General features: G+C 38.6%; 1 protein-coding gene across 3 annotated transcripts; it reads left to right on the top strand.

The window, feature by feature from the left end:
- The first annotated feature begins 36221 nt into the window (after positions 1-36221).
- Positions 36222-71654, top strand: ACTR2 (actin related protein 2). 3 transcript variants are annotated; one of them, XM_067007501.1, is made up of 10 exons: positions 36292-36515; positions 43277-43387; positions 45596-45613; positions 49050-49265; positions 52730-52802; positions 56131-56267; positions 57831-57980; positions 61620-61765; positions 65620-65752; positions 68956-71654. In XM_067007501.1, exons 3-10 carry the CDS (start codon positions 45611-45613, stop codon positions 69124-69126), a joined length of 1029 nt encoding a protein of 342 aa, XP_066863602.1. In that variant the 5' UTR covers positions 36292-36515; positions 43277-43387; positions 45596-45610; the 3' UTR covers positions 69127-71654. The 3 variants fall into 3 exon arrangements, with proteins under 3 accessions (XP_058935684.1, XP_066863602.1, XP_058935683.1); XM_059079700.2 differs by having other exon boundaries at positions 36296-36515; positions 45599-45613; XM_059079701.2 differs by lacking the exon at positions 45596-45613 and having other exon boundaries at positions 36222-36515.
- The last annotated feature ends 435 nt before the right edge of the window (positions 71655-72089 follow it).

Here is a 72089-nt window from a genome sequence, read left to right as displayed (position 1 = left end):
CGGGTTTGATCCCTGCTCAGGGAACTGGGATCCCACATGCTGCATGGTGCAGCCAAAGAATAGAAAAAAATAAAATAAAAAGAAGAAAGCACTCAAATTGATAACCTAAGCCTCTAACTTGAGATGTTGGAAAAAGAAGAGCAAACTAAACCAAAAGCAAAAAAGGAAGAAGGAAATAATAAAGATTAAAGTGGAAATTAATGAAATAGAGAATAGAAAAAAATCAACAAAACCAAAAGTTGGTTCTTTCTTTAAAAAATCAACAAAATTGACAAAATTTATCTAGATTGCCAAGAATAAAGAAAGAAGACATAAATTACTAAATTTAAAAATGGAAGAAGGGACTATCAATCTTACATAAATAAAAAGGATTACAAAGGAATACTATGACCCATATGCCAATAAATTAGGTAACAACTGAAATGAACAAATTCCAAGAAAGACACAAATGACTGAAATTGATTCAAGAAGAAATAGAAAATGGCAATAGACATGATACATAAATAGATTAAATTAGTAGCAAAAAACCTACCCACAAAGAAAATCCCAGGCCCAGCTGGCTTCACTGGTGAATTCTACCAAACATTTAAAGAAGATTTAATACAACTTCTTAAAAACTCTTCCAAAAGATAGAAGAGGAGGGAACACTTCCCAGTTAATCCTGTGAGGCCAATATTACCTTGATATGAAAACCAAAGACATCACAAGAAAGAAAACTACAGACAAATATCTCTTATGAATATATATGCAAAATTGTTAACAAAAGATTAGCAAATTAAATTCAGCAATATATAGGAAGGATTATACACCAGGACAAAGGGGGATTTATCCCAGGAATACAAGATTGATTTAACATCCAAAAATCAATTAGTATAATATACTATATCAATAGAACAAAGAACAAAAACTACATGAACATCTCAATAGGTGCAGAAAAAGCATTTCACAATATTAAACACATTCATTATAAAAACACTCAACAAACCAGGAATAGAATGGAACTTCCTCAACCTGCTAAAGGACATCTATTAAAAAAAATCCTCTACTAATATACTTAACTGTGAAAGACTGAATGCTTTCCCTTAATGCCAGGAAAAGACAAAATGATGTCTTTTTTCACCATTTTTATTCAACATTGTACTGGAAGTTGTAGTCAGGGCAATTAGACAAAAAAAAAAAAAAAAATAAAGCACATCTAAATTGGAAATGGAGAAGTAAAACTATATCTATTTCTAGATAATATACTCTTATACATAAAAAATGCTAAGGAATCCACTAAAAAGTTATTAGAAGCAGTAAATAAGCTCAACAAATTTTATAATACAATATCAACATACAGAAATCAATTCTATTTCTATACTTTAGCAATGAGCAAACCAAAAATGAAATTAAGAAAACAATTCCATCTACAATAACATCAAAAAATAAAATATAATCAATTCTTGTTATTCACAGTAGTTATGTTCTGTAAAGTCACAATGAACACTGAATTTAGTATATACTGAACCATTGCTCATAGAGTAAATACGAGGTAAGGTTCCTATGAGTCTCTGGTCACAATATTTTCATCAATTGCTCAATACATAAGCTTATCTACATGTGTTCTGTTTAAAGACACCTGATTTAGTGTGATTGATTCTTAACATTGAACCCGTAGCCAACAACACTATGACTCATGCTTGAATGAAGTTTATCTAACATGTATTTTTCCCATTAGGCACATATAGCTTTCTGTGCTCAGAAGCACTAGACAGCACTTCTGCACTGTAATTGGGGACCATTTAAGAAATGTGAAATCAAGAACAAAAAGTACAAAAAATATGTGGAAAATGTGGCACTAAGTAGACCATGAAAAGAACACTTGTATACAGCATGAGAGCTGAAAAAAGGCAGAATGTTGCCTTATTTGACTTTAGCTAGGAATGTTCATGTCAGGCAATTCAAATATTTTGCTGCTCTTGCATGTCTACAAATGACTGCTAAAGTGCTGTGAGTATTGATTTGGGGATTATAAATAAATTTTAGAGAACAGAAAAATTCACTAATATGTAATCCATGATTAATGAGAATAAACTGTACCTAAGAATAAATTTAACAACAGAAGTACAAATTTAACAACAGAAGTAACAACAGAAGTACAAAACTGAAAACTATAAAACATTGTTGAAAGAACATTTAATAAGTGAAAAAAGTCTCATAGCCATGGATCAGAAGACTTAGTATCATTAAGAGATCAATTCTCGGAATGATCTACATGTTTAACATAATTGCTATCAAAATCCCAGCTTGCAGAAATTGACAAACTGATCCTAAAAATTCATATGAAAATTCAGGGGCCCCAGAATAGCCAAAACAATCTTGAAAAAGAAAAACAAAGTTGGTGGACCCACACTTTCCAGTTTCAAAATTTACTGCAACGCTACAATAATCAAGACATTGTGGTACTGGCATACAGATAGATATGTCAATCAATGGACTATAATTGAGAGTCTCACCCTGATGATCCGTTGTTTGTCAACATGAATGCTAAGATAATTCAATGGGGAAAGAACAGTCTTTTTGGCAAATGGTGCTGGGACAATTGGATGTCCACACACAAAAGAACGAAGTTCATTCAGTGCCACAAACCACATACAGAAATTAACACAAAATTGATCAAAGACTTAAGTGTAAGAGTTACAGCTATAAAACTCTAAGAAGAAAACATGGGCTTAACTCTTTGTGACCTTGTATTAGGCAATGATTTCTTAGGTATGACATCTAAAGCACAAGCAACAAAAGATAGAGACTTATATCTAGGATATATCAAAAACTATTACAACTTGGGACTTCGCTGGTGGCGCAGTGGTTAAGAATCTGCCTGCCAATGCAGGGGACACAGGTTTGAGCCCTGGTCCGGGAAGATCCCATATGCCATGTAGCAACTAAGCCCGTGCGCCACAACTAGTGAGCCTGTGCTCTAGAGCCTGTGAGCAACAAATACTGAGCCCATGTGCCACAACTACTGAAGCTTGCACGCTTGGAACCTGTGCTCTGCAACAAAGAGAAGCTACCGCAGTGAGAAGCCTGTGCACTGCAACGAAGAGTAGCCCCTGCTTGCTACAACTAGAGAAAGCCCATGCACAGCAACGAAGACCCAACACAGCCAAAAATAAATAAATAAATAAATAATTTTTAAAAACTGTTACAACTTAACAAAGACAAGTAGCCCAATTAAAAATGAGCAAAGGATCTGAATGGACAGTGCCCCAAAGAAAATACATAAATGGCCGATAAACACATGAAAAGATGCTCAACATCATTAGCTATCAGATAAATGTAAATGAAAACCACAATGAGATATGCTGTAATCAAAAAGACAAATAATAACAAGTATTGGCAAGGATGCGGAGAAATGGGAGCCCTCATACGTTGCTGGTGGGAGTGTAAAATGGTGTAGCTACTTTAAATAACAGTCCAGAAGTTCCTCAAATGTTATACATAAAGTCGCTATGTGATCCAGCAATTCTACTCCCATGTTTTACCTCAAAGAAATGAGAAATAAAAATATATGTTTGCACAACTTGTACTTACATACAAAAAATTGTACCTAAATGTTTATAGAAACATTATTCATAATAGTCAAAAAGTTGAAATGACTCAAATGTCCATCAAGTGGATAAACAAAATGTGGTATACCCATACAATAGAATAATTCAGCAATAAAAAGCAAAGAAGTTCTGATATGTACCACAACATGGATGAACCTTGAAAACATGCAAAATGAAAGAACCTAGTCACAAAGGCCATATAATGTATGATTCTATTTATATGAAATATCCAGAAGAGGCAAATCTATAGAGATAGAAGGTATATTAGTGGTTGCCTAGTTCTGGGGGGAATGGGGGAATTGGGGGTATACATAAGGGGAATAGGGTTTGTTTTGGAGGTAATAAAATATTCTAAAATTAATTGTGATAGTGGTTGCACAACTTGGTGAATATACTAAAAGCCATTGAATTGTACATTTTATTTAAATTATTTATTTATGGCTGCATTTGGTCTTCGTTGCTGCGCGCGGGCTTTCTCTAGTTGTGGTAAGCGGTAAGTAAGAAGATAAATAATTTAGTGGTGAGTTCTATTTATCGGCTGTTAATTATCAGTGTAATATCAGTTACTGATGTAAGCTTGTGCGAGGAGAAAAATTTCTTGTTACTCATATTAACAGTATTGCTTCTATGGTTGCATAGATTGGTCCAATAGTCAGGCTAGGAGCTGATTTATTTATTGTTGGGATCATAGCACGGTTTTGTTGTTGAGCTTGAACGCTTTCTTAATTGATGGCTGCTTTTATGCCAACTATGGTATGTGTGTGCTTGTTTTACTCTCTAGTTAAGGTTGTATCCATTTCTAAAAAGCTGTACCTTTTTAGACTAACGATTAAACATACGTTGGGACTTAGTGTGGTTTTTAGTATTGTTTAATGTTGAACTGAAATTCTTTTCTTGGACAACCAGCTATCACCAGGCTCGTTAGGCTTTTCACCTCTACTTACAAGTCTTCTCACTATTTTGCCACATAGATGAGTTCGTTCTAGGTACTGCTCGTAAGTAGCTCGTCTGGTTTCGGGTGGCTTAGCTTAAGGTTTCTTTGTTAAGTTCTTGCTAGTTAAGTTATTATGCAAAAGGTACAAGGAGTAAGCTTTGCTTTTTTTTACTTTTAGTGTATCTTTCATCTTTCCCTTACGGTACTTTCTCTATAGCGTCACTGATACTTAAATTTCTCTCTCCTATACTTTGAATGTGTGGTGAATGTTTTATTTGGTTGGCTTGTGATGATAAAAGTTGAGAGGTGTGAGCTAGATCTAGTTCAAGATATACATGAGTTGTGGAATCTTCTAGGTGTAAACTAGATGCTTTATTTAAGCTATATCTTGTTTTGTCCAAGCACACCTTCCAGTATGCTTACCTTGTTACGACTTATCTCCTCTCGTGAAATTGCTTAGTGTGAGTTGACTAATTGGAGCTTTGCTGTAGTACTTGAGGAGGGTGACGGGCGGTGTGTGTGTGCTTCATGGCCTTATTCAACTAAGCACTCTGCTCTTAATTTACTACTAAATCCTCCTTTGGCTTTCAGATTTCATGAAAACCGTGTAAGTATGAAGGGTGTTCTTGATATAGAAAATGTAGCCCATTTCTTCCCACCCCATGAGTTACACCTTGACCTAACGTTTTTACGTAGGGTAATTATGCTTACTTTCATTCCTTTTTAGGGCTTGCTGAAGATGGCAGTATATAGACTGGAGTAGCAAGGGTTGGTGAGGTTGATCGGGGTTTATCGGTTACAGAACAGGCTCCTCTAGAGGGGTATGAAGCACCGCCAAGTCCTTTGAGTTTCAGGCTGTTGCTAGTAGTACTCTGGCGAATAGTCTTGTTCTATGTCTATTTAGGTTTACGGCTAAGCATAGTGGGGTATCTAATCCCAGTTTGGGCCTTAGCTGTCGTGTAGTTAGACTGTATTAAAGTCACTTTCGTGGTTTATCTTGGTTTTGACTATGGCTTTTTACAGCTTAGTCAAGGCTTGACTTTATTTTGTGTGATTCCTAGACACTCTTTACGCCGTACGCTTATTAGCTTGGGTCAATCGTATGACCGCGGTGGCTGGCACGAAATTTACCAACCCTAGCTAACATGACTTAGTCGAACTTTCGTTCATGGCTTAATTTTTATCACTGCTGTGTCCCGTGGGGGTGTGGCTAAGCAAGGTGTTGTGAGCTCCTGGTATAGCGTGCTTGATACCTGCTCCTTTTGATCTTTATGATTTGGAGGGCATTTTCACAGGGGTGTGGATACTTGCATGTGTAAATCTGTTAAGAGCTAATGAGAAGGCTGGGACCAAACCTTTGTGTCAGCGGGACTGGCAAGTCCATCTAGACATTTTCAGTGTCTTGCTTTGTGAAAAGTTTAAGCTACGTCAACTGTTGATGTAGGAGGGACGTTCGTATGATTGTGTCATGGGGCTTGTGTCGGATTTAGTATTGATTTATTAAAAAAATGTCTTGTGAAATCTAGGGGGCAACCTGTCTAAGGAGGTGGTGACTATCTAAGAAGGCGATTAGTATTGGGTAGGGGGAAAAAAGGACTCTTATGGGATACAGTTTTCTCACTCTGGGGGGGTATAGTGGAGTACTATGTCCTGAGACCATTAATTAATTATGTCTTATAATCATTAATCTAAGTAAGGACTAGGAGAGTTGCCCGATCAAAAATACACACAAGTCCAGCTACGACCAACCCTGACTGCGGCGGGGCCGCCCCGTCGGCCATAGGGGAGTCGATGCAAATCCCTCCCCCCAAAAAAAGATACCAGAGGTATGAATAACCACCCGTGACCAGATTAAGAGACCACAAGTAATTAATCCATCGAGATGTCTTATTTAAGGGGAACGAGTGGGCGATTCTAAGTGGAAATGGCCCTGAAGTAAGAACCAGATGTATTGTAAAGACCATTAAATAGCTACCCCCACGATTGATGGGCCCGGTGCGAGAAGAGGGATCCCAGCCGAGCGGGTTGCTGGTTTCACGCGGCATGGTGATTAAGCTAGTGATCTAATGGAGCGGCCATAGTGTTAACGGACTGGAATTGATTTAAGGCCATGTCTTATGTACGATCAGTAATATTTATGTAATATGTAAAATTAATAAAATTCAATACGAGCTTTAACTTCCCGTGTGGAAAATAATTGAATGCACTATTATACATAGCATGTATATGTATACATTTACGAGGAGAACGCTATTTGTTAAGATGAGGCATATGTTTGCATGGTCTTTAACATAAAAATGTAATCGAGCAAGCTGGTTTTAATACTGACATAGCACTGGGGGCTCGTGGCTATTTACAATAAAGTCTTTTTCAAGGAATAGTTTATGTAGAATTTCAGTTTTGGGTGTTGATGGTGAGGTGTGAATGCCTCTTCCTTGAGTCTTGGGGAGGTGTGATTTTCTCCTTTTCCGGCTTACAAGGCCGGGGTATTTATTATACTACAAAGACTCTTCATTTTAAGAGTTTATTCTCAATAAGGCTAGTCAGTGGCATCAGGACCAGGATTAAGAGAAAGTACAGGATGGATGCTAGTTGGCCTAGGGTTACGTATGGGTGTTCTACGGGTTGGCCTCCAATTCATGTTAGGGTCAGTAGGTCCACGACGAGAGTTCAGAACAAGAATTGGCTGAATGGTCAAAATATCATGCTTCGTTGTTTAGATGTGTGGAGTATTGGGATGAGTTAGGACCAGGATGGAGAGGAGTAGAGCTAGGATGCCTCCTAGTTTGTTGGGGATGGATCGTAGGATAGCATATGCGAATAGGAAGTATCATTCTGGTTTAATGTGTGCTGGGGTGCTCAGTGGATTTGCTGGGGTATAGTTGTCAGGGTCTCCTAGTAGGTCTGGTGTGAATAGGGTTAGTGCGAGTAGTGTTGAGATTAGTAATAGAGCGCCTAGGATGTCCTTGATTGTGTAGTAGGGGTGGAATGGGATTTTGTCTATGTCAGATGGGATTCCTATAGGGTTGTTGGATCCCGTTTCGTGAAGAAATAGAAGGTGGACTATTGCTAGTGCTAAAATGATGAAGGGGAGGATAAAGTGGAAGGCAAAGAAGCGTGTTAGTGTTGCTTTGTCTACGGAGAAGCCACCTCAGACTCATTCTACTAGAGTGGTGCCGATGTAGGGGATTGCGGATATAAGGTTGGTGATGACGGTTGCCCCTCAGAATGATATTTGGCCTCAGGGTAGGACGTAGCCTACGAATGCGGTGGCTATTACTGTAAATAGTAGGATTACTCCGATGTTTCATGTTTCTTGGAAGGCGTAGGAGCCATAGTATAGGCCACGTCCTACGTGGGCGTAGAGACAGATGAAGAACATGGAGGCTCCATTTGCGTGTAGATATCGGATTACTCAACCGTAGTAACGTCTCGGCAGATGTGTGTGATTGATGAGAAGGCAGTTGTTGTGTCTGGCGTGTAGTGTATTGCTAGGAATAGGCCTGTCAGGATTTGTGTGATGAGGCATAGGCCGAGCAGGGAGCCAAAGTTTCATCCTGAGGAGATGTTTGATGGAGCGGGGAGGTCGACAAATGCGTTGTTGATGATTTTTATTAATGGGTGTGTTTTTCGGATGTTGGTCATTAGTGTTCTTGTAGTTGAATAACAACGATGATTTTTCATGTCATTGGTCATGGTTTAAGTCCATGTGAGAATGATGATAGTATACATTGTTTTTGTCTTGAGTGTTATATTTGTGATTAGCTTTGTAGGGGTTTCTTCAAAGCCTTTGCCTATTTATGGGGGTTTAGGGTTAATTGTGGGGGGCGGTGTGGGGTGTGGGATTGTTTTAAGTTTTGGTGGTTCGTTTTTAGGTTTGATAATATTTCTGATTTATTTGGGGGGAATGTTGGTTGTATTTGGCTATACTACAGCTGTAGCTGCTGATCAGTATCCTGAAGTCTGAGTCTCCAATAAGGTTGTGTCAGGGGCATTTCTTTTAGGCTTAGTGGTAGAATTTTCAGTGATATTTTATGTATTGGAGGGTGAAGAGGTGGAGGTCGTGTTCGGGTTTGATGGATTGGGGGATTGGGTGAGTTATGATACGGGAGACTCTGGGGTTTTTAGTGGGGAGGCTATAGGGGTTGCTGCGTTGTATAGTTATGGAGTTTGGTTAGTGGTCATTATGGGTTGGTCGTTGTTCGTTGGTGTGGTTGTTGTCATGGAGATTACTCGGGATAATTAAGTAGGAATATGGAGAGAGTAATAGTGGCAAGGAAAGATAAAAAATATGTTTTAATAAGGCCCTGTTGGTTTGAGGTTAGTGTGGAGGCTTTTAGTTGGATAAGGGCCGTGGTTTTAGGTAAGATTGTTTCTAGTCAAGTCATGTCTAGTGAAGAGGTTGCTAGTTTTTGGGCTATTGTTAGGTTTAGGGTGGGGAGCAGGCGATGTAGGGTCGTGGGGAAATATCCTAGTAGAGTGGAGAATTTGGTGTAGTTTGAGGGAAGGGTGTGTTTTAAGTTTTGTATATCGAGGTTGATTTCGAGTGCAATAATAAAGCCTAGGATTGTTACTGCAAAAGCGGTTAATTTTAGGTGTAGGGGTATGGTTGTCAAGGGAGTGGTTATAGGCGGGATGCTGTTAAACAGAATGAAACCGGCGAAAAGGCTTCCAAGTAATAAGCGTTTGATAGGGTTGATTAATAGGGGGTTATTTTCATTGATGGAAATGTAAGGGGGGAAGCGGGGTTGTCCTAGTAGTGTGAAGGAGATGATGCGGGTGCTGTAGACGGCTGTGAGGGAGGTGGCAATTAGTGTTAGTAGTAGGGCTCAGGCGTTGGTATAAGACGAAGTGGCGGCTTCAATGATAGGGTCTTTGGAGTAGAATCCGGTGAGAAATGGTGTTCCTGTTAGTGCGAGACAGCCGATAATAAGAGCAGTTCTGGTGAAGGGGAGAGCTTTGAATAGTCCTCCTATTTTTCGGATGTCTTGTTCATTATTTAGGTTGTGGATGATGGAGCCGGAGCATAGGAATAACATGGCCTTGAAAAAAGCATGTGTGCAAATGTGCAAGAATGCTAGATAGGGTTGATTAAGGCCAATTGTTACTATTATTAAGCCGAGTTGGCTAGAGGTGGAGAAGGCAATGATTTTTTTGATGTCATTTTGGGTAAGGGCACACATGGCTGTAAATAGGGTGGTGAGAGCGCCCAGGGAGAGGGCTAATGTTTGAGTGGGTTTATTGTTTTCTATTAGGGGGTAGAAGCGGACAAGTAGGAACATACCTGCTACAACTATTGTGCTTGAGTGGAGTAGGGCTGAGACTGGAGTGGGGCCTTCTATTGCTGAGGGAAGTCAGGGGTGAAGTCCGAATTGAGCTGATTTTCCAGCTGCGGCCAGTACTAGTCCTATGAGGGGGAAGTTTGGGGTGTTTTGGTTGAGTGCGAAGATTTGTTGTAAGTCTCATGTGTTTATGTTGGAAAGGAATCATGCTATTGATGCGAGAAATCCAATGTCTCCGATGCGGTTGTATAGAATTGCTTGGAGGGCGGCTGTGTTTGCATCTGTTCGTCCAAACCGTCATCCAATGAGCAGAAAGGATATGATCCCTACTCCTTCTCACCCAATGAAGAGTTGGAAGAGATTGTTGGCTGTGACAAGGATCAGTATGGTGATGAGGAAAAGAAGTAGGTATTTGAAGAACTGGTTGATGTTGGGATCGGAGTGCATGTACCATATTGAGAATTCTATGATGGATCAGGTGATGAATAGTGCTACAGGCATGAACATGAGTGAAAAGTAGTCTATTTTAAAGCTGAGTGTTAGTTTGAAGGTTTGGATAGTAACTCAGTGTCAGTTTGAGATAAGTGCTTCTTGGTTAGTGTGGAGGTATATTGTTATTGGGATTAGGCTGATGGTGAAGGCACAGAGAACGATATATTTTACATAAAGCTGGTATTTGTTACTTTTGTAGAAATCTGTGTTGGACATTATGACAGGAGCGGTTAGGATTAGTAGTGTGAGCAGGGCAAAGGAGGTGAATAGGTTTATTACTTTTATTTGGAGTTGCACCAATTTTTTGGCTCCTAAGGCCAATGGGTAACTTCCATCCTTTAAAAGTTTGAAAAAGCCATACTATTAGGCATGGGGGCATGAGTTAGCAGCTCTTGCGGCACTTTCTCGGTAAGTAAGAAGTAGGGTTACTCTTTCGTTGCGGTGCGCGGGCTTCTCATTGCGGTGGCTTCTCTTGTGGAGCACGGGCTCTAGGCGTGAGGGCTTCAGTAGTTGTGGCACAGGGGGTTAGTTGCTCCAGGGCATGTGACATCTTCCCGGACCAGGGATCGAACCCATGTCCCCTGCATTGGCAGGCGGATTCTTAACCACTGCGCCACCAGAGAAGTCCCTATTTATTTATTTTTGAATTGTACATTGTAAGTGGGTAGATTTCATAGTATGCAAATTATATCTCAACAAAGCTGTTTAAAGAAAAAGCAAATGAGTTACAGTTTTCTAAAGGGATGTTAATTAAAGGATAATTCAAAATAACAAAGAAAATAGCTCTTTCAGGTAACCTTACCTAAAAGACTCTGCAAAGACAGAATGGAGGGAGAGATCAGAGGCAAGAAAACGAGTTAGAAAACTAAGGTGCTTGTAGTTAAGAATAAGGGTCTTAAAGATTGTGTATAAAGCAATTCTGCTTCTGGGCATTTACATTCTAAGGAGATATTTATGTATACAAAGATTTAACTACTAAAGATCCTTATTGCAACATTCTAATAAAACATTTATAAAATATTTCTAAAAACACTTTAAAGAGCATCTTTTTGCAGCTAAATCTGTGCACACATTTTTCATTATTTAATAAAGTTCTATCTATAGATTAAAAATCTCGTACTTTGCCAATAAAAATAAACCATTATGACCTTTCTTAGATCCACAATCCTAAAATGACTAACAAAGATATAGCTATATAGACATACACACACACACACACACACACACACACACACACACACACTGCTGTATGAGCTCCTAAAGACAGAAGTATCAATGCATTGCTCAAATATACTGGTGTTGGAATTGAGAAGGAATTACAGTGTTCTGTAGATATTGGAGGCTTTCTCCATGACCACCATCTAAACTGACATGGAAGCAGGGCAGGCAGCTCAATCAGAGGAGGGTGAGAATCCTCCTGAGGGGATATCAGGGGCAATTACTTGTCTATACCTCATTTCTACACTACACTATAAATTCAGTGAAAGTAGAGACACAATACTATCCAAATAAGAAAGGATTTTTAAAATCTTCAAACTAAATTTTTTTCCTTCATCAGACCAATTCTGACCCAGTTCTAGAGATCAGCCAATCCCATGCAACTGGCTTCTATTTAGGTTACCTAGACCAATGATACTGCAAGGGAGAGGGAATTACACTGATTGTATTAAACCCATCAGAGCCCTCCCTGGAAGCTGGGGATAGGGATCTGTCAATACACCCCCTGGGGTCTTATAGCTGCTACATTATTTGTAAGGAGTGGATGGATGTTGGTAGAATGAATATCTTAAAGATGAAATTAAAGCCTGTGATAGCAGAATTCAAATGTCAAGAGAAATTGCATTGTATTGCAGTAAAAGACTTTGCAGACATGATCACAGAACTGCTAACAGTGATTTGAAAAATCTTAAAGAACAAATGAAATGCCAAAAGACTAGACATATGTAGACAGTATTATAAGATGGGGGATGGTGAGGGTTAGGTGGAGGATCAACTCTTGTCAACTAATATAGCAACTTAAGCTAACTCTAGGGCTTCCCTGGTGGCGCAGTGGTTGAGAATCCGCCTGCCGATGCAGGGGACACGGGTTCGTGCCCTGGTCCGGGAAGATCCCACATGCCGCGGAGCGGCTGGGCCCGTGAGCCATGGCCGCTGAGCCTGTGCGTCCGGAGCCTGTGCTCCGCAACGGGAGAGGCCACAGCAGTGAGAGGCCCGCGTACCACAAAAAACAAAACAAACAAAAAAACCAAAACCAAAAAAAACACAACTAACTCTAAGACAGTGGTTCTCAACTCCTGAGTGTCAATGAGACATTTAAAAATACTACAGTTCTTGATGGCACATGTGACTGGATTGAAAGGCTCAAAGTTTCACTAAACAAGTCAGCAGTAATTACAAGGTACTGGCTACCCCAGGATAAACATGTCTGAGATTCATTGCGTAGTGAACAGCTGTCGCTTTGGTTTCCCAGCATCCATTCCCCACTCTTCAGAGAAAATAGCACACCAGAACATCCCTGGAGAGCCGCCTCTTCTCTGTTCTCAATTGGTGTGGTTGGAGCACTGGGGCTCCCTCAGTCAATAAACATTTCACATCTCCTTGGCCACAGTGATTGGTCCAAACCTGACCAATTAGAATGAGGACCAGGATTTTTGTTTGGTTCTTGGAGGAAAGAAGCTCTTTCTTTCCTTCTGGATTTGAGGCAGAAAGGATGTTGGAAAGAGCTGCTGCCTTTTAGGTATCATGGAGTGGGGGATGGAGAAGGCAGCAGTGGAGTCTGTAACTGCCTGAAGCCACCAGGTGGAGCCCGAGCACAATGCAGAGATATTTTATGTGCCATATCTAGCTATGCTGGAAAATTTATTTATCTGAACTTTTCAGTTATGGGGGCTGTGTTTGATTATACCTTCTTATTTTCTATATTATTTTTTTTTTTTTTTTTTTTTTTTTTTGCGGTCGCGGGCCTCTCACTGTTGTGGCCTCTCCCGTTGCGGAGCACAGGCTCTGGACGCGCAGGGTCAGCGACCATGGCTCACGGGCCCAGCCGCTCCGTGGCGTGTGGGATCTTCCCAGACCAGGACACAAACCCGTGTCCCCTGCATCGGCAGGAGGACTCTCAACCACTGCGCCACCAGGGAAGCCCAATTTTCTATATTCTTGATGCTCTGGCATTTGGGGCCTTGATCCTGGATAGACTCCCCCTCTCAGGTCTAGCTAATTCTTAGAGATAGATAGAAAATGACTCTCCCTGCTCGTTCCCTCTCCCACACCCAGAGCGTACCTTTGACATACAAACCAAAGAATCCAGAGCCAACCTCTCCAATTATTTCCTTTATCAAACTCTCACATACCAAGCCAATATTCCCCCACCCTAAATCAACCCAGGGCCAGGTACCAGATAGCTAGAGACCATCGCAGAGCAGAGAGCCTACTGGAATAAATCAACTATCCAATCCTAAACTTACTCAGTTACCTACCCTGTTTCACCCATTCTTTCTTATCAAAACCCTTTTAATGGCTGTGGGCCATGTTCTCTCCTTTCTAACCTCTCTGCTCTCTGACCAACCCTGGTCCTTTCCCATGTGGCCCTGTGTGGCATGCTGGGCCTCCTGTTTCTAGGGATCTGTGAGTATAAACTTTTTTCATGACAATCATTTCCATGTGGGCGTGTCTTACCCTACCTGATTAAAACAAATCCTGGGTACATTTTTGAACAGAAGTCAATGAATTCCTTCCTTGTTATTTTTTTAAAATTTATTTTATTTATTTTTCACTGCATTGGGTCTTTGTTGCTGCACGTGGGCTTTCTCTAGTTGCGGCGAGTGGGGGCTACTCTTCGTTACAGTGCGCGGGCTTCTCATGCAGTGGCTTCTCCTGTTGCAAAACATGGGCTCTAGGCACGCGAGCTTCCGTAGTTGTGGCACGTGGGCTTCAGTAGTTGTGGCACGAGGGCTCAGTAGCTCTGGCTCACAGGCTCTAGAGTGCAGGCACAGTAGTTGTGGTGCATGGGCTTAGTTGCTCTGTGGCATGTGGGATCTTCCCAGACCAGGGCTTGAACCTGTGTCCCCTGAATTGACAAGTGGATTCTTAACCACTGGGCCACCAGGGAAGTCCCCTTTCCTTATTTTATTTTTTAAAAGCCAATACTGAAGCCAGTGCGCCTAGCTCCTGTGCTCCATAACAACAGAAGCCACCGTAATGAGAGTCCTGAGCACCGCAGCAAAGAGTAGCCCCCACTCGCCACAACTAGAGAAAGCCCGCACAGCAACAAAGACCCAACGCAGCCAAAAATAAATAAATAAATGAATTTTAAAAAAATTACAGTGCTGGTATCTGAAGAAAGACCATTTTTCTCAAAGATTGATTACATGCTCCTGCTTCGAGGTGGTCTGGTTAATGTATAATGCAGATGCATGTTGTACGTTGGGAAAGACCTACCACAAAGGGGGCACGTTATTTATTTTTTTCTTTCTGTCTTAGTTTGATTGTCCCGCCATAGAAAAATTTGTGACTTTACTTCATCTGTGTCAGAAAAAGTCCTAACTGATACATATAATTATTGCACTGTGGAGGCCTCCTGTGGCTTTTTGGTTGTTCAGCACATATCCATTTCCCCTTCTTTTTTTTTTTTTTTTTTTTTTTTTTTTTTTGTGGTACGCGGGCCTCTCACTGTTGTGGCCTCTCCCGTTGCGGAGCACAGGCTCCCGACGCACAGGCTCAGAGGCCATGGCTCACGGGCCCAGCCGCTCCGCGGCACGTGGGATCTTCCCGGACCTGGGCACGAACCCGTGTCCCCTGCATCGGCAGGCGGACTCTCAACCACTGCGCCACCAGGGAAGCCCTATTTCCCCTTCTTTTGGTAACCTCACTCTGGTGTCCTGTTAGTAATTCTTCCTGTTCTTAGTCCATGTGCAGCAAATGGGTACCGTCCCTCCATCAAGACTTGAGCATGTGACCAGGACTAGCCAAGTGTTGGAATTCCATTCCCTGGTCACAGTGATTAGTTCAGAGGAGGTAATTTGATCAAATTTGCCTGATCACAATGAGTCACGGGAAAAGACTTCTTTTCAACTGACTTTGAACCCAGAATGATATAGGATGGAGAACTGTTGACACCATCTTACCATCTCAAGCTAAAAGCTTGCCTGAGATAAAGCCAACACAATAGCAATGTAATCAAGAGATGGGAAAAGAGAAACTGAGTCCTGATGTCATGATTTGAGTTTCTGATCACATTATGCTTGAAGTCCACCCCTACACTTTTCAGTTACATGAGTCAACTAATTTCATATTCTGATTAAGCCAACTTAACTTAATTTAATTAAGCCAATCACCTGTTAGAGAAAATTCTCTTATGAAATTTTAGCTTGCTTACTCTTCAGTACTGTGTCCTATTTGAGTAGAACCATTTACTCTTCTGACTTGTGAACCCTGGAGAAATGTTGATGTGTAGACCTGGGCTAACTAAGATGAACAAAATACACTAATAAAGGATACAGGTAGATATCACACAGACAGTGTTACCAAGCTCATACAGCTTACTACACAATAGGCCAATAAATCAAGAGATGAGGTGTTGGGGCAAGAAATAGTGACTATTCGGAAAGCCAGCAGACCAAGAACATGGTGGAGTAGTGTCCCAAAGAACCATACCCAAGTCAGAATTCAGGCTTCTTTTATACTAAAAGGGGAGGGGGTGTGGCTGTTTGTTGCAAACTTCTTGGTGCTGGAATCCTATGTTCTTGCAGCTGTCTATGCAGGTCTGGCCACAATATTCCTATAAACCTCCAACAAGACAGATGTTATTCTCTGTTCTGTAACATTTTATCTCCATACGAATGGAAAAGTATTACACCTTTAAAAGTCAGAGCCTTGAGAATGTGCTATCATGTATATCTCAGGCTATAGGCAACATTCTTTTACAAAAGGTGCAGAGCCAGCATGACTAAGCACAGGCAGCAGAGCACCCCCGTTAGAGCTAAAGGAATAGACTTAATATGGAGTCAGGTTTGTTCTTCTGTGTTACAATGGTCCATGGTGAATATTCCACAGCTAACCTCTCAGGGTTCTCTAGAGAATCCATAAACAAATTGTTGCTAGCTGCCTCTAATCAGCACTTAACTAAGAAAAGGAAAACAAAGCTCACTGTTCTCAAATTGTAGTTTTTTCTCACCTCTTTCCTATTTTCCTTATATGAATCCTGTCCTCGTTTTCATTAGATAGAATCAGTCAGTTTATCTTTCTAGCATACAAATTAAAAAGCATACTAGTAATTAATTCTTTGAATTGTTCTTTGATTTTTCTGACAATCTTATTCTCCCACAGCTAATTTATTAATGTTCTAGGTTACAAGCAAACTTTCTTTGGTGCCAGTTTTTTGTCACTTTATAAGGCAATTACCTCAAAGCAAATGAGGTGCCGATTACCTCAAAGCAAATGAGGTGCCGATTTGTGCTCTATCACATCACCTTCTCAGCTCCAGGTCGTAGCAGACAGGCATCACCATGACCATGTGTATACTCAGTTATGGAAAATATTAATTTTTCACATTAGTTAAGATTTTGTGGCACTCTTGTGAAGAATTCATGGAATATCAGTTTGCTGCCAGACAAGTTTGTTGATCTCCAGCACAATTGTAGAATAGACTACTATGTGAATGCTTGGTAAGTTCTTCTAAGATCAGGTGGTAGGCAATAAGAACCAGTAGAGGTTAATTAAGAAAAGTCATTTAAATTTTTGATTGGGGGGCTTCCCTGGTGGTGCAGTGGTTGAGAATCCGCCTGCCGATGCAGGAGACACGGGTTCGTGCCCTGGTCCGGGAAGATCCCACATGCCGCGGAGCGGCTGGGCCCGTGAGCCATGGCCGCTGAGCCTGCACGTCCGGAGCCTGTTCTCCGCAATGGGAGAGGCCACAACAGTGAGAGGCCCGCATACCGCAAAAAAAAAAAAAAAATTTTTTTTGATTGGGTTCATATTCTGAAATTCAGTAAAATGCCAGTTCACATAAGGACACCAACATGGTCTTTCATGATATTTTGCTTGGTAAGATAAAGTAACATGGGCCATTGTGTGCAGCTAATTGAATAATCCAAACAAATTGGGCTTCCCTGGTGGCGCAGTGGTTGAGAGTCTGCCTGCCGATGCAGATGACACGGGTTCATGCTCCGGTCCGGGAGGATCCCACATGCTGCGGAGTGGCTGGGCCCGTGAGCCATGGCCGCTGAGCCTGCGCGTTCGGAGCCTGTGCTCCACGACAGGCGAGGCCATAACAGTGAGAGAGGCCCGCGTACAGGGAAAAAAAAAAAAAATCAATTTTTTCATTTAATTTATGTAAATAAAGTATCTAGTATGTATTAAGCACTGTGTTAGGTTTGGTATACAGGAGGAGACTGCACCTCTCCCCACAAAAATGTGATACAGAATAAATGCCTTATTAGAAATCTTTATGTGAGCCCAGAGGAGAGGTAGCAAATGCAGCTTAGCTCTAACTACTCAATGGACTATTATGCCATCACTAAATACTATGCTTAAGAAAATACATGATAGTACTAAAAATGCGTATATATGTAAAGGGAAAAAGTAGAACACAAATTTACATACAGATTTTCATCTTAATTATGAAAACCTAATCAAAATTCACACAGAAAAATACTAGAAGAAAATACACCTAAATTTTAACAGTGGTAGTAGGTTATGAGCTCTATTTTTTTCTCTTACTTTTCTAAGCTTTACCCTCCTCCTTCCATGTTTTCTATTACTTTTGTAATAAAACACTTTAAAATTTATTATAAAATTGCTTAAAGTAGTAAAAAGTAGACAAGTACAATGAACTTCTATGTATTTATCTTCCAGATTCAATGATTATCAAGATTTTGCCCATTTGCTGAATCTATCCTTCTTTATTGTTTCCCCCAGAGTATTTTTTAAAATTTTTATTTATTTTTATTTTTTTTTAATTAATTAATTAATTTATTATTTTTGGCTGTGTTGGGTCTTCGTTTCTGTGCAAGGCCTTTCTCTAGTTGCGGTGAGCAGGGGCCACTCTTCATCGCGGTGTGTGGGCCTCTCACTATCGCGGCCTCTCTTGTTGCGGAGCACAGGCTCAGACGCGCAGGCTCAGTAGTTGTGGCTCACGGGCCCAGTTGCTCCACGGCATGTGGGATCTTCCCAGACCAGGGCTTGAACCCATGTCCCCTGCATTGGCAGGCAGATTCTCAACAACTGCACCACCAGGGAAGCCCATTTATTTTATTTTATTTATTTTTTTGGCTGCGTCGGGTCTTAGTTGCAGCATGCAGGATCTTTTGATGCACCATGCAGGCTTCTCTCTAGTTGCGGCACTTGGGCTCAGTAGTTGCGGTGGACAGGCTTAGTTGCCCCGCAGCATGTATGATCTTAATTCCCCAACTAAGGATCGAACCCGAGTCCCTTGCATTGGAAGGTGGATTCTTAACCACTGGACCACCAGGGAAGTCTCTGTATGAGTGTACTTCTGTGCAATTTTATAACATTATATAGGTTTGTGTAACTACCACCACAATCCAGATACAGAACTGCTCCATCATCATAAAGATCTCTCAAACTATACCTTTAGGGTCATACCCATCCCCAACACCTGGCAACTACTGATCTGTTCTCTATCTCCAAAATTTTGTCATTTCTAGAATGTTATATAAATAGAATTGAACAGTATATCACCCTTTTAAGAGTGCCTATTTTCACTGAGTATAATTCCCTTGAGATACATTCAAGTTGTTGTGTGTACCAGTAGTTTCTTTTTATTACTGTGTAATATTCCATAATCAGGATGTACCACATTTTGTTTAATCATTCACTCATTAAAGGACAGTTGGGTTGTTTCCAGTTTGGGGCTGTTGCAAATAAAACTGCTGTGAACATTCCTATACAGGTTTCTTTGTGAATGTATGTTTTCATTTCTCTGGGGTAAATGCTTAAGCATGCAGTTGCTGCGTTGTATGCTAAGTGACTTTTAGTTTTATAAGAAATTGACAGGCTGAGTGTATTATTTTACATTCTGACCAGCAGTGTATGAGAGATCCAGTTTCTGCGTCCTTACAGCATTTGATATTATCACTATCTTTTATGTTAGTCATTTAATATTCTAATAGGTATGTAGTGGTATCTAATTGTGGATTTAATATGCATTTCTATGATGGCTAATGATGTTGAATATCTTTTCCTGTGAATCTAATGGATATTTAAAAAGTAATGTCAGATTTCCCTGGTGGCACAGTGGTTAAGAATCTGCCTGCCAATGCAGGGGACACAAGTACGAGCCCTGGTCCAGGACAATCCCACATGCCACAGAGCAGCTAAGCCATGCACCACAACTACTGCGCCTGCGCTCTAGAGCCCGCAAGCCACAACTATTGAGCCCACGTGCCACAACTACTGAAGCCCATGAGCCTAGAGCCTGTGTTTCACAAGAGAAGCCACCGCAATGAGAAGTCTGCAGCCCGCAACTGGGAGTAGCCCCCGCTCGCCACAACTAGAGAAAGCCCGCATGCAGCAATGAAGACCCAATGCAGCCAATAAATAAATAAATAGATAAATAATCTCTAAGGATCCACCAAAACTTAAAGCAGTATTACTTCTGGGACAGTGAGAAGGAACTGGGGTTAATGATGAGTATTAAGAGGGACTTAACGTGTATCTGTAATGTGTTATATCTTAAGAGAATAATGAATTCATTTATTATTTATATAGTTAATTATTAACTAAAACCAAAAAAGCACAGAATAAAAAACAGAAGCAGTATTTTTTTTTTTTTTTTTTTTTTTTGTTACGCCGGCCTCTCACTGTTGTGGACTCTCCCGCTGCGGACACACAGGCTCAGCGGCCATGGCTCACGGGCCCAGCCGCTCTGCGGCATGTGGGATCTTCCCGGACAGGGGCACGAACCCGTGCCCCATGCATCAGCAGGCAGACTCTCAACCACTGCACCACCAGGGAAGCCCCAGAAGCAGTATTTTATCATGGAAAGAACTCTGACTTCAAATCAGACAGACTTGGGTTTGAATCCTGATGTTCCTACCAAGTGTGAGACTTTAGGTAGTTGATTTTAAACTCTTAGTCTTCTCTTGACTGTAAAGTAGTGATAATAGTACCCACCTCATAGGATTGACGTGAGGAATTAGTTAAATTAGATAATATATTAAAAGGACTTAGTATAGTGTGTGGCAGAAGAGTTGCTCAGTAAATAGCAGTAAGCTACTATTCCTACTAAGAATGAGACTTTGTTAGTGTTTAATTTATTTAGACCTTTGACTACGCTTAACCTCCAATAAATGGACTAGTGTTCATTTTTCAGGAATATTATCATGCTGTAACATGCTTAGTGATTTCATTCCATGCTTCCTAAATGAGTAATAGGTTACGCTTTTAGTTTGTACAAAGTTGACACTAGCAAATCCCTAGTAAACTCTTTTCCTTGAGGTCCTCAAAATTTATGAAAATATCTGTAATGCTTAACAAAGCCTTTTTTCTACATCAGTGTAATTGTCAGAACAAATCAACGTGGAAAGTATCCCTGTCCCATAATCTTAACCAAAGAGTAAAGAGTGATCATTTATCCTTAACAATGCCCAAACAGGTTTGAACAGGTCTGTTTCCCTGTGGCAACTTTACATTCCAAGATGAAATCTCATCCAGATATTCAAAGGAAACTCAAGCTCTCTGCACTATGTGATAAATGCAGGTGCCATGTCACCAAAATTAAGTGACAGCTCTCCAACATGAGTTAGTCCACGTTAGCACACTTAGGTTTCTCTGCCACTGTTGATGTCTGGTCATCAATGCCAACATTCTTCTAGGTGACAACACGTTGCATTTCTCATTTACAGTGTGAATTCGATTCAAGTGTCATGTGTCAATTACCTATGTTTACCTGAACACACATAAAGAACTGATTGCATTTCTAGAAATGTTAATACAGGTCATGGGGAGTGAACATGGTGAATCTTGTTCTGATAATTAAGGAGAAAAAGGAAACGTAGGAAGGAGAATAAGGAACAAGTATATGAGGTGAGCCTATCTGATCGTCTTAATGCTCACCCAGTGAAAAAATAAAAGGGAACATGAATTTCAATGTTATAACTGTGATTTGTAAAATAATAACAATAACTAATAATAATAATACTTTTTATAAATTAACAGAGTAATGCATTTATTTGGGGCAAAAAACCCAAACTGAATTATATAAAGTGAGAAAAGCTTAAAAAGTCTGGTCAGGATCACAAAGTTAAATCTTCTTAAAATGAAGACTAGAAGCCAGGTCTTCTTATTCATGGTTCAGGATGCTTTCCACTAGATTCATTATTCCATGATATACCTATATCCATTATTCCATCTTTTAACTTCTCTGTACCTCAGTCTACTCATCTTTAAAAGAAGGGAGTGGTAACAAGTCTGAAGGGAATCATGGGCATCTGTGGGCTATTTTCAATAATCTGCCAGCTATCAGTGATACTGCTATTTCATGGCAGTGATGCTGATTATTTCAGGGTACGCCACAAGTTACTGGAGCATGTGTCAGACAGTCACCTGTGCATGGTGAGCACATAGAGGATGTGCTCTGTCTGGCAACAGCTCAGAGCAACAGTCAAAATTAAACAGCAAAGTGTACTCTGGGGGGTTCTCGTGCTGGGAATGTTGGAAACCACTGAACTAGACTGCTATGTTGCTTCAGCAGTGGCAGAGAGTTAATTCCCGGTCACTCCTCTCTCTGTCTACACCTTCTCTGAAAGCCAGGACTAGGAGATGAGTCAGAGTTTGAAGAGGGCTCATGGCTTTCTCTGGCAGTTGTAGGTAAAGATCTCAGCTGGACTCATAAAGACCAGAATACAGATAAGAAGTGATCCTGGGAAGGTAGGAGAACCTGACCCTAGACCTCCAGGCCAATGGAAGAGGCAGGGCTTGAGCTTTGTCTTATTAAGTTCTATTTTTATTTCCATAAACTCACATATTTTTATTTTAGACTCATTTGTTAAGCTTCAAAGCCCTGACAGCTTGTGACAAAAGCTCACGCTGTTCCACAAGATGCTGTTAGGGGATTTGGCCATGGAACATATTCCTTTTGCATCTTTCATTAGAAATGTAAATTTATCACTGCCCCCATCAGCATTATGTTTCTTCTCAATAGAAAATTATTAACATCAGATTTTTTTTTTTTTTTTTTTTTGCGGTACGCGGGCCTCTCACTGCTGTGGTCTCTCCCGTTGTGGAGCACAGGCTCCGGACGCGCAGGCTCAGCGGCCACGGCTCACGGGCCCAGCCGCTCCGCAGCATGTGGGATCTTCCCGGACCGGGGCACGAACCTGCGTCCCCTGCATCGGCAGGCGCACTCCCAACCACGGCGCCACCAGGGAAGCCGTAACGTCAGATTTTAATCACAATATTGAGGTAACAGAGTATCTTATTTAGGTTGAAGATAGGTAAATTCTGAACTTAACCAAATTTTATACATTTTATGTAGATAATTCAAATGATTCTGAAATTGAAACTTTTGCTGTTCTGAGAGTTTACTTTTCTTTCAGTGATGACAGATCACTTGGAGGTCGGGAGCTTACATTTTGATGTTGGATACTGATGTCAGGCACATTTTTCCCCCTAAATCATGTGAAAAGAGAAACTCAAACCTACTTGGTTATTTTAAAAACTTTCTGGGCTTCCCTGGTGGCGCAGTGGTTGAGAGTCCGCCTGCCGATGCAGGGGACGTGGGTTCGTGCCCTGGTCCGGGAAGATCCCACATGCCGCGGAGCGGCTGGGCCCGTGAGCCATGGCCGCTGAGCCTGCGCGTCCGGAGCCTGTGCTCCGCAACGGGAGAGGCCACAACAGTGAGAGGCCCGCGTAAAGTCATCTATTAATAGTTAAATTCTGAGAGCAATGACAGCCTCAGGCAATGACATGAATGAATGAATTTCACAAACAAAATGTTGAGCAAAAGAAACAAAAGAATATATAGTGTCATTATTCCATTTACACAAAGTCAAAACTAGGCAAAATTAATCTATGCTGTTAGAAGGTCAGTAATGTTTTCCTTTGGAGTGGAGAGGTAGGGCAGTGATGGAAAAGCAGGTATGGCGACATCTTCTGGGGTGCTTGCAATATTGTCATTCTTGACCTGGGTGTGGTTACAAAGCCGTGTTCACTTAGTGATAACGTCTTGGGCCATTAAAATATCATTTGTGCATTTTTCTATATGTGTATTATACCTCAATAAAATTTATTTTAAACTTTATACATTTACTTAAACATTAATTTTTAAACTCATGGGAAATACATGAAAACATCCCCTTTGTAAAAAAAGAAAACTGGAATATTTTAGTTAGGCTAAATCCTTTCTCATCCCTTTCAAATCTTGTACTCTCCCAAGAGAGTATCAGTTTATCCTTTTTAACATACATTTATATACCTAAGTGAGGACAAAGAATATGTATAGTATCATTGTGTGTGTGTATTTTAAGTTCTGTGCTCTTTTTTTAAAAAATAAATTTATTTATTTTCTTTTGGCTGTGTTGGGTCTTTGCTGCTGCGCACAGGCTTTCTCTAGTTGTGGCGAGCAGGGGCTACTCTTCATTGTGGTGCGCTGGCTTCTCATTGCGATGGCTACTCTTGTTGCGGAGCACGGGCTCCAGGCACACGGGCTTCAGTAGTTGTGTCACGTGGGCTCAGTAGTTGTGACTCGTGGGCTCTAGAGCACAGGTTCAGTAGTTGTGGCACACGGGTTTAGTTGCTCTGAGGCATGTGGAATCTTCCCGGACCAGGGCTCGAACCCATGTCCCTTGCATTGGCAGGCAGATTCCTAACCACTGAGCCACCAACAGGGAAGTCCCTCTGTGCTCTTTTTAAAACTGTGTGGATTAACAGACTTTGCATTGCTTCTTTCAAAAATACAGGGTATCAACAATATCACTAAGAAAACTTTAATAATTGTCACTGACATATATCATTTTGTAATACACTGTATAGACAGTTTTTATCACATATATGTTTTACTTTTATATGCGTTATATATGTGATATACATTTCATTATAGTATAGGTTTATTATACAACTTGTAATAAAACTTATACAACAAAAGAGTCATTGCGTACCTGTCGGTGAGCAAGCCTCAAGTACAGAGAATTAAACCTGGAGATAGAAGCTTATAAGAATCAACAGTAAGTGGCTGAGTTTAGGTAGCAACATACATAATGAAGTTTCAAAATTTGTAAAAGTGCTGCTGATGAGATTATGGTAGAGTGTCTTCTATATTTTATCTAAAAGCCTAAGGAAGCTCCCAAATCCAGGATTAAAATTTAATTTAAGCAGGATACACTATAATCTTGCTATTTATGTTGCATAAGTAATAAAGGCTTGATAAAAAGAAAGCAAAGAAAAGCAAAAAAATCAGCCATGGTTTATTTGGTACCGAGTATTCCACCTACATCAACACACACACACACACACACACACACACACACACACACACACACACACACACACGTTAAAAAGTTAAATGGTTTAAAAAAGCTTTTAATGATGAACATCTAGTCTCAATTTCTGCCTCCCCAAGGCAACTACTGTCAACTCTTTTAGTTGTTTATTCTGATATTTAGCTCCTTATTTCTGAACATGCTTCTTCAGCTATTTCTTGATCTTTCTCAGTTTAGACATCATTTATTAACCAACTATGGTAAAAGATCATTTAACCCTCTTACAGTTCCTCCCCAACACACACATACTCCCCTACTCCTCATCCTCCTAACATCAACATATCATGATATTTGATTAGACCATTATTTAGTATTTATATTCATACTGAGCCTGATGACATTTCCTTGTATTACAATTTTTAAAATTTTCCCTGGATTTAATCATTGCTTCATTTTTCCTTTTTTAAAGAAGTTTTAACTAATTCATTACCAAACTCTCCACTAGAAGTATATATCTCTCAAACACTTAAAATACATCAGAAAACTTAAGTGTGTGTGGGGGGGTGGGCAGGAGAGAGAGAGATAGAGAGAGAGATAATTTCCCTTCTGAAGTACTTTGTTCTGATACTTGAGATTTTTTTTTTTTTTTTTTTTTGCCGTACGCTGGCCTCTTACTGATGTGGCCTCTCGCGTTGTGGAGCACAGGCTCAGCCGCCATGGCTCACGGGCCCAGCCGCTCCGCGGCACGTGGGATCTTCTCGGACCGGGGCACGAACCCGTGTCCCCTGCATCGGCAGGCGGACTCTCAACCACTGCGCCACCAGGGAAGCCGTTACTTGAGATTTTTGTCCCACCATTATTCATGGAATTCTTCTTATTTCTCTCATGTCCCAAATCCCTGGCCTCCTAGTTCTCATGATTTCATATTTCTTGAATAACTCCTTCATTTTCCAGGAGTACATCCTTTAGTAACCTTCTGAGAAACAGAGCATGTCTAGAAAATTGTTCTCAGTTCTTGGAAATAATCTTGTATTGTTTCTGAAATAATTTTCCCTCTGTTTTCTGGTATTAAACTTCCTGTCCCGATCCTCTAATTTTTAAATTTGTTCTCTTATTTTCCATTCTGTTGTCTTTTTACTCTACTTTTTGGAAAATTTCTTGAACTTTATATTCTAACTTTTCTATTGAATTTTTTCTTCTATCATATTTAAAATGTTATCTCTCTGGGATATGAAGATATTAACTATAATGACTCTTTTTTTAAAAAGTTCTCTTCTGCTTTCTACATTGTCACTGTTTTGTCTAACACCTAAGGGTGTTAGACATTTTCCTCAACTGTCTGATGATCCTAGGCTGTCCAAATATATTTAAGAGTGAAACACTAAAAACTGATTGGAAGATGTCTGCTGGGCGCTGAGTCTTGCTGACTATTGGACTTCATTGTAATGTGATCTAGCAGAAGTTGGCTATTTTTGTTAGAGGATTCCCAGCTGTCAGGATCTGTAGGTCTCATCTCTGTATAGGTTTTGCTTTGGTTTTCCCAAGAGAGGAAGAAGAGCAGAGTGGGCAGTGAGTAGGACAGATGTGCAAAACCAGCTTGTTTGCGGTTCAGTCAGAAGGAGGCTGGGTCTCACTCTCTTGGATGTAGACTTTCCCTTAATCTCCCTGTTATCCTCAGCAGTGCCTGTCCCTGAGAATGGAGTCCCTTTGGCTTTAACTCACTCTAGAGTAAAGCCACTCCATTCCATGACAGAAGTTGGGGGGGGCATGGGGGGGATGGTGGTAGGTGGAGAGGTATGTGGTGCAGGGCAGGGTATCATCTGACTGGAAGGGGTGAAGGAGGAAATTTAGGAGTCCAAATTATTCTAACCTATTTTCAGTCAGTTCCTTTTCAGGTTTCTCGTGAATGGACTTGCTTCTTTTCCCCCATCTCAACCTCAGGCATTAAGTTTTCAGCTTTCTAGGCTTTGCTTAGTAACTATCATTCCTCCATCTGCTCTCCAGCTTACAAATATTTGTTGATAGCTTTCTTTTATCTCTTTTCCACCTTTCTTGTCTTGTGAGTTTTATGCTTAAAAAACCATTTTGTGTCATTTTAGTGGAATTAGGGAGAAAGGGGAGAAAATGTGTCATGCTTAACTGATGTCCTTACCATTTCTCCATGTTCAGTTTTAAAACAAAACCTTCCACAATGTTCAAAACTTTCAAGGGTGTGCCACTGAGACTGGGATAAAAATCTACTTTCTTTGCTGCAGTCTATAAAGCCCTCCACGTACCCCTCTTCCCTTTAGTCACTGTGCTCCAGTCACAATAGCCTTCTTCTGTTCCTTGAATTAACACAACAACCTCATTTTATTTATTTTTTAAATTTTCTTAAATTAATTAATTGATTAATTTATTTTTGGCTGCGTTGGGTCTTCGTTGCTGCACACAGGCTTTCTCTAGTTGCAGCGAGTGGGGGCTACACTTTGTTGTAGTGTGTGGGCTTCTCATTGCAGTGGCTTCTCTTGTCACAGAGCACAGGCTCTAGGTGCGCGGGCTTCAGTAGTTGTGGTACATGGGCTCAGTAGTTGTGATGCATGGGCTTAGTTGCTCTGCAGCATGTGGATCTTCCCGGGCCAGGGATGGAACCCGTGTCCCCTGCATTGGCAGGTGGATTCTTAACCACTGTGCCACCAGGGAAGCCCAACAACATCATTTAAAATTTTTTCTTTCTTTCTTTTCTTTTTTTCCCCTTTGGATCTTTGTACTTGCAGTTCCCTTCCCTGTAAAGATCTTCCCCCAGATATTCACATAGCTAGGTTCTTCTCATCATATAAGGCAAAGACCACCAGTCATCCTCAATGTCCATTCTCTTCTCTTCCTTGGAAATGGAACCTCCCGTTTTTAGCTTGGCACCTGGCCATCTAGTAAAAAGACTCCATTTTCCAGCCTCTCTAACAGCTAGATATGGCTGGCCAAGTTCAAGCCAGTGGGATGGAACTTGAAATAGTATATGGGACTCTCAGGAAGGGTCCTTAAAAGGAAGATGCTTGCCTTTCTTGACCATCTCCATACCCCTAACCTGCCTTCCTTCTTCCTACTGGCTGGCATGTGGAAATGGTAACTGTATCACAACCGACCATGAATTAGAATGGAGGTGGGGGCAAACAAGATGCAGCAGACTTGATTGTTGTTGCTGTAGAGTGTCATTCAGCCCTACAATGCTAACCTACAAAATTCATTTATGTGGCAGAGAAATAACACCATTTTAAAGTCACTTTGTTCTAGGTTTTCTGTTGCTTACAGCTGAATCTAATCCTAATGGACACAAAGGCTCAGGTTTGTGTCACCTTCTTAGAGTGGTGTGTCCCATTCCAAGTTATTTTCTATTATTTTCTTTATAGCACTTCTTATTATCTGAACATATCATATTTTTAAATTCACTTGTTTAACACTTGTCTCTCCCAACTAGAATGTAAGCTTCATGAAGGCCTGGACCACATCCAGGTCCTAGAATGGGACCTGACATAGAGTGGGTGTTCTAAATATATTTGCTGAGTCAATAATGATGCCTGGTCTGGTCAGAGCCCTACTGGTATTAGGAAAGCAGGCAGAATTCTCTAGACTCTCCCTGCATGGAAGACATCCTCAATTTTCTCTGCTCAGAGTCCACACTCATGTATCAATTTTTTAATTACTAATTCTATGTCCCAAGTGTTTGAAACTAGAAAATTAGCCTCTGAAAAGATGACTTAAACCTCTTGGTCAAGAGAAAGGTACGTCTCCCACCATAAATTAATAAACTGATATGTGGTATATAATTGATTAGGAGGCACAGCTTTCAGAGTAGGCAGACAAAAGTTTGAATATCAGTTTTACCATTTATAGAAAAGTGAACCTGACTAGTTAATTTACTGAGCTTAAGTTTCCTCATTGGTAAAAAAAAAAAAAAAAAAAGGGACTAACAATACCTATATTTGAAGACTGCTATGAGGACCAGGTGAGAAAATGCGTTCAAGAGATTGAGCAGTTTGCCAAGGAGAGAGCCTGGAAGCAGGGGGACCAGGTTTTAAATCCAAGTCTTTATGATGCTGGATTCTTAACCCTTAACTTCTACACTATCCCACCACTAAAATGGCCCCCACGGCTATCCTTCTCAGTCTTATAGTCCTAATATGTTAGAATATCCCCTCAACTGACTTAGGCAGAATACTAACATTCATTCATTCATCCATCCATTCATTTATTCAATTTATTTATTTATGCCAGAAATCTCAGTTTTATTTGGTGAAGCAAGACAGCATTTAGGACCTGGAGTTTATTCAGTGACGGAATTAGTGTATTTGGTAGGAAGAATAGCTTTTGGATTGGAAGGAGTACTGATAGAATCAGTGAATTCAAGTTTTAGTCCATCATAAACAGTAGAGCAGTTTGTCTCTGAGTGAACTGCTTTAATTTTTATCCCGAAAGTTAAAAAACCACAAACCTTTATTGAGATATACACATACCATACAATTCACTTATATGAAGTATATACTATACTGTATGTCAACTATATCAATAAAACTAGAAAAAAAACCCAATATAATAGTAGAGTTGCATAACCATCACCACAAGCAATATTAGAACATTTCATTATCCCCAAAAGAAACCCTATATCCATTAACACTCACTCTGCATTTCTCTGCTCCTCCCCGACAAACCCCTGACAGTCATAAGACAATCACTAATCTACCTTCTGTCTCTAAAGTTTTGCCTATTTTGGACATTTCATATCAATGGAATCATAGAATATTTGGCTTTTTGTCACTGAATTCTTCACTTAGTGTAATGTTTTCAAGGTTCATCCGTGTTGTAGCATGTAGCAGTACTACACTCCTTTCTATGGCTGAATATTATTCCATTGTATGGACATGCCACTATATTTTGTTTATCCACTTTTCAGTTTATAGGCATTTGGGTTGTTTCCAGTTTTTGGCTATTGTGAATAATACTGCTGTAAACATTTGTGTGTGAGTTTTTGTGTGGACATGTTTTCATTTCTCTGGTGTATAACTAGGAGTGGAATTGCCGAGTCAAACGTTAACTCTATGTTTAACCTTTTGAGAGAGGTAAATACTGCTTTTTAAAGCAGCTGCACCATTTTACATTCCCACCAGCAATGCATGAGAGTTCCAATTTCTCCACATCCTGGTCAGAACTTGTTATGTTCCATCTTTTTGATTATAGCCATCGTAGTAAGTGTGAAGTGGAACCTCACTGTGGTTTTGATTTGCATTTACTTCATGGTTTCCTTGATGCTAATGATGCTAAGCTTCTTTTTATGTGTTTATTGGCCATTTGTATATCTTTGTGTAAATTTCTATTCAAAATGTTTTCTCATTTTTAAATTGGGTTATTTGTCTTTTTATTATTGAATTTTAAGAATTCTTTAATATGCTAGATAGAAGTCCCTTATCAGATATATGACTTGCAGATGTTTTCTCCCATTCTATGAGTTGTCTTTTCACTCACTTGATCATGTCTTTTGTAGCACAAATGTTTTTTCATTTTAGTGAAGTGCGATTTATCTATTTCTTCTTTTGTTGCTTGTGCTTTTGCATCACATCGAAAAAACCAAAGCCTAATCCAAGGTTATGAAGGTTTACCCCCCTGTTTTCTTTTATGAGGTTTATAGTTTTATCTCTTAAGTTTGCATTTTTGATCCATTTAAAGTTAATTTTTATATATGGTGAGGTGGGAGGAGATTAACCTTTTGAATGAGGAATATCACAACTAAAAGGCCAACTAAAATTATAGCTTTGTACACTTAATGCCTATGAGATTTTTTTCTATTTTAAAAGTCATTTAACTAGCCTAGTTTCAAAACTATAACTCTTATTTGAAAACAGCTGCCGCAGCTAATTAGATCAAAATCTCTTAGCTTTGGAAATGAGAAATTGTGGGTCAGGCAAACAGTACTTGACTGGTTTTTGGTCCAATCTGGCAACAATCACTGATGGCTGCTTGAAGTCCTAAGTGACAAGTTTATGGGGAACTCTGTAATAGATCATTTGGTAACACCAAATTCCAGTGAATAATCTTAACATCACTAAATATGGGATACCTAGAAATTATGTTGCTTCAAGTGTGATGCAATAGGAAGTACGTACTACTGCCTATGAAATACTTTTGCCAAGATAATTGAACCTTAATCTAATTGTACTTCTAGATCTAACTACCAGTTTACAAAAAATATGGAGGCTCATGGAACAAGAAAAACAATACTATGTGGATACAATCAGCTAAATCCAGAATGTGGGAAAATCTAGAGGACAAATGATCCAGTTTATTCACCCAAAATATAGTATAGGGCTTCCCTGGTGGCGCAGTGGTTGAGAATCCGCCTGCCAATGTAGGGGACACGGGTTCGTGCCCCGGTCTGGGAAGATCCCACATGCCGCAGAGCGGCTGGGCCCGTGAGCCATGGCTGCTGAGCCTGTGCGTCCCTAGCCTGTGCTCCGCAATGGGAGAGGCCACAACAGTGAGAGGCCCGCGTACTGGAAAAAAAAAAAAAAAAAAAAAAAAAAATATATATATATATATATAGTATAAAAAAGAGATGGGGAAGTGTTATAGACTAAAATAATCTTAAGAGACATATCAACCAAATAAGTGATATGGATGTCCTCTTCCTGAGTTCTTCAGGTACAGAATAAGGTGTAATATATGTGGTAATACTATCAGTTTCTAAAATGAGTGAACACCTTTGGAGTGAATTAAAGTTTTACTCAAAACATTCCCAAGGTGACTTTGTGCTCATTAAGTTAGAAGCTGTAGATACAAGTAACTGCATTTTAAAGAGATTCCAAGGAAATCATTCTTATCTATAAATTCTGGAGAGAAAAGAGTTAATTATTTTTATTACTTTACTTCAATTACTAGTAGACACTGTTTTCCTTCTCAAGTAGAATACATATCAATGAGTAGGAGTGTATTTTAACAGTCATTGTATTGCTCTGTAACCATAAAAACATACTGATCCATTTCCATTTGAGCACAGAAGCTAAATCAGGTCCAAGTGAAATGCTAAGAAAGTCATCTCCAACTGTGATGCCAACTGAAGCTTCAGGTTTTCATGACAGGTCTAAAGTTCCCCAAAATCCTGAGTAAACAGAACTTTGGAGTCAGGCATACCTGTAACTATTCCTAGTTGTGATATATGATAATTTGATGAATTTGGGCAGGTAACAATTTTTAAAAACAACTATGTTGAATTTACAAGGTATCATTTACAAGTCTCAAATGTACAGTTTCATGATTTTAGTAAATTTATACCATTGTGCAACCATCACCAAAGTCTAGTTTTAAATTTCCATCACTCAGGCTTCCCTGGTGGCACAGTGGTTAAGAATCCTCTTGCCAGTGCAGGGGACACAGGTTTGAGCCCTGGTCTGGGAAGATCCCACATGCTGTGGAGTAACTAAGCCTGTGCGCCACAACTTCTGAGCCTGCGCTCTAGAACCCATGAGCCGCAACTACTGAGCCTGCATGCCACAACTACTGAAGCCCACACACCTAGAGCCTGTGCTCGGCAACAAGAGAAGCTACAGCAATGAGAACCCCATGCACCGCAACGAAGAGTAGCCCCCGCTCGCTGCAACTAGAGAAAGCCCTGCTCAGCAGTGAAGACCCAATGCAGCCAAAAATAAATAAATAAATAAAATTTATTAAATTTCCATCACTCCATAAAAGTTCTCTCATGCCTATATTCAGCCAAACGTGGCTCCCAGCCCAAGCAATCATGGATGTGCTTTCCATATCTACAAATCTACTTTTTCTAGAAATTTCATGTTAATGGGACCATACAATACATCATCTTTTGCAGCTGGTATGTTTTGAAGTTTCATCCATGTTATGGTATGTAGTTTCCTTTTTATTGCCAAACAGTATTCCATTGTATGGATATACCACATAGTTTACTCATTCACAAATTGAAGGACATTTGGATTGTTTCTACTCTTCACCTATTATGACTAATGCCACTATGAACATTTGTACACAAGTCTGTGGATATATGCTTTCATTTCTCTTGGTTATATACCTAGGAGTGGAACTGCTGGGTATGGTAATTTTATGTTTAACTTTTTGAAAAACTGCCAAACTGCTTTCCAAAGTTGCTGCAGCGCTGTACGTTCCTACCAGCAATGTATGAGGTTTCCAGTTTCTCTACATCTTTGCTAACATTTGTTATGTTTTCTTTCTGATTATAGGCATTCTGGTGAGTATGAAGTGATATCTCATTATGATTTTAATTTGCATTAAATGATCAATGATTAATGATGTTGAGCATCTTTTCATGTGCTTATTAGCCATTCATAAATCTTCATTGGTGAAATGTCTATTCAAATATTTTGCCCATTTTTAAATTAAGTAATGTGTCTTATTGTTATAATGTTCTTAATATTTTCTGGATACAAGTGCTTTGTTGGATATATGATGTGCAAATATTTTCTTCTAGTCGATGGCTTGTCTTTATCTTTTCTTAATACGTGAATTAAAAGTTTTAAATTTCTATTAAGTATAATTTGTCAATTTTTTCCTTTATGGATCATGACTCTGGTGTCATATCTAAGCAATCTTTAACTCAACATCAAAAGATTTTTCTGTTTTCTTCCGGAATTTATAGACTTTTAGCTCTTTTACATTTAGGTCTATGATCCATTTGAATTAATTTTTATGTATAGTGTGAGGTAAGGGTCAAAGTTCTCCCCACCACCACCACAGATATTCAATTATCCCAGCACTATTTGTGTTAAAAAATTTTTTTACTCTTTCCCTTTTGAATTGTTTTAGCACATCTGTTGAAAATCAAATGACCATAAATGTAAAGGTTTATTTCTGGGCTGTCTGTTCTGTTCCATTGATCTATATGTCTATCCTTGTGGCAATACCACACTGTATTCATTAGTGTAGTAGCTTTATAAGTTTTCAAATCGGGTAGCAGAAGTCTGTCATCTTTGCTTTTCTTTTTCAAAATTGCTTTGGCTATTCTGGTTCCTTTACATTTCCATATAAATTTTAGAATCAAACTTGTCAATTTCTAAAAAGAAAAAGGGATGCTGGGGTTTTGATAGAGATTATATATATATATATTTTCAACATCTTTATTGGAGTATAATTGTTCTACAATGGTGTGTTAGCTTCTGCTGTATAACAAAGTGAATCAGCCACACATATCCACATATCCCCATATCCCCTCCCTCTTGTCTCCCTCCCACCCTCTCTATCCCACCCCTCTAGGTGGTCACAAAGCAGTGAGCTGATCTCCCTGTGCTATGCAGCTGCTTCCCACCAGCCATCCATTCTATACTTGGTATTGTATATATGTCCATGCCACTCTCACTTCACCCCAGCTTACCCTTCCCCCTCTCCATGTCCTCAAGTCCATTCTGATAGAGATTATATTGACTCTATAGATCAATTTGGAGAGAACTGTCAACAAGTGTTCAATCCATGATCATGGTATGTTTATTTACCTAGATCTTTGATTTCTCTCAGCAATGTTTTTTTTTTTTTTTTTCCGGTACGCGGTCCTCTCACTGCTGTGGCCTCTCCCGTTGTGGGGCACAGGCTCCAGACGCGCAGGCTCAGCGGCCATGGCTCACGGGCCAGCCGCTCCGCGGCATGTGGGATCCTCCTGGACCGGGACACAAACCCGTGTCCCCTGCATCGGCAGATGGACTCTCAACCACTGTGCCACCAGGGAAGCCCACTCAGCAATGTTTTGTAGTTTTCAGGGTATAGGTCTTACATTACTTTCATTACATTTATTTGGATTTTTCTGATACTCTTGTAAATGGAATTGTTTTCCTTACTTAATTTTCAGATTGTTAGCTGTTGGCGTATATAAATATATTGACTTCTGCATGTAGATCTTGATAGACTTAGTTTTTTAAAGCCCCCATTTTGTCATGTGTAAAAAGGAAATAGCTGCCTAGCAAGATTTTGTGCAGAATAATATACATAAAATTTCAGCAGAAGGCTAGAAATGAAGCCCTCCCCCACACAAAAGAATTCAGTCACCTAAAACGTGAGGTCACATTATTTTGAGGAAAGGGAAATGACCAGGGTGAGCCTGGTGCAGAAGGCAGGAGCCAGTTGCCAACAGCATTATATCTGTATTTGCATAATCAAGGCGTTTTGCTGCATTTTCATTAGTGTAGCAAATAGATGTTTGTTGATATTTTCTATCGTCTGCATGTGGTGATTTTATAATCAGAAGAAAACAAATGTTACTTCTTAAAAAGTAAAAATTTGTAATCCATTTAATTTCATAAAGAGGAAAAGTAAAAGGACACAGAAATGCTTGAATTCAATTTGCTGAGACCAATTAAATATAATTCCATGAAAACTACACAATGCTAGGCACTGGGGCCAGAAAAGTAAGACATGTAATTTATGAACTACTGCAAAGTTCAGCAGGCTGAGGTACATCAATAACTACTGAAGCTGATGCAGGGAAGACAGATTCCCCAGAGGCCTCCTACTCATCCTAACTTTTCAAACTTCCAATAACTATGGCAGCTTTATTTTGATCTTTCTTTTCTTTTCTTTTTTTAAATTTTGACTGTCCGGCTTGCGAGATCTCAGTTCCCCCACCAGGGATTGAACCCTGGGCCTTGGCAGTGAAAGCGAGGAATCCTAACCACTAGACCACCAGGGAACTCCCATACTTTGATCTATTTTTATATGTTGGGTTTCCATATAAGATTAAATTTGAATAAAGCATTCTATGCCTTTATAAGGTTTGAACACCACTGTCTAATAAAAGAACAAAGTGAAACTGAGAAGCAGTCTGGTATAATATTGAACTGAGAGCTCATGTAGGGTGGGCCCAGATCACAGAATTCCTGAGTGGCAGGGCCACGTTTGAAACTGGGGTTGTCTGATTTCAAAGCAGAGTCTGGGTTCAGATAGGTACATATACTGAAGAGGTGTGAAGCAACATCATGCTGCTGCAAGGCAAGTGGTGAGCAATGAGGCTGGAATCGTTAAGCACCTACTCTTGTCCACTCGACTAAGGGCAAACCGGGCAAAGACAGATTGGGCTGGAATTGGAGGAATCGGTATAAATGCACGATTTCATGTGTCTACCATCGCAGCTCTGTCCACTGAAAAGGTCTACAAGCAATGATACACCAAGCCTCATTCAATGGTGGGGTTTGCAAGGGTGTCTGCCGCCTCCCGCCCTCCCGACAGGCTTTTCTGTCACATTCCATTGCGGTCTCGCCACAGACCAGATATCTTTCATCTGCCTGCGCCTCCTTCAGCCGGGTAAGCGGAGCCCCCAACTCCTGCCACGCCTTAAGGAGAAGACCGCAGCGGCCGCCACCTCGGCGGCCATTTACGCCCGGCGAAACGCCGAGGACAAGACGCCGAAAAACCTGCATGGGCGGCAACCCTGAAGGCGGAGCTGGAACCGAAGCCGGAAACGGCGCTGTGGGCGGGACCTCGGGCTCCTTTGTTTCTTATTGGAGCTCACCGCTGCCAGTCTCGGCCTCCTCCCTCCGGTCTCCGGTCCTCACCTCTTCCGCGCAGGCAGTCAGTAGGTGGCGGGCAGGGTAGGGGCGGACGGCCACTTCCGGGTGGGGGAAAAAAGCTGGGCCGCGGGAGGGGCCGGGAAGAGGGAGGAGGAGGAAGAGGAACCGACGGACGACGGCGGCTGTAGGTTGTTCGGTGGCGGCGGCTCCGGCTCTCTTACGGGCGCACTATGGACAGCCAGGGCCGGAAGGTGGTGGTGTGCGACAACGGCACCGGGGTAAGCGCTTCGCGGGGAGGCTGCGGCGGCTACAGGCTCGGGCAGGGGATGAGCGAGGGGCGCGCGGGCCCTTGGCGCCCGGGGCTGCACCCCTGGGCCCTCGGCCCCCGGGGCCAAGGGGCCAGGGCCTCGCTTCCCGCCTCCGTGGGTGTGGCGCGCGAGAGGGTCGGGCCCCTTAGTTTCCCCGACCCCGCCACTCCGGCAGCTCGGGGTCAGGCGGCGGGCGAGGCCGGCACTGGATGGGGTTCCCACCTGCTCCCCGGCCGGGGCCAGCCCCGCGCTGGAGCCGCGGGATTCTGGCTAAAGGGCCGGAGGGGTAAAAGGCTGGGTTTGTGTGTTCCAAAAGGGCTCCATTCTCCAGGGTCGCCGGTGTGTAAAAGGAGAAAGATCAAGAGGCCTTCCTCTTCCTGTATAGTTGAAGATACAGAACGGGAGGCAGGAAACGGGTTTAAAGAAAAAAGGGAAGTTGCTGTCATGCAGTGAACTTCAGTCCTTTAGCAGTGTTTGGTTTTTTTTGTTTTCTTGTTTTTTGAGGGGAAGGGAGACCAGATCGGCAGCGCATCATTTACTTTTTGTTCTGCATGCTGGAAATTTGGCCCAGGTGCAGCCCCGCAGAGACCAGTGTGTTCCAGTGGTTGATCTTGCACCCTTGAAGGCCCAAGAGTTAATTCCACTAACGTTAGGGGAAGTTAATCAGTTTGGGTACCCCTCCTCCTTTTTTTCCTTACTTGCAGAATACAGGTAATGTTAGTATTTAAGAGTCTAAAATGCAAATAATTTTTAAAATCTGAGTAAAACACTGATTTAGAAATTATTTGAAAGTTGTTTCTTTCAATCGCCCCCCCACCCCATTTAAAAAAATGTATTTTGGGCAGCAAATTAGAAGGCAGAAGTGTTACTTATTTTGGTTGAGTTCTGTAGTGATCACTTCCCCCTACATTACAACAGTTCCTAACCATCTTGGAGCTGCAATTTTTGTGACTTTTATCCCCTTCCTTCCATAAATGTGATAGATGAATTAAAATAGATTTTATTTGAACTTTAAAGCCCTTTGGAAACTGGATTGTTGAGGGGAAAAAAGAGCTGATATTCACTGCTATGATGGTGCCCTTGATTGAATTTGTTAGACTTTTACAAGCAATGATGATATTAGCTTTATCTGACCTAAGTTAAAAACGGATGAGAGTAAGAAGAGTGTTAATAATGGGACATCCATACAAAATGGAATAGTACTTAAAGAAAAGGAGGCAGGTCCGTCCACCACTATAGAAACATTTTTAAGATCTATTGTTAAGTTTTAAAAAAAGTTTTACAGCAATTCCATTTATGTGTGTGTTCTTTATTAAAGATATTTATGTGTCCACAAATGTATGTGTATATGAAAGTTTTGGCAGAATTCATAAGAAATGTATGTTCATAGTGGTTTCCTGTGAGACTAGGGATAAGAGTGAGGTAAGGTGGGAAGGACTTCACCCTTCTGAATTATTGGAAAACTGTTCTTTGTTTTAACAAACCATGTATTGTTAAACTATCTTTAAATGAAATTAACTATAAACATGTATTACTTTTACAGTTAAAACTCAGTTAAAGGTGCTTTTAAAAAAATATTAGCCTGATTCCCACTGTAGTTTCAAATTGACCTCTAAATAAATGTAAATCTTTAAAAGTCGATGTTAATATATTTTGTTTGTGAATATGTCAGCTTTTTTCTTTAGAAATTGAAGTCAGTTACGTTTTAATGGATTCCTCCTCTTTGAAGGACAGTGAACCCTGTTTTTGTAGTATATGTTTTTTCATAATATTTAGGTTTTTTTTTTCTTCTTTTTAAAAATAATTTTCTTTTTGGCTGCACCGCATGCAGCATCTTAGTTCCCCGACCAGGGATCGAACCCGCGCTCTCCGACGTGGAAGCGTGGAGTATTAACCACTGGACAACTGGGAAAGTCCCATAATATTTAGGTTTTTATGTTACTATTTCATTAGTTTATCTGTGTTAGAAAACTGATTGTATATTATTGATTAGTCTTATGTCTAATCCATAATTTAAGAATCTTGTTTCTTAAGACAAAAGATCAGTTACTATGACATAAATAGAAAAGTGTAGTTAATTCAAACTAAAACTTACATACTTAGTGTTATGTTTCTAGTTACTTTAAAATTTTTATCCAGATTTTCTATAGGACATGGTAGACTTCAAATGAAGAAACAGCTCTGATGTGGTATGTAGTCATGAATGCTGTGATATTTCTGAAAATTTAGAGAATTAGGAACCACTTAGATTCTGTATTTCTTATGGTTATATTTCATAGTCATTTTGATTTTATTTAGGTACCTGAAGGTCTAATGATTCCTCTATGATTAAAGAAGATATTAAAATTAAATTTCTAAAACCTTATGGGAATAGTTGTTACTCCAAAGCAATTTGCCTCTCACACATTTCAGGTGTTAAAATTATAGGTATTTGAGAACTTGTTTTTTTTTTTTAAATTTATGGCTGCGTTGGGTCTTCGTTGCAGTGTGTGGGCTTCTCATTGCGGTGGCTTCTCTTGTTGAGGAGCATGGGCTCTAGGCGCACAGGCTTCAGTAGTTGTGGCGCATGGGCTCTAGAGCGCAGGCTCAGTAGTTGTGGCGCACGCACGGGCTTAGTTGCTCCAGGGCATGTGGGATCTTCCCGGACTAGGGCTCAAACCCGTGTCCCCTGCATTGGCAGGTGGATTGTTAACCACTGAACCACCAGGGAAGTCCCAAGAACTTGATTTTTTAAGCCCCTCTGGCAGGCCGTAAATCGAATGCCCTAAGAGTAGGTGAGTTCTTGTGATCACATGCCAGATGTTGGTCCCGCTCTTCTTCCTCACTAGCTCCCAAGCTGACCACTGTCTCTTTTCCTCCTAGAGGAGGAAAAGTACCATTTCCAGTACTTTATGCATTTCACCTTCATAACCATTCAAACCTAAAATGGAGCCTTCGTCCAAACCTGCACCTAAAATAGAGCTGTGGAAAGTGGCCAGATAGGTGGAAATGTGGAGATCTGCTTAGGCTTGGGTGCCTTTCAAGAGTTGGGCCTGGGCCCCTGGTGTTGTATATTCGTTTGCCAAACTTGGGTGATTTCATCAACATTGAGTTGGTTCACCAACAGTGAAGACTTCTGGAGTGCCTGCTTTGTGACTGGTATAATTTTTAGGGTCTAGTGATACAAAGTAGCTTATAGTGTTAGGTAATTATACTTTTACAATTAACATTTGTAGTATTATGGCCATTATCAGGCTCATACAGATTTATATGATGGATTTAGGAGTGTTTGAATTAGAAACAAATCAGAAACAGGTTTGGTTTCACCTTATAAAATGCTTTGGAATAAATATAATAAATATTTTGGTGGTCTAAGATCAGAATAATCATTGTGCAATTAAATTAATATGTCAATACCATCAATTTAAATTAATAAAGGAAAAATACAAATTAAATAAGCCCAAATGAGGCTTTATAAATCCCAGTTTATTTTTTGAGGGAGAAAGGTACTTTTAGAACAAATGTAGATGAGCTTTTTTTTTGTTGCTTGAAAGAACATTATATTGTTCATGTTCTTACCGTTTGATGACTCAGTAGGAAGTAAGGGAGCCAGTTTAAACCACAGTGCTATGAAGAGGAAACTATATATGGTAAAATCTATTTCTTAAACACAGCCTTACTGCACACAATGAGAGAACTAAGCCACCAAGTCTTAAAATGATTGGAGTGGGGGGAGGTATCTCCAGGATTAAAAATGATACCAAACAAATAATTTAGAAAAGAATATTTTATTTGTATTTTATTACATCGTGGTTTAGACCTTAAAAAATACTTTTTACAAGAAAGGAAATGCCAGGTTGTCTGTTGGCTATATGTTATTGAGAAATAGATCATTGTAATTATATTCTTGTTATTATAACTATTAATGCTTTCACATTTGAAATAATGTGAAATAGTGCAGCACTTGCCATTTTGACCAAACACTAGTACCCTGTAGTAATTAATGCTAGCACTGGATTACTATGGCAGCATCTACTTCCAATAAACTACTGCTTAAGCAGAATAAATCATTTCATTAATAAGTGATTGGTATCTTTAATTTGAATTAAAAGCCAAATTTCCATTTTTTATAAAGCACAGGAATAGTAGTTTACAATTATTTTTATAGTTTTAGGAGTTCTTAATCTTTTGTCATCTTACCTCAGGCACTTGGCAAATATTTTGTCCCGTGAAGTATGCTCAGACAAGAATTTCAAGATGCAAACTACCCATCTATAATTGTTCAAATTATAATCAGTAAACATTGAGTGATCTGATTATGGATTTACCGTGTTGCATGTTTCCCAGTGTGTTTGGCTCCGAATGAGGGGAGGCACGTCAACCTTCGCAGACTCCTCCCTGCACCAGGACTTGGCTTACGCCCCATCCCAGGCTCCTGCTCCCACCTTTACCTTATGTTATGATTTCTCACTTAAATCATTTGTTTACATTTAATATGCTAAAAATGCCCTTACAAACTTGTAGGTTCTTTCTTCATTCAGTCTGTCATTTTCTTTAAGAACATTTATACCCATGTGAGCATGTTCAGTCTGGTGAATGGACACTTTTGACCCACCCAGTGTCCTTATCTGTTCACTATGTTAATACATAAGAATTTAATGTCTGCATTGTATTTGGTTTCTGTATTTGGAACATATGTATAAATTATGACTAAAGCTGGCGATCATGACAAATTTTATTTATGTAGAAATTTGGATATGGTGGGGTAATGAGAAGAGATTCTCTGGTTTTGCATCTGATTTCAGTTCACGTCCAGTGAGCTGGCTCTTGACTTATGGACAAAAGCGAGTTTGATTTAGAAGAGAAGAGTGTGAGAGGTTTTTTCATTTTCTTTTCATTTGAATAGACTAGAAAATAAGTGTTATTCTTTTCCTCTGTGGCAGTTGTCACTCCAACTGTTTCTGGGTCACATTGATAAATTATTTGGGAAGACATTGTGGAAAAATGGACTAGCATTTCTGTATTCTGTTGAACACTTTTTTAGGGTGGCAAGTGTATTGCTCTTTAGTATCAACCACTATTCAAATGGAGAGAGAGGTATGAGCAAGCAGGTAATCTATTGCCTAAGCCATCATATCACAGTAACTTCTGCCTTGGAAGCTAATCCAGTAAGAATTGTATCATAGTTTTAGAAATGGGTATGTGGCTGAATGGTAAACTGAGCAGGACTAGGTTTTATGAGTTTGGAAGAGAACCTAATTTGAGCAGTATGTTTTATGTAGGTTCTAAAATGTAAACGTGAACTGAGGAGGTAACGAAATCAGGTGGTATTGGAAATATGCAATTTTTAAATTTTAGGCAGATTTCTCATACCAGTAGCTTTAGTCTGCTAAAGACATGACTTCAACATATTTTTAAGAGCTCTATTTATAAGACTTGAAATTATGCATGGCAGAATGTTCTAGACTATTTATAATTAAATGTGGTTCATCAACATCATTTCCAACAAGATTGTCTTTGCAGTAGAAAAATTTTATATTTTGGAGGGTTAGTCAGAAGTCATTGAGTTTCAGGTAGTTGCTAACCTTTACCACTATCAAACAAAACAGTTCCTTGTATGTAACAGCTTTCTGTCCACTTTTGTTTTATTACTATCATGCGTCACATTCAGATACTGTTTTTCTCCTTAATTCTTCTAAGAGAATATGGTGCCTGAAGCCATGGAACAATAGACTCTCTCAATATTAAATATATTCTCTAGGTTAAAATAATCATAGTATCATACGAGTCAACAGCAAAACTTCTAATATTTATTGATCAGTTAAATAATATGCATTTAGTATGTGTCAGACACTGTTCTGAGGTGCTTGGAATTCATCAATAGACACAAAAATCCTTGCACAGTGTACCATACATTGAATAAAGGCTTGTTAAGGGAGAGGGTAGAGACTGATTGCATTTCCTTTCTTTTATAGCTTCTTCCTCCCACCCTGAAGTTTTAAACTGCCTTTTCCTTGTAATGGCTGCTCTTAAAAATAAGACTAAGCAGACTGTATTATTGGTATAATAATTTAAAACCCTTGGTTCTATTTTCAGTTTTACTGTAGATTGTTAAATCTCCTAGTATATCAGTTTCTTATTCATAAAATGGAAGTATTATTAGAATCAGTGATATGTCCTCATTGGAGAAGTACACTATCTGAATATGAAATTATGTCATTATGTATTACTGAATACGTTTGTCTAAATATAAAGATGTAAATAGCCCAAAATGCCTAATAAATGTTTATTTTAACTTGATGCTAGTCCAGATGCCATTTGATTTTCCCATTTTCAAAAATGGGGTTGCTTAAGTGAACTGCCAGACATGAATGAAAAGCTGCTTTAGTTCTGTTCATTTTCTGACATTTCTCTTTTAAAAATCCTTAGCATGTGTTGAGTGAATTTGTCCCTTCCCCGCTGTGCATCAAGGCCGTGGGCTCCAGCATGAACTGCTCAGCTTAGCTCCCTGTGGTGGGGAGACCTAGGCACTAAATAAGCAGTTAACCAGTAAGGAAATGGGAACTCTGGTAGTAGTGCCATAAAGGAAATAAATGGAGGATATGATAGATGGGGTGACTACTTTGGGTAATTTGAAAGCAACAAAAGTTTAAAATATTGTATAAATGCAAAGCGGTACTTTTCAGATAGTTTTTAAAAGGATAATATCATAAATACCTTGACACTAACCCACTTTTACTGTTCTTTTCCAGTTTGTGAAGTGTGGATATGCAGGCTCTAACTTTCCAGAACACATCTTCCCAGCTTTGGTTGGAAGACCTATTATCAGATCAACCACCAAAGTGGGAAACATTGAAATCAAGGTAATATTTTATTTATTGATAAATGAGGAGCAAAACCTGTGAGGTGTTCTTTGAATTAAGTAGTTTTAAAATGTGATGCCTTGAAAAGCAAAGGAGGAGGGCCGAATTTCTTATATTTAAAATTTTTATCAACACCTGAAGAGAGGCACCAAAAACTGAAGTTAATTTCATCTGACTTTAAGTATAGCTTGATGCCATTACCCTCTGAATGAAGTAAAATATACTTAGTAAGATTTTTATGTTGATGTGAACACTATATTTGTGACTTAAAGTCCTATTACCTAATATAATTTTTAAAAAGAAATCAGCCTGGTATTTTTATGTCTTTCAGTTCCATATATTTTTCTATGTTAGTGTCTCTTTGGGACCTAAGATTTTTCCTTCCTATGTTCTCATGGCCTGATCTCCCTACATTTTTATATAGCTAGTCAGGAAACACAGGATATAAATCTTATTGGTTCCTCTTTTCACCAGTATAACTGATTTCCATAGTGTGCAGGAGGAAGCTGTGCAAGTCTTTATTTGGCCTTGTATTTATCTTAGCACGAGGAGAGGGGAGGGAATATTGTCATTGCCTACCTACTATACTTAACATGAGAGACTGGATGTTAAGGGTGATAGATTTTTATCTTCTATTAAAGGGATTGGAAATCAAGTGGGAGATACAATATTGTAGAAGAAAAAGAACAATCAAAAGTCAGTGGTCACCAATTGACTTAAATTTTTCAGGTGGCCTAGGGATCAGGTTATACAAAATGCAGTAGCATTTAGGGGCCCCTTTACTGAATCATTTGTGAACGGACTAGCATTGTTGGTCCTATCTGGACAGTCCTTGGCAAGACTTCACTGAATTGTTAGTGTGTGAGTTAGCGTGTGCCTCTCTGGGATGTTTATTTGAGATGTCTAGGAAGGTGGTAATAGGTGGTAGAGGTTTGCTACTTGGTGGCTCTCTGCTCTTGGGACTAGAGAATTGAATTACAATGAATAAAAATACAAACTGAAACTTAGGTTCTGTGTTAATTTTTTAAAGACTTAAAAGAGTGAATGGGGGCTTCCCTGGTGGCACAGTGGTTGAGAGTCCGCCTGCTGATGCAGGGGACATGGGTTCGTGCCCTGGTCCGGGAAGATCCCACATGCCGCGGAGCCTGCGCATCCGGAGCCTGTGCTCCACAATGGGAGAGGCCACAACAGAGTGAATGATTCTGGCCTCTGTTTTGTTATGTTACAATCAGTAGGGATACTCAATATGAGAGGTTTTTTGTTTTTGTTTTGGGGTTTTTTTTAGGGTCTTTGGGGAATTTTATGGAATTCTGTATTCTCTTTTTGTGAACTTTCGTTCTGATTGAATTCAATCTTAAATGAACTTAACTTAAAATTTAGCTAATAATAGTGATAAGGATAAACTTTTTAATGATGTTGGAAGTCACACTTTTATTTAGTATCAGCCTTTTAAAGAATGGCTTTTTTATATACTTTATGGCTAATAACATTTTTGAGGTATTAAGATACATACCATATAGCTATTTTTATTGACCAGCATAGTCACAATAATTACCACTTTCTTGCTTTTTAAGGCCAAGTGATAGAAATGAAACTAGATGATATTCTAATAAGACATTTTTGCTAAGGAATTGCCCAGTAGCATTTGCTTGTATGGTTTGTCAGTCTGTTTGGTTGGCTCACTTCTGTTCAATCTGCTTAATCTTTTAAGTCTTTCAAGTTAATTTGTTCTTCCAGTAGAAAACAGTGAAAGAAAATAGACGTGTGTCAAATTTAACTTGACTACTAGAGCTTGGAAAGTCAACTCTAAATACCCTTTACCTACTCAACTAGACCTTTTCTGCTATTTATTTTCCTTAATTAAGGTTCTTAAATTCAGTAATGAATTAAAGAAATTTGACTTTTTTGGAATTCCTATGCCTAGTGGATTGATTTATACTTTTTGTGTCTTGTTAGCTAAAATGTGGTAGACTAAAAACTGGAAATTTAAATTGTTTAATGAGTTTGTTTTCATTCAGGAGTAATAACTGTCCATGCTAATTCGGCCCTAATTGTTAACTCCGTAAACTGTAGTAGTACTGCATCTGACCTCGACCTAATTTGTCTCTATTGCTTGTATGTTTAAAAATTTCAGTGAGGATTTTATTTAGGCCTTTTCTGACTCTTACTTCTACCTTCTCTCTCTTCACCTTTCTTGACCTGTTGAAGTAGAATAACAAAAAGATGGTAAGTGAGGTTACACACATGCTCTCTGTTTGTTTTCCACTTTTGCTTGGTGGGACAGTAGTTGTTGTTTTTGTGTCCCTTTGGTATTGGGGAGGGGGGTAATTCCATATTTTAATTTTTAAGTACTTTGATTTTTAACCTTTTTCATTGCTTCAATTTGGTAGCAACTAATTAAGTCCTATACTTTCCTGATTGCATACAATGGACCAAATCAGAACTAATTACTAACATAGTTTTGAATTGTTTTCCTTGTGTTTTTTGTAGATGAATGTTACGATTAAAATGGAATGTGGTGTGCATTATATTAGAAACCAAGTGGCTTTATTTAGGATATGTGTGATCCAGAAAATTGGGGTGAAGTTGTTGCATTTGGATAAATCCACTTTATTGACCATTGTTAAATTGAACGCTGCCTGTCATAGCCTCTATATATATGTGTATATATTTGCATCCAGTACAGTATCATGTGTATTTAATAAACTGAGTAAAATTTTAATGCGCAAATGAACTGTAAACAGTAAAGGGGGAGAAAAAGAGATTGACTTGTTTCCTATATTATCCTTATCGATGAGCAGATTTAGCATTATCTGAGTATAAATAAGAAAAAGGTGGAAGTCTTGTAAGACTTTCGCATAGACAATAGATTCTTCCTCTAAATAAATACCATTGTGTGGCACCTTTTTCTTTTGAACTAGAACTAAGTGCATCCCAGGCAACTGACTCTTCTACCATATTTTTCTGTGATAGTCAGAGTGCTTTCTGTAGTAGATATTTTCAAGTTTGTTTGTTTTTAATATTATTTGTAAGCAGCTTTGACAGAGATTAATATCAGGCCTTTCTAGTGATATGTATTTTAACTAGTAGCAGTAACTTTGTGAAGTTTTCTTTTGAATAAACAAAAGCATTTAAAAGTGGAAATTCCTACATTTATCCTAAATAAAAGATCATGCATTTGTCTAAAATCTGAAGGAGATTAAGAAAAAAGTGTACTTGTAGAGAACAGTGTAGGCTTAATTTAATGTTTTTTTATGAAATTTTGTTCTAGGAATTTAATTGTGGTTTTAAAGTATATTTGCTCTACTTTTAATTAGAGGTGACATCGTTCAGAATGATTCTTGGCAAATCTCATCTACACTGCCTGCTTTTCATAAAATATAGATGCCTTTAGAACACCATCTCAGACAGTTACTGTAATTTTTCATTCTTTCAGGTAATAGGTGATGGTTTAGGCTTGAGGTTCAATGATGAGGTGGATGGTAAAAAACTAAGGCCTCATCTGATGGCTTATAACTTTGGTCTTGGAGATGCGGGCAAGTTACATAAAGCTTTTAGCATTTTGGGGTTTTGGAAGTTAAAATGTTCTAAAGAAAACTATATATGTTTTAGGTTTTTTATATAAAATTTTAGATATGGATACATTTTAAAATTAGGTAGCTTGAGTTAGTCAAGACTATTTGCACTAATTTGATAAGTTAATACTTGTTTTCTTCCATTTTAAATGTCCTCTTTGTTCAGAGGGATGGTAAGATACTCAATGCCAGATGTTTTTTTCAGTTAATTATTTATGGTATGTGTGCCCTAGAAGTAGATCCGTGACACTTTTATTTTGAGTTGGCATTAGATCAGACATATGTAAGCCCCTATTCTTGCATGGAATAAAAACTAAACAGTCTGGTGAAATCAGACCAGACTTACATTAAATTTGTTGAAATGTAGTTGTGAATATATATCGATGATATAAACCATCTAATTATCTGATCTGTTATTACCTTGTATAACACAAAGAAAGATATATTCTAGAAAAAATTAACAAAATTGTATATTAAGTTACATTGATGGCCAAAAGTAATATATGTACTTGGAGGTATAAATTCCTCCCCCTAACATTTTATTAAGAAGTGTTTAGAATACACGGCAAAGTTGAAGGAATTTTGCAGTGAAACCCATACATCCACCACCTAGATTCTGATATTAATGTTTACTATACTGATACATCACATATTTATCCATTTATCCATCTGTCAGTCCATCAGTGTATCTTGTCTTTTGATGTATTTGAAATTATCAGTATACTTCTCTATAAGTAATTCAACAAAGGCATGTCAGTTACTAGAGTTCACAAATACAGATTTTTGGTTTTGCATTTTCCTATCAGATGATTCTAAATAGTTAATATTTAAGCAATTTGAGTATTAAGTTATGGTAAATTAACTTTATACAAAATTAGTTGCAACAGAAAAGTTTTAGTGAACATTTCTAGCATGTGCTTTAACTTTGTTTTTCCTTTTTGTTGTTGCTTTCAGTGGATTTTCCAGAAGTCTGTTTGGTTTTTTTTTTTATTGTTGTTGTTTTTAGAGTCTTCACCCTTGTTTATCTTGTCTCTTTTTATTTGTTATTTTAAAAAGTTTTAAAGTCATATGTGTATTTAAACCTCTGTTTTAAAATGTCATAAGGTCTTATAGCAAATAGTAGCTATTTCTGATACTTGGGTTTTTTTTTTTAATTGAATTCATCAGTATATGTAGAAATCAAGATTATTTAGTATTTTGACTAGCCGATTTCTAAAATAAGTTTAAATTCTGGGACATCATTAGCCTTATTATACACACAAAATTTGACTTTTGAAATGTGGGTCATCTTAAGTATGCTGTCATTGGAGACAAGACTTGTGAGTATTCTGCTTCATGTGTAATAGCATAGTTTTCCAGTTTTATACTTTAAGATTGAAGATGTTGCTCATGAGATAATTTTAAAGAAGAATTGCTTCTCTTTGTCTTAATTTTTTGTATCTCTACAAATTATCATTCATCTGAGGCATATTGAAACTTAATTTCAGTTCTAATTGAGGCATATATAGGTAGAAGTTTGTGAAATTTACAAGTTATGTGGTGCATATGTCCATTCTTATAGTGTCATAAAAAATCCTTTTATTTTTTGCTTCTCATTATGCTTTATAGTACTTACACTTATCATTTTGATATTTAGTACAAAGAAATGTGCTGCATGCATTGAGCATTTTTCTACAAGTTTTTTTTTTCCCTGATGTGCTATCTCACATATCACAGGCCTTATTTTTTGAACATTTGAGCAAAAGAAACAGATGAAACCTCATACAAAACCCTCCAATATATGAAAATGTGGGGTTTATTTGTGCTAATGCTCTTCTTTTGGAAACATATGTATTAAAGGTAAGGTCAATTTATTGATTTAAACCACGCTGTGCATAAAAATTTATTATTCATGATTAAGATTTGCAAGGCATTGTTCATGCAAGAAAAGATCTTTTTAACTTGTGGAATGAAGGACTTTGTCTGAAAGTGCCAGAAAGATTAAAGTTAATTATTCCCAAGTTTTCCAAAATATTATGGGAGGATAATTTTCTGAAGGTATTTTATACAAAAATTTGGTCTAAAGCTTTGATATTATAATTTTCTAGGATCTTATGGTTGGTGATGAGGCAAGTGAATTACGCTCAATGTTAGAAGTTAATTACCCAATGGAAAATGGCATAGTACGAAATTGGGATGACATGAAACACCTGTGGGACTATACATTTGGACCAGAGAAACTTAACATAGATACCAGGAATTGTAAAATCTTGCTCACAGAACCTCCTATGAACCCAACCAAAAACAGAGAGAAGATTGTAGAGGTAAGTTTTTAGATGGGTTGCGCATATATGTGTTTCTGTGATGTGATGTTAAAGCACATGTTTTTTCTTTTATCTTACCATTGTCCTTAAGAATAAAGGGAATAAGAATAATTATTTTCTCCCAGATCCTATTTATTGAGCACCTAACTATGTTAGTCATTACTTACAAGTAGAATATACCAGTAAACAAAGTGAAGTCCTGCTCCCATGGAGTGTATCCTCTAGCAGTGGAAAACAGACCGAAAGAGCAAAAAGTGAGTTAATTGAATGGTTTGTTGGAAGATAATAGATGCTAAAGGGAAAAAAAAGAGTAGGTTAAGTGGGATGGGGAATGTCGGGAGGCTGCGTTTTTCATAGAATGTGGTAGTATTTGTCTGTAAGAAGGTGATATTTAAACAGAGGGAGTTAGCCAGAATATACTTGGGAAGAGCATTCCAGGCAAAGGGAGTAGCCAGTGTAAAGGTCTTGAAATGGTAGCAAGCCTGGCATATTAGAGAGTCAGCAAGGAGGCTAGTGTGGGAGAGCAACAGGAGACAAGGTGGGAGAAGTAATGGGGCAATCTAGGGCCATGTAGGCTCTAATAGGGAATTAGATTTAAACTCCAAGTGAAATGTAGAGCTATTACAAGGAAGGGACATGCTCAGATTTAGGTTCCTGTGGCTGCTGTGTTGAATATAGATAGAACATAAGGAGGCAAGGGTACCAGAGAGACCAGTTGGAGACTTTTTCAGTTACCTGAGCACAAGATAATGATGGTTAGGATTAGGGGTAGTAGCAGAGACGGTAATGAGAAATGGCCAGGTTGTGGCTCTGTTTTGAAGGTAGGGCCAAAATATATTCTGATTTCTTAGATGTGGGTAATAGAGGGATAACTGCAAAGATTTCGCTTGAGTAACTGGAGGATGGGGAAAGACTGAGATGGTAGAACAGGATTTGGGAGGGAAATGGATCAGGAGTTCAGTTTTGGACATGTTAGGTCTTCATTAGACATCCAAGCAAAAATGTCAAGTAGATGGTTATTAAGATCAAGTTCAGGAGAGAAGTCTGGGACTGGAGATAAAAACTTGGGAGAGTCATGAGGATATAGATAATATGGTTCACCAAAGAAGTGATAGTAGACAGAGGTGAGAAAGCGAAGGGCCAAGGAGATAGGGGAGAGCTGGGAAAGGAGGTTGAAACGGCTAATGAGGTGGTAGGCAGTTACAGAGAGCAAAAAGTCTACATTCTTGTGTTTTTTTTTTTCCTACATTCTTAATAGTTTAGATAGGTAACTTTTCAAGGTTGTCTTTCATTTTGTTATATATGAGATAGAAACTTTTAATTGCTTTGTATTTTAGTAGCTTTCCAATACTACTTAATGTAAATATCTTGTTTTACTCAGTGGCTATGTTTAGATGTTGATGGAAATTTTGGAAGAGATTTAGAATTTTTATATTAAGTGTTTTAAATTTTTGAGATCATGGTTTTAGCTACAGAATCCATATCATTTCTTATGGTTCGTATTTTATTACTTTTTTCCCCAGCCACCCCTAAAACTATGAAAGATGGGCTTTATTGTATTAGCTCATATTTTAATTGCATTTTACACTTTTTGAATGGTTTACAATCACTAATACTTTGTGATGGATAAGTAGTCATTTGTAATTGCTATTTATTTTTAGTAGCTTATTACAAAATCAGAGTGCAGAGATATTTTTGCATTAAATCAAAAGGTTACTACACAAGGAAACCTCTTTCAGAAAGTAACACAATACCATAATGAAAACCAAATTTTCTTTCAGATGAAAAGTTAGGGAGATGACAGGTATAGTGTCATCCACTAACTAGTTATTTGACTAGGACACGTATTTTTTTAATCTGCAAAAATGACAAGAATTAGTCTTACTGTATTCTAAGGTCTCATCTTTAGTTTAATGCTCTTTTTTACTCACGAGTGCAAATTTGGCTATGACTGATAATGCGCTACTTTAATCTCATCCAGAAAGTTGTATTAGAACTACAAATACCTTTTAATGATCTTATAAGTAAAAACAAATTCTAACAGACTGTCAAGTTGATAAATGCAAATACAGTTGACCCTTGAACAACACAGGGTTAGGGGTGCCAACCCCCCTCGGTCAAACATTTGTGTATAACTTTACATTTGGCCCTCTTTATTCCAGTTCTGCATCACTGGATTCATCCATTCTCAGATCATGTTGTGGTATAGTATTTATTGACTGAAAAAAACCTGCAATTAAGTGGACCTGCGCAGTTCAAACCTGTGTTTTCAAGGGTCAACTGTATAGCATTACTCTTCCATTTTCATCCCTGTGGTGGGGGAATAAAGGATGGTGGAGTAGAATACTACTTAGAATATCTAGTTGCTTAATTGATGAGTATGTGTTTCAGAGATGTAAAATTTATGTGTGTATGTATTTATTTTAGAATTTTTAATTTTTTTAATTGAATTCTATTGAAATATAGTTAATTTACAATGTTGTGTTAGTTTCAGGTGTACAGCACAGTGATTCAGTTTTGTTGGTTTTGTTTTTGTTTTTGGCTGCACCACACTGTATGCAGGATCTTAGTTCCCTGACCAGGGATCGAACCTGTGCTCCCTGCAGTGGAAGCACAGAGTCCTAACTGCTGGACCGCAGGCAATTCCCCAGAGTTGTAAAATTTAAATTCTATACAATTCTTATTGTGGACAGTTGTAAAATTTCTAAATATGAGATATTCATAGCAGTAGTCAGCACTGCCAATCAAGGAATGCTCGGTGTAGATGACAGAGAACATCCTTTAGGATGTTCCCAGCCAACCTGCACTACAGAGAATGAGCATGGTTGAGAGCAGAGAGGGCATGAGGGAACTCCTCCCTGCAGTGTACCTTGGCAGAGAGTGGAACGCAGCCTTGGCTCCAGTGAGGAAGGCAGGCTCAGCTGCTGAGCATTCAGGATCTGCCAGCATTCAGGAGTTGCTGTGTTTATTTTTGTTTTCCTGCCCTACTGTTTTATTACCTTTTTTTCGTTTTAACTGCTGGAGGTAAAGCCACAGTCTTTCTTGGCCCAGGTTGAGGGAGAGGGATGCGAAGGTAAGCAGTTAAGCAATTTCTATAGTTTGTCTTTAAATTAAAAGATGTTTCCTTTAAGGGACATCAGTTGAGAAGAAAGGTTGTTCAAAAGCAGAATGCTTTCTTTCACTCTAATTAGCCATTAACTAAAACATTCAGAAATCTTTGCTTTGTAACACTTATGAAGTGCTTGGGGACTTAGTGTGTATTCAAAAATCTGTCCCCAAAATTGGAGCTCTGTGACAGCAGGACTTCAGTAGAGGCAAAAAGAGCTAAAGAGAATGGAGGATTCTTTTGGGATATTTGATTTTATTTTGGATAACTAATCCACTCTGACCATCAAGAAACCTTATACATACTTATTATATAACTTCTAAATACTATTTTTTTCCCTTTCCTTTTGCATTTTCAGGTAATGTTTGAAACTTACCAGTTTTCTGGAGTGTATGTAGCCATCCAGGCAGTTTTGACTTTGTATGCTCAAGGTAGGTGAAGCTTAACTTTTAGTATAATCAATTCAGCAAATATTTATTAAATACGTTTGATGTCAGAGGAGTTTGATTTTTCGGTAAGTTGTAAGTCCCAGAAGAGCACAATATTTATGTATTTATATTTATTCAAATATTTTAAATATTTATTCAGATATTTCCACAACTTCTAAAATTTGTCAGATAAAATATACACATTTTTATCTTCTTTACTAAACAATGAAAGACTTAGGTGAAAAGAAACTTCTCAATTTTTTTAAAAGTAGAAGGTTCCCTCTTTTAGGCTATTTAAAGTAAAAAATGTTTTATAAAGTGGAGAATGAAAATGGAATTTGTCCTCAGAATTGGCAGTTAAAAAAATATAGAGCCCAAAAGATTAGTATAAATCATGTTTGTCAAATACATAATAGATTAAATACAAAGGAAAAGGCAGACATTTGAGAGTGCCTTCCTAACTTTTGAGGTGGATTTAATGGAGGAGAGCTACTGTGTTTTCTTGGTACTGCCATTAGTAACTGCCTTGCTGTCCATTGGGAATAAAATAGTAGCCATGTAGGGAGAACTCTTTATATCCTGATGGTCTTATCGAGAACTTAAGGGGCCATCAGATATGTGCTACAGAGTTTGTTAGGCACTTAAAATGTAAAGATGCCTCAAGGACTTAGAATCTAATGGGGAAAAGATACAGAAATTGATTCAGCATGTCAGAGAAGATTTCTGAAGGAGGTGACAATTAAGTCTCAAGCCTTAGTACTTAAACAGTATATGACAATACAGTTGACCCTTGAACAATGCTGGTTTGAACTGCATGAGTCCAGTTATATACATGGATATTTTTTAATAGTAAATACTACAGTACATGGTCCGTGGTTGGTTGAATCTGGGATGTAGAGGAACCATGGATGCAGGGGCCAATTATAAGTTATATGCAGGTTAACCCCTGTGTTGTTCAGGGGTCAGTTGTACTTGGGAAACAAACTAATATTGTGGTGATCCATCTGATTCTACACATGCATGAGTAAAAATCACTTTTCAAAATATATACTGGGTTTTTAAACTGTCTTTACTACTACATATAGATACTAAGAAAGTACTTGGGGAGAATTAAATTTTTAAAGAGGCTTTATTCATTCACCAACTGTAGCATGTGCCTCGATTTCTGTTTAGTGCAGAGGATATGGCAGTGAGTAAAGTAAGCTACTCCGTAAGCTACGTGTGGTCTCCTTGTCCTTAAGGCAGTTACAGCCCAGCTGTGAGTAATTAGTGCTTGTGTGCATCTAGGTAATTTTGTTTCATTTTTTTTAAAAAGTAAGTTTCAGAAATTATTTTAGAAAAATAGATATTAAAAATGTTGAATCTAAGCTTTGAAATTGGTGATAATAGTTCCATTTGGGGGGTGGGGATGGGACACTTCTGCTGAAATGAATTTTTGTTTTAATTGTATTTGAATGAAATTTACCTTAACAGATTTTTCTAGCAGTATTCATAAATTTATTTCTGCCCAAGGAGACGATACCCTCTTTTAATTCCGGATATTAGGTATTTTTGTTTAACTGTTGAATTCTTAATTTTGAGAAATGATAGTCCAGTAATACTAATCAAAAGAACTCTAAGCCGTGGAAAAATTCTCCTTCTTAAACAAGGTGGCTAGTGCTACAAGTTAAACCAAAAAAAGTAAGAAGCTGCATTTGGAGCCAAGGAAGGTTTTTGAATAAGAGAGAGGTGACACAGTGATTCAGGAAAGTATGTTTGACTGCATTTTGCAGAGAGGATTGAGAGGAATAACGAATCATGGAGTCTGGGCTGCAGGTTAAAGTGGTCAGGGAAGGTATAAATGGAAAGGTAAGAACTAGATTGAGCTTTAAAGAATCCTTAGGAATTGAAGTGGAAAGAATGAATAATCCAGTGACAGAGGGTGTGGCACTGGAATCCGGTCAAATACGTAAGGGAAAGGCCAGTATGTAACCTAGTGGGAGTGTAGAAAATAAGGTGAGGTTGGATGGGAAGGTCTATTGGGAAAATAAAATATGTAAATTACTGCTTTAGTTGATATTACTGGGAGTATTTTTGAATTAATGATATTGTGGATTCTTCTTTTTTTACAATAGAAAATCTCTTGTTTAAAAGAATGCAACCTTAAGAGGCAGTGTATGATTTTTATGAAACTTTAAAAGTCAGTCAAGGAAAAACAGATTATATCAACTTCAGTAGGAGGTGGTTTGAATAAACGTATTCCAAGATAAATCAGTTACTTAGTGCATAATAAGAAAGAGGGAGGGCTTCCCTGGTGGCGCAGTGGTTGAGAGTCCGCCTGCCGATGCAGGGGACGCGGGTTCGTGCCCCGGTCCGGGAAGATCCCACATGACGCTGAGCGGCTGGGCCCGTGAGCCATGGACGCTGATCCTGCACGTCCGGAGCCTGTGCTCCGCAGTGGGAGAGGCCACAACAGTGAGAGGCCCGCGTACCGTAAAAAAAAAAAAAGAAAGAGGGAGAGTGCCTACTCAGGGATGGGACAGTGATAAAACAATGCTTGAGCAAATAGATAATGCATATTCTGGTTAAAAATTATTTTGTTGTTAAAAATATTATTAAAACTATTAGAAAACATGAGTCAGAAAAAGTTTTGTTTTGTTTTTCCTGAATTAACCCTGACACAAAAGGTGAAACAGTAATTTGCAGCCATTTATAGTTTTAAATAGCACATACGAGAAACAAGGCAGCTTCTTTGCTGTTTTTATTAAGAGGTTTAACTGACATTGTCTTTTTGGTTTCTGGTGAATAATTGAAATGATCCTTTGGCTAGTCAAGATGAAGTGTTCTCAGATTTCTAGCTATCTAGTATCAACAAATTTTCCAAACACAGTTTTGTCATATGACAAAAATAATAATAAAGAACTAGATTATTTCAACAGGTTCACTGTCAACTTGTGTAATATTTACCTTTCACAATGGTTTTCGTAAAAGTTATCCATGATGCTCTAGAAAATTTTACTTTAATGGAATTCAGGGATCCAGATTAAGTTGGAAGGAAAAATAAAGACCATGTTGTATTTTTCAGTCCTATGTCTGAAAAATAGTCCTAGGGCTATCTCCTGGGATAGCCCATGATTAGACTAAAAGTCTCACAGGAGGCATGTGAGAGAACACTGACTTTAGTGTCTTTGTACTCGAAATAAGCTGCAAAATAAACAAATAATAAAGAAATGCTGGCTTTTATTCTGGTTGGTGACATTTCTAGTTTGTCTTCTTTACTAATATTTGAAATTTGCTGGCTTTGATTTTTCTGATTTGGCTTTTTATTTACAACCTCATGGTTCTTCCACAGGTTTATTAACTGGAGTAGTGGTGGACTCTGGAGATGGTGTGACTCACATTTGCCCAGTGTATGAAGGCTTTTCTCTCCCTCACCTTACCAGGAGACTGGATATTGCTGGGAGGGATATTACCAGGTATCTTATAAAGGTAAGCAAAAAAAAATATCATAGAATTAGATTTTGTAGTTTGTGTGTACCAACTTAACACAAAATTGAATGTATCATCTCAGGACTCTAGCTAATCTGTACCACCAGAGAAGTGGCCCAGTTCATTATTCATATGAAATCCATATGAGATTCACACACGTGATCTCTTGTATACTAATGAGAGTTCATCATTACTTAATTATATTTACTATTCCCAAGGAATGGGTAAAGAGGTATTTCAAAGATGGAGAAAGACTCTCAAACTTCCTTGAACAACTTAGGCAACCTTTCTGCCATAAAACCTTCCTTTGAACAGTTGTATGATAAAGTGTACTTGTGAATATAATTAGTTATAATTTTCTTTAAAACATTGCTGATAAAGTATATAAGGCCACTATTTGGAGGCATGTGGGTTTTTTGTAATGTGGAAAAAAAAGGTTTAGAATGTTGTCTGTACCAGAATTCTGTAGTTAGTGTATTCTCTCCAGGTCAGTGGCTCTCAGTCAGGGATGATGCTACCCCCCAGGGACATTTTGCAATGTCTGGAGACATTTTTTGGTTGTTACAGCTTTGCAGGAAGGCTGCTAAACATCCTACAATGAACAGGGCATCCCCTGCAACTAAGAATTGTAAGGTCCAATATGTCATTGGTGCTGCTGTGAAGAGACTGTTCTAGGATGAAATCTGTGCAATAAATTAGGTTGCATTAAGTCTTCACCTTGACATTGGATTCCTTTAATCTCATTTAAAGTAATAATAAGGGCTTCCCTGGTGGCTCAGTGGTTGAGAATCCGTCTGCCGATGCAGGGGACACGGGTTCGTGCCCCGGTCTGGGAAGATCCCACATGCCGCAGAGCGGCTGGGCCCGTGAGCCATGGCCACTGAGCCTGCGCGTCCGGAGCCTGTGCTCTGCAATGGGAGAGGCCACAACAGTGAGAGGCCCGCGTACCACAAAAAAAAATAAATAAATAAAAATAAAGTAATAATAAGATTGTTAATGAGAATTATAATACTCTCAGTCTAAGCCAAAATTCTATTTGAAGGTGACTACTAAAGGAGTGCCCAAGGGATTTCTTTTGAACATAAGCACAAAGATAAAGGGATTTGTTTTCTTAAGTTTTTATATGAAAACATTGTTTATGATGTGTATTGTGTGGGGTGTTTTTTTTTTTTTAACAAATGCTATTGCCCATCTAATATGTGTCAGACATAATAGAAGTTAGGGATAAAACTTGGTTAAGACCTGGGGTATTTCATGAATATGGCATTGATTGAGCAAATTGCAGAATTACAGGAGTCCAGTGTAAAATATTATTTATTAATAGATATTTTGCTCATTTTAGCCATTTATTATTCATGAACTGTTAATTCTGTCTCTCTGTGAAACTGAAATATAAATCCTTTTATGGCAAGTAATATTCCCATTTCTGAAATAGTAAGAGCTAAGGCTCCACTGTCCATTGCATTTGGTATTGATGTGACATATTTAGAGAGCATTACTCGGTTTTGCAGAGTTGAACTCATTCAGATTAATTGTGGATTTACTGCTATTTTTTTGTACCAGCTGCTTCTGTTGCGGGGCTACGCCTTCAACCATTCTGCTGATTTTGAAACGGTTCGCATGATTAAAGAAAAATTGTGTTATGTGGGGTATAATATTGAGCAAGAGCAGAAACTGGCCTTAGAAACCACAGTATTAGTTGAATCTTACACAGTAAGTATTTCCAGTGTATAATATATATGCGGTTTTAAAATGGACAACTTTGACTATTGGCGCGTGCTTAAGGAGGTTTTCTTGGAATCCAGTACTTTTGGTTTGGGTTGTTATAATATGTATATGTGTGATCTTTAATGTCTTTCTACATTATGATTCTATGATTTAATTATTTTAGGACACCATATAACATGAAATAAGGCAAGAATCATGTATTGCTTTTCTACTTTAGGATGCAGTTAGATGTGAGATATTATTTTGAGATTCTAGTACCTGGAATAGCATTTTTTAGCATGGCTTTCACGTAATGCTATTTCTGTGAGATGTTAATAGGTATTTCACAAAAATTAAAATGGGGGCTACATTATCAGGTAAGTTTGGGAGAGAGTTGATTTCACTTTATTAAAGGACTTCTCAGAGCCTTTGATATGCTGATTTGTACATGACCGCAGTATTCCTCAGCATTTCATGGGACTGGTGTTCTAAGATACTTTGGGAAGTGGTCATCCTATAGGATGGCTTTTATAATTCAGTAGGTGGCAGTCTTCCTGACTTAGTATTTTCTTAATGAGATGTTCAAAACAAATGTTAACTTGAAATTGAAACTAATGAGACTTAGAACCTAGTTATAGTTTACACTAGGGGAGTTGATCCTCCGTGAATTTTTAATGTATTGCTATCTTTAAGTCTGTCATTCATCTGGGTATAAAGTACTTCCATATTGTATCTTTGATCAATGCATCTGGAGACATTTTTCGGTTGTTACAGCTTTGCAGGAAGGCTGTTAAACATCCTACAATGAACAGGGCATCCCCTGCAACTAAGAATTGTAAGGTCCAATATGTCATTGGTGCTGCTGGGATCTAGTAGTTATTAAAATGAAAATTGAGTGATAGGCAATAAAAGCAAGTATTCTTAAGCCATTTGATTCATGTAAACTCAGCCTATCACAAATATGTACATAATAGTCATTTACAAAATAATTATAGGGACTTCCTTGGTGGTCCAGCAGTTAAGGCTCCATGCTTCCATATGGATGGCTAGTGGGAAGCTGCTGCATAGCACAGGGAGATCAGCTCGATGCTTTGTGATGACCTAGAGGGGTGGGATAGGGAGGGTGGGAGGGAGACGCAAGAGGGAGGGGATATGGGGATGTATGTATACATATAGCCGATTCACTTCGTTGTACAGCAGAAACTGATACAACATTGTAAAGCAGTTATACTCCAATAAAGATATTTAAAAAAAAAAAACGGTTACCAGGGGATAAGGGGGGGAGGGATAAACTGGGAAATTGGGATTGACATATACACACTACTATATATAAAATAGATAACTAATAAGGACTTACTCTATAGCATAGGCTACTCTATTCAATACTCTGTAATGACCTATATGGTAAGAGAGTCTAAAAAAGAGTAGGTATATGTATATGTATAACTGATTCACTTTGCTGTACACCTGAAGCTAACACAACATTGTAAATCAACTGTACTCCAATAAAAAATTATTTTTAAAAAAATTGAAGAGAAAAAAAAAAAGACTGCACTTCCACTGCAGGGGGCATGGGTTTGATCCCTGGACGGGGAACTAAAGATCCTGTATGCCACGTGGTACAGCCAAAAGAAAACAAAACAAAAATAAATGAATAGGGACTTCCCTGGTGGCACAGTGGTTAAGAATCCACCTGCCAATGCAGGGGACACGGGTTCGAGCCCTGGTCCTGGAAGATCCCACGTGCCTCGGAGCAACTAAGCCCATGAGCCACAACTACTGAGCCTGCGTGCCACAACTACTGAAGCCCATGCGCCTAGAGCCCATGCTCTGCAACAAGAGAAGCCACAACAATGAGAAGCCCGCACACCGCAACAAAGAGTAGCCCCTGCTCACCGCAGCTAGAGAAAGCCCACGCGCAGCAGTGAAGACCCCAATGCAGCCAAAACTAAATAAATAAAATTTTTTAAAAAGAATAAATAAAAATAATTATAAATTTTTATAAGTTATAGTGTTTAATTTTAGAAGGTACTGATCCAAATAGTCAATAAGTCAATACTCTGCAACTTAATTATCTCCAGATTTGCTCTGGGGATTCTTCCCTGAAGCCTTCTTGACAGTTACCCTAGATTTATAATTTGTCACCTACCTGACTTTGGAAGAAAGTGTCATGAGGCAGAGGATAAGGGAACTAGAAGTGTAAGACATATTTTATTTATTTATTCTCCTTTCTCAGAGAGTTTGAGGTAGGTTACAAAAATACATGCAACAAATAGTGAACTGATGAGTAAATGAAGAGGGATAAGAGTGGACAAATAAAGGAAAGGGTAAGATTTGGTGCAAAGAAATGGGAAGCATACAGTTTTAACAGTTCCAAGAGGTAGTAGTTCCTAGGTTAGGTGGCCCCAGGCTGGCCTGCAAATAGAGCTTTGAGAAGAGCCACACCATCAGAGGCTGGAAGGGCCAGGTACAGAGGTTTTGGTAACAGTAGTCTGCCATGTGAAGTTTTTCCATGTATCATGGGGTGATTTCAGGTTTGGGTTTTAAAGTTTATTTGTTTTTAAGGGTAAATTATTTTTAAGACTGATGTGATTTATAAAAAGATAATTTTGGAGTGATTGTCTTGCACATACTTGTAAACATTCATAGCAGACGGGGGTAAATGTCTTAAAGAACTTGCTTTGTGATGCTTTGTCATATTGGAAAGTCAGTTTTGGAATCTAAAGATAATTATTTTAATTATGTTATTTTAAACAAATATACTGTTAGAAATGTTAATGTAAAACTAATTCTGGTATGTCATACAGAAATGTGTCCAATGCCAGCGTATACAAGCATGCTTGTTACTTAGGTCAATTCAGTGAATTGTGAGGGAGTTTTTGTTTAACATTTCTCATTTAATTAAATATAAACATGATGTAACGTAAGAGTTTTCTGCACAAGGTCATGTTGTAATGGTATCTGACCAGTTGTTTAAATCTCATTTTCTTAAAATTATATTTATTCATTATCATTTAAAATTTAATAGGACCTAGTAAGTAGGATACAACACAATTGCCTAATAAATAGTCTAGGTCAGTATTCCTTAAGTTTTCTTGATCATACAATTTTTTTGGATTAAATGATTTGACAGAAGTTTCACACGTGATATAAAGTGTTTTGATGACAAAATAATAAAGTTTCCCAGAGTAATTATTTGGTGAAAGAAATTACTTAAAATGTTTAATTGAATGTGTCTGTGCTACATGGTAAAAATATCCATAAACTCACAAATGTGTTAAAATGATAAGCAACATTGACTCCAGCAAAAATCCAATTGCCATGGGCGATCAGCGCCACCTGTAGTGCTCACCTGCACACACCAGTGGAACATCACACAGTCGTGCGTTGGCGAATCCTCCAGGAAATTCCTATTTGGGGGCATGACACACCATTTTAAAAGCAGAGCAGAGCATGATAATAAGAACAATTATTTTGATGTATTTAGTTTACCTTTTTTGTCTTTTTTCAAAAATGTATTTTCGGAGAAGTATATTGCTGATAATGATTTTGGTTCTAGAACAGGTGTTTATAAGTACTAACATCTAAAGAACACTAGGAACTTTTAAAATTTTTTGCTGATACCTGATTGTTCTTGGTTTCTAGCTCCCAGATGGCCGCATTATCAAAGTTGGGGGAGAGAGATTTGAAGCACCAGAAGCTTTGTTTCAGCCTCACTTGATCAATGTTGAGGGAGTAGGTGTTGCTGAATTGCTTTTTAACACAATCCAGGCAGCTGACATCGATACCAGGTACATTAGAAATGGTTGTTTCAAAGTTACTTATCAGAAATAGATGGAATATAAATAGCTAGAATGACCAAGTTGTCTATTGTCTCACTCAGATTTCTGATAGGATGACACTGGTTGTTGAACAGCATATATCATTGTGTCTCAGATGCGTCTTTAGACTTATTTTGAAATAGTTTAAATGTTGAAAGTTGCAAGAATAGAATAGAGAACTCCTGTACCAGTTTTCCATTTTACTGATTTTAACATTCTGCATGTTTGTGTGCTCTCTCTCTCTTTTCTTTCTTGAGCCATTTGAGTAGGTTGTATGCATAAGTCCTCTTTACTCCTTAATATTCACTTTGTATTTCTTAGGAATGAGGCTATTCTCTTATAGCCACAGTGCATTATTGAGTTCTGGGGATTGATTACTGACATACTTTTATCTACCATCCGTATTTCAGTTTTGTTCACTGTCCTAATAATGTCCTTTATACAGTTTTTCTTTTCTCCAGTGAAAGATCAAATCTAAGGTCACACATTGTATTTAGTCGTCATGTCTCTTAAGTCACCTTTTATCTATTATAGTTCCTCAGTCTTTTATGACATTGATATCTCTACAGAGTACAATTTGGGTTTGAATGTTTTCTCATGATTAGATTTAGATTGTTCATTTTTGGCTAGAACAGTACTTAAGTGATGTGTCCTTCTCAGGTTATCACATCCAGAAGTGATGTCTGTTTGCTCCTAATTGGTGATATTAGTGTTAAACTCTTAATGAAGTTTCCTATTTTCTCCACTGTGTAGGTTTTCTTTTTTTTTCCTTTCCTGACTTTTAAGTAATTTTGGGGAAAATACTTTGAGACTGTGTAAATCTCCTGTTCCTCATCAAACTCTGGTCCCCACCCCTTTTGGCGTCTGTTGATGATTCTTGCCTAAATCCATTTTTTTATTGTGATGGTTGCAAAAAGGTGATTTTTTTCTAATTCTGTCATTCTGTATTTATTAGTTGGCATTCTAGCATAAGGAAGTCCTTTTCCTTTCTCCCTTGTTTTGTTTGTTTTATTATCAGTATGGTCTCATGATTTTATTTGGTGGATTATAATTTATTACTGCCTTATTTCATTTTGGTGCTAAATTGTTCCTGATTTCGCCTGTTAGAGCCCCTTCAAGCAAGCTCCTGTGTCCTTTGATGTGCCCTCATCTCTTTTTGAGCACATTCTACTTCATTCTATTTTGTGGCACAGGATATTCCCAGCTCATCTTTAATTTTGTTTTCTGAATAGCTAGTGAAAACTATACAAAAAAGTATACTCAGAAGTATTACTCTCCCCACCCCTTGTCTTTCAGCCTAGTCCTCCTCCCTCTGTTTTTTATTTTCTTACGCAAAAGGTAGCATACTGTAAATACTCTTTTGCGCTTTGTTTTTTTCATTTAATGTATTCGAAACAAGCTTTTTTTTACGTCTAAAACTGCCTTTTTTTTATACAGCAGGTTTTTATTATCCGTTTTATACATATTAGTGTATGTATGTCAATCCCAGTCTCCCAGTTCATCCCCCCCCCAGCTTTCCCTCCTTGGTCCTCACGTTTGTTCTCTACATCTGCCACTTCCTAAGGGTTGTCCTTATTCTTTGTTCCAGTTGCATTCTTTTTTCCAGTGTGATAATGCTGCAGTTAATAACCTTGTGCACACTGTATCCTTTGTATTGTTGGGCATATATATTCTGAAAAAATGTGTGGGGGGAATAGTTGGGTTGAAGGATAAATGTGTGTGGTTTTGTTATTGCTCAGTTCCCTTCTATGAAAGTTGTACCCTTTCTCTTTCCCACCAGTCATATATGAGGGCACCTGTGTCCCCAACAGCTTGATCACAGAGTTTTTCAGCATTTTACTTTTATGCCAAGTCTAATTGAGAAATGATACCTGAATGTAGTTTTAATTTGCGTTTCTCTTAAGATTGAAGTTGAATATATTTTTCTGTGTCTAGGGCCATTTTTATATCTTCTGGTGAATTATCCGTTCATGGCTTTTGCCTGTTCTTCTATGGAATTAAAAAAATCTTTTTCTCTCAGTTTTTGAAAAAGTTCTTTTTATATTAGCTCTGTGATATCTATTGCAGACATTTTGTCATTTTTCATTTGTCTCTTGCTTATGGTGTTTTTGGCCATACAAAATTTTGTTTTTATTTAGTTATATAAAAAGATTTATAATCTTTTATTGCATCTAGAGTTTGAGTCATAGTTAGAAAGCTCTCCTTTATACTCAAGTTATTGAGAAATTCACTCAGAAGCATTTTATTAAGCAAGTTTTTGCCTACTTCTTTATTTAACCCTGAATGAAATAACCCCCTAATTTTTGTGGGCTGGCTGGGGAACAGGCTGGTAATGGAAATTAATAAAAATAGCAATTGGCTTACAAAAAGCTATAACTCTAATGGAAGATGATCAAAAGTCTCATCTAAACTTCATAATTATGATAAATTCTTATGGTAGGGATTGGGTAGATGCTTTTGTCCCTTGATTTAATGATCACTAATAGCAAAATTATATTTAAAAGTGCATTCCTGTTGGTAGTGATTAAAGTTTTGGTGTTCCTAAAGCAATGGAGTTAGGTTCAGTACTCTCCCCACATTGCTAGCATTGGAAAGCAGCACAACTCAAATTTTGTTTTGCATGTCCTGTGTGTTGAAAGCATACATGTAAATGCTCATGGGGGGGTTCCCTGGAGGCGCAGTGGTTAAGAATCCGCCTGCCAATGCAGGGGACACAGGTTCGAGCCCTGGTCCAGGAAGATCCCACATGCTGCGGAGAAACTAAGTCCGTGCGCCACAACTACTGAGCCTGCAGTCTAGAGCCTGTGAGTCACAACTGCTGAAGCCCTTCTGCCTAGAGCCTGTGCTCTGCCACAAGAGAAGACACCGCAATGAGAAGCCCGCGCACCACAACGATAGAGTAGCCCCTGCTCGCCACAACTAGAGAAAGCCCGTGCACAGCAACGAAGACCCAGTGCAGCCAGAAATAAATAAATAAAAATAATTTAAAAAATAAAAACAAATGCTCATAGGCACATACCACATGTAGCTATACCTCAACTGCTTAGTTTATGTCACACTCATGTGCATACTTCTGCAATTAAATATAATACAGAACTTTTTCTAGAAGCTAGAATTATTATAGCCTAAGCACTTGAGAACCTGAAAGTAAGTAAAAACCTGGAAGTGAGTTTGAATGAGGCCAAAATGGATGTGACTTAGCTCCTGAGTTTTACTAGGAGAAGAGTCCGTCAGACCCTCACTCGGATGATGTTACTTTTAGTACATATGCAGTTATTTTAGATTTGGTTATCTGGTATCATGACCAACAGCATACTTAAGGAAGAAAGCGAGGACTGCTCTAAGAAGCAAGCACATCAGTCTAACCAAAAACAATAGCTGACAGCCTCAAAGCAAAGGAACAAAAGGGAAAACTGCAAAAGACAAATGGAAAAATTCAAAAGCAAGAACTGGAATCGTGGTAGAATATGGTTAATTATAGTAAACAACAACATCTCAGTGGCTCCATGGAAGCACTGTGATAGCACAGTCCAAGTACTGCAAATTTGTAATGTAAACTGGTCATTACTAAAAGACTCAATTACATTTGCAAGAAAATGTTACGTGCTTTAGAAGTAGTCATCAGAATGCTAATAATTTTATATATAAAGAGGGTTTATTATCTATTAACAGTAGTAATAGCAGACATTCAGCCCTGTGGTTTACATGTTGAATTTTATTTAATTCTCCCAGCAACCACCTGAGTCTGATGTAAATAAAAGCAACTCTGAGACACTGTTTTCCTAATCTGAAACCCCTAATGAATACCTATTGTGTCTTTCTAGATCTGAATTCTATAAGCACATTGTGCTTTCTGGAGGGTCTACTATGTACCCTGGGCTGCCATCACGGTTGGAACGAGAGCTTAAACAGCTTTACTTAGAACGAGTGTTGAAGGGAGATGTGGAAAAACTTTCTGTAAGTATCAGTCAATAATCCAACTGTTAACATACTTTTAAAACCCTGTAAAATAGTTTGTGAATCTTGACGGCCACCAGAGGGAGCAAGAAGTCTTTCTAAACAAATTCCTAATGCAGTCTAGTGTAGCCTTGAGAGGTAGGAAGAAGTAAATGGTTCAAGATGAGCTTTGTCTCAGAGCGGTCCTAGTGCCGGGGCACCTCTGTATTCAGTGTATCGAGGCAACTGGGTCCAGGGCCAGATGTTTTGGTTCATCTGTAACAAACAGCCTGGAGCCAGAGGTGCCTGTAATGTAAGTATTTGGGAAGAACCTGTTGTACTATGGAGAGAGAAAGGCCCCCTTGGGTTTGTTTGGGTTTTTTTTTTTAACTTGTTTTTTTAATATGTAGTCAGCATTCAGTGCTACTCTTGGACTGTCTCATGTTTCTGACTGAGTTATTTTCTGGCTGTTTCTTGCATATGTCTTACCTCCCCAATCAGATTGTAAACAACACCGTGTCTCCAGTTCTTTTGCATCCCTGTCAACTATCATAGCTCTTGAAACAGACTTTAATTGGTAGTTGTTGCTGTGTAGAGTAGGAAGAAATTTTTAAACTAGTATGTAACAGTTGGTGGTTAATTTGGCATTGATTTTTTTTCTACAAACCCTGGACTGTGTGAAGTACACTATACATACTATGCACTCAATTAAGAGTTGTTTAATTCTAAATTAATCTCTGAGGTTCATCTCACCAACTTTGATCAGTTTAGATAATGAGATTACATCCTACAGAGGGCTGTATGTATTAGAGACACTATGTCACATCTTTTATTTGTGACTCAAATTGTTGAAATTAAATTGTGTATGGACTCATACATTAAACAAATTAAAAGACTCAAAAGGAGCCATGTTGTCTAAGTACTTCACTCATTTGTCTGACTTTGAGTATACATATAGTTTAAAATCAGTCTCAGATGATTATTTAGCAAATGCTTCTTGAACTCCTTCTAGGCACCAAACACTTGTCTAGATGGTGGGAGAAACAAAACAGTGGTGAAAAAACCAAAAATCCCCGCATTTAGTCTGTGAATAATATATCAGTAGTAATAAGCACTATGGAGAAGTCAGGTTAGGGGCTAGAGTGTGGGTAGTGATTGGGGGAGATGGTGTGCTTTTTTGTGTAGTGTGATCAGAGAAGGACTCCTGTGAGATAAGATAACTTTTGAGCAAAGACCTGAAGGGAGTGAGCCAGTGGGCAGCCTGACTCTCTGGGGGGAAGAATCTTGCAGGCAGGAAGAGCCCCAAGTTGGTGGGAGTGTGCAGGAGTGGCTGGGGCAGAGAGTGAGCAAGGGCGGGGTCTGAGAGGTGAGCTCAGAAAGGTGGGCCGGATATAAGTCTTATTCAGCCACAGTAGAGTTTGGCTTTCCTCCTATTGAGGAAGGAGGATCTTGCGCAGAGAAGTGGTAGGATCTGACTTGTTTAAAGGATCATTAAGTCTGGGTGGTAAATAGATTGTTGAGGGAAGGGAGGAGGAAAGGTGAAATCACAGGACAGGTTAGGAGGCTCTGAGAGGAGGGAGGAGCTGGTAGAGGTTCATAAAATAGATGAGGAGGTGTGAAGTGGTGTCTTGCAGAGTGGAAGAGAGAAGAGAAATGTCACGGGATTGCCGAGCGGCACTGAGGGGCTCAGCTGAGGTAACGTTTAAAGCTAGATGTTGAGTTTCTCTGACACGTGTTCAGTTGCTTGAGGGCAGGGGCAGAGCAAGAGAGTTGATCACCCGAGTTGGTGTTCTGCCGAGTGAGGGAGAGAAAGACAGGGTCACTGAGGATGATGTCAGGACATGGTGGAGAGAGCACGCACATGTGCCACAGAGCAGGTATGAGGAGGAATAACCTGGCATCTATAGCTGCCCTGGGCAAAGAGGCGTGGTGGATGGAATAGATAGGATGAGTTTCTGAGGGGCTGTGGAGTTGCAGGGAAGAGGGAGAGAACAGTGAACAAGAATTACTGTTACCAACCTCCAGAGTTAGGCAGGTAGTGAGAGAGAGGGAGAAATAGCAGCCAGTTGAGAAAGCTGCAGGGGCAGTGGTGTCCTCAGGGGCTAGCCAGGTGTCCCTGAGAGCGGGGTTGCCAAACCATAGCCCTGGACCAAACCTGGCTGTTTTATAAAGTTTTTTGGAACACAGCCAGACCCATTCTTTTGTCACATAATATGTTACCTATTGTCACATATTGTCTCTGGCTGCCTTTAGTTATTGCCAGAGACACCTGCAGAGCCTCAAGTACTTACTCTCTGGTCCCTTGCAGAAAAAGTTTGCTGACCCCTGCCAAAGAGTAAAAAAGTAACTAGAACAGTTAGAACAGTAGGTTAGCCTCACAATTAATAAGTAAACAGATGTTTTTGTGTGTCATGTGTTATGACAGATCCTATGGTTCATTTATGTGATGTAAAGACAATGTAGAATGACATAGTTATTTTGAGTCTTTTTGTGGGATTTGTGACTTTGTAAATAAAACTATTTCATTTGGAGGTTTCTCTTTCAGATGTTGACTGACCGTACAGATGGGGAGGTCTGTCTTTGTTTAGACAGTTAATAGTGGCTGCAGAGTATAAAACTTCTCCTGCTTGTCTTTAATTTTGGTTACTGTGTTCATTTTTTCCAACATCCTCATAATTTATTTTGACCGTATTTGGCCTTGTTTATTTTGAGAACATTTCGTTTGAATTTGAGAGAATAGAAAATGAGCTTTGCTTATAAGAAAAGAACTTAAAGCTTACTCTATTGCACGCGACTACAGTCATAGGGACGTGAGACCTTGAAGAAACTATAGCAGTCCTCTTATCCCAACTCTTCATTTGACAGCTGGCCAGTGATTTGCCCATTAGTGGGAAACCTGTCACAGTCAGGGCGCTGGTACTTGGGCTCTTGGTAGGGCGAGCATGGAATTCATTGTTCAAATCAGGCTGCTTTTGAGAGTGATGAGTGTAGTTAACGGTGGGGCCACAGGTGTACATTGCGACTGTTCTAAGCACACTGGGATGGATGTGTGATCTCCTGGCTGTGAGTTTTGGGCAAATTACAAAATTTCTCTCTCTAACTGAGATACTTACATCACAGGACCTTTGTGAGAATTCAACAAGAGAATATAAGAAAAAGTCATTTTTCATAAAGCAGAAAGCACTATGTGTGTGACGTTTTATCATCTCCTCTTTCTCCTTTAGAAATTCAAGATCCGCATTGAAGACCCACCCCGCAGAAAGCACATGGTATTCCTGGGTGGCGCAGTTCTAGCAGACATCATGAAGGACAAAGACAACTTCTGGATGACCCGACAGGAATACCAAGAAAAGGGTGTTCGTGTGCTGGAGAAACTTGGGGTGACTGTTCGATAAACTGCGAAGCTGGTTCCCATCACGCCCCCAATGCTTTCTTTTTTCCTTTATTGCCAATCTTTGAACTCATTCAACTCCAGGACATGGATGAGGCCTCTCTGTGCCCTTTGACTGGAAAGGTCAAGTTTTATTCTGGTGTCTTGCAGAAGTTTTGTTAAATTTGTGTTGATGTGGGTAAATCTGACTGCTTAATTCCACCACTTCCCTGCAAACAGAAGAGGGCCAGGGTCCTGTCTGCTGCTCTGTTTCTCCTAAGTAGGCATTTAGATCATTCCCGTAGCCTTCCTATTTTCACTTTCCTGTTCTAATGCTGCTAGTTTTTAGTCTTTAGCACACTAGATGGTATGCCTTTGTTAGCATAAGAAAAAACAACTTCCACAGGAGCTTTTATGTGTTATTGGGGTGGGGTGGTGAGGGCTGAGTAGGCAGCTGCTGAACCCTTTGTGGTGTTTCCCCTGTGGTGTGGCGCTTTCTACGTTACTGCTGCAGCTTTAAGTACCTTAAAGCTTCTGGTATTAACATTTTAGGGAAATGGTAGGCTCAGAACTAAAGTGTTTGGGGTGGGGTTTTGCGTGGAGGAAAGGGGAGGGTTTGATTTTAATTTTTTGATTTTTGAGCTTTTCTGCTCTGGGGTACGTAAGATGAACTTTATTTACAATACTTTGATTTGGCAGGTTTTCTTCTACTTTTGGTCTGCCTGGAACTGTTTCCATATGCTGTAAAAAGCAAGTGTAGTGTCCCATTATTATGTATTTGTATTTTAAAATCAACCGTATCAGCTGGGACTAGACTCCCTAGAATCTACCAATGGAAAAGTAACATTGAAAAAAAGCTTTTGGAAATTCAAATTACAGACAAAAAGTGCTTAAGAGCTGGTATTTTTCTAAGTGCTTCTATTAATACCAGAAGCATTAAGGTAACCCAGTGCCAAGTACCATTCTTGCAAAATTCTTTTATATAACCGACCAGTGCTTATTTAATAAAAACAAGTAGATACATATAAATAATTACTGGCAGTAGGTTATAATTATTGGGTTAAAAATAACATTGAAATATGGGACTTGTGCCAGTTGGGTAATTTTCACTAGGTTTTTTTTGTTGCTATGTTTTCATTTAAAACCTGGAAGTGGAGTAAAATTTGACTATTTAAAATGTTGGCCAAAAAAAAAATCAAGATTTAAATGCATATTTGTACTGAAAAACTAATCATAACTACTAAATCTCAGCCATCTTAAGCATGAAAGAAGAGTTGTTGGTATTTTGTAAATGTTAGCCGACTTACCTGTCAGAAAACCATATTTATGAATCCTGTCGGTATTGCTTGGTATCTGAAAAAATATCAAATAGTACCTAGACTTGAATTCCTTCTAAATTTGAAAAATAAAGTAATAAGAAATTGTATCACTCTAAGTACAAAATGAAAATTCTGGAGAAAAATGTTTTTCTTCATTTCAAAACATTCTTTACTAATAACGACTTTGAAAGAAGAAGCGTACTTTTTTGGGTGACTGAAATTGGAGAAATTATCGGCTATAGCATCTCTATTTTTGTGAAGAAACTTAAAAACCAGTTTATATGAAATAAGCAGCAAAAGAAGGTTAGTTTTAATTATGCAGCTTCTGTTAATATTATGTATTTTTTGTCTGTTTTACCTCAATTTGAACAAGTAAAAGAAGTTCGCCTGCATGCTGGACATGCTTCAGTACACGTGAATAGCCTATGAATAATGTCTGTTAGATTTTAGGGACGTGGGTATCAGTCACTTTGGAATTCTAAAGTGTTCCTAAGTCATGTTCTTATAAATCCCCCCCTCCCCAGCCTTTTGAATACTGAGTTGTTGACACAGATGTAGGACCAGTATCTACTAGTTGTTCATTTCAGGTAAATGGATTGACTTCTGACCTTTGGTCATGATTTTAAAATATGGGGGTAGAAGACAACAAAGAATGGGATAGACACTTAAATAAAGCAATGAAAGCATTTGTCATTTGTCCCTTGAATGTAGAATTTGGTTTTAATTTTATAATTCTGCTAGCAAACATGACAGTTAAAATGTATTAATATATAGAAAGAGTATAGTTTTTAAATTACATTTTATAATTTTCCTATTCCAAGGTGAAATAATGCATTTAGTAATTTGGGGGTGGGGTGGGGAAGTATCATGTTTAATTGGAGTTGTCAGGTATGAGTCCCTCAGAAATTAAATGTTTTTCTGTTTTAAAAGAGATCTGATATATAGCTCTTGAAAACCTTTGTCACTTAAATTTCCAATAATTAAAATTCTTTTCTTTTAAAAGTAGAATTGCCAATGCCTTGACCTTTGAGAAGGGTTTCTTAGAAATAGGTCCTGCATTTAAACTTTTTTCTTTAAAATGTGGTATTGGATGTTAACTTTTACACAGTTCTGAGCACTGTCAACAATATTTGGAAAGTATTTTGAGAGATCAATGGAAAGTTAAACATTCTAAATTTAACATGAATACACTTCTTTTTGATTCAGAAAATAAAATCAGATTTTTCAAAGTAAATTTGAATTTTGTCTTTGTTTTTCCTCTTAATAGTATTTCTCTTTGGTTTCATTTTCTTATTTTTATTCATATTTTCATTTTTGCTAATGCAAGACGGATCGACAACTTTATGCTAGTTGTTAGGCCAAGTTCAGTTCAGTGACATTCTACTATTTGACAAAAAATAATTTATTTTTGGTCTGATCTTTATTTCTGATATGATTTTAAATACCTAAGGGGAGGGGGAAACCCTAGGAATAAAAGCAAATCACAGCTACAGCTCTATTTTAGAGGCTTTTTTCCCTCTAGGAGACTGTTTTGTCTCCCGGAAGATTTAAGGAGGCTTTGGCAGTGTTAGGAATGCTCGAGAAATCTATATGGAACATGCCTCTTTTCAATAACATTTTACCTCATCTGCAGACTTTTAGGCATATTATTTTTAACAAAGCAACTAAA

The sequence above is a fragment of the Kogia breviceps genome, chromosome 11, assembly GCF_026419965.1.
Source record: "Kogia breviceps isolate mKogBre1 chromosome 11, mKogBre1 haplotype 1, whole genome shotgun sequence".
Lineage (NCBI taxonomy): Eukaryota > Metazoa > Chordata > Mammalia > Artiodactyla > Physeteridae > Kogia > Kogia breviceps.
The sequence above is the reverse complement of the archived record's forward strand: the minus strand, read 5'-3'. Positions and strand labels throughout refer to the sequence as shown.

Excerpts from the sequence above, each read along its gene's own strand:
- ACTR2 (XM_059079700.2), top strand. The coding sequence starts at position 36,468 with ATGGACAGCCAGGGCCGGAAGGTGGTGGTGTGCGACAACGGCACCGGG. Across the intron at positions 52,803-56,130 it reads TTTGACTTTGTATGCTCAAG|GTTTATTAACTGGAGTAGTG; the intron begins GTAGGTGAAGCT and ends GTTCTTCCACAG. Across the intron at positions 56,268-57,830 it reads TTACCAGGTATCTTATAAAG|CTGCTTCTGTTGCGGGGCTA; the intron begins GTAAGCAAAAAA and ends TTTTTGTACCAG.